The sequence below is a fragment of the Nerophis ophidion genome, unplaced genomic scaffold (assembly GCF_033978795.1).
Source record: "Nerophis ophidion isolate RoL-2023_Sa unplaced genomic scaffold, RoL_Noph_v1.0 HiC_scaffold_135, whole genome shotgun sequence".
NCBI classification, from domain to species: domain Eukaryota; kingdom Metazoa; phylum Chordata; class Actinopteri; order Syngnathiformes; family Syngnathidae; genus Nerophis; species Nerophis ophidion.
Genome location: NW_026907057.1, coordinates 1 through 72,089, shown reverse-complemented (window position 1 = coordinate 72,089; position 72,089 = coordinate 1). Strand labels below are relative to the sequence as shown.

Here is a 72,089-nt window from a genome sequence, read left to right as displayed (position 1 = left end):
TACACTAAACATGTATTTAATATCTATACACTAAACATGTATTTAATATTAATACAAAAACATGTATTTAATTTTAATAAACTAAACATATTTAATATTAATACACTAAACATGTATCTAATATTTATACACGAAACATGTATTTAATATTTATACACTAAACATGTATTTAATATTCATACATTAAACATATATTTTATATTTATACACTAAACATGTATTTAATATTTATACACTAAACATGTATTTAATATTCATACATTAAACATGTATTTAATATTTATACACTAAACATGTATTTAATATTCATACACGAAACATGTATTTAATATTTATACACTAAACATGTATTTAATATTCATACATTAAACATATATTTGATATTTATACACTAAACATGTATTTAATATTTATACACTAAACATTGATTTAATATTAATACACTAAACATGTATTTAATATTCATACACTAAACATGTATTTAATATTTATACACTAAACATGTATTTAATACTTATACACTAAACATGAATTTAATATTCATACACTAAACATGTATTTAATATTAATACACTGAACATGTATTTAATAATCATATACTAAACGTATATGTAATTATATACTAATCATATATTTAATATTCATACAGTAAACATGTATTTATTATCCTCTAAATAAGGCACACTTGGAAATAATGAATTTCTTTATGTGTGCAGTTGCGGCAGAAGTCCACAGGAGGGCGCACGTTCCCTCTTAATAAGTCCGGTCCTCTCCGTCTCTCTCTCTCTCTTTTTCCTTTTTTTTGTTTATTTATTTTTTTTTACATAAGTTTGGTTTCTCATACACTTATATTTATACACTAAACATGTATTTAATATTAATACACTAAACATTTATTTAATATTTATACACTAAACATGTATTTAATATTAATACACTAAACATGTATTTAATATTAATACACTAAACATGTATTTAATATGAATACAAAAACATGTATTTAATTTTAATAAACTAAACATTTATTTAACATTAATACACTAAACATGTATTTAACATTTATACACCAAACATGTATTTAATATTCATACACTTAACATGTATTTAATATTTATACACTAAACATGTATTTAACATTAATACACTGAACATGTATTTAATAATCATATACTAAACATATATGTAATTATATACTAATCATATATTTAATATTCATACAGTAAACATGTATTTATTATCCTCTAAATAAGACACACTTGGAAAAAATGATTTTCTTTATGTGTGCAGTTGCGGCAGAAGTCCACAGGAGGGCGCACGTTCCCTCTTAATAAGTCCGGTCCTCTCCGTCTCTCTCTCTCTCTTTTTCCTTTTTTTTGTTTCTTTTATTTTTTTTTTTACATAAGTTTGGTTTCTCATACACTTATATTTATACACTAAACATGTATTTAATATTAATACACTAAACATGTATTTAATATTTATACACTAAACATGTATTTAATATTAATACACTAAACATGTATTTAATATTTATGCACTAAACATGTATTTAATATTCATACACGAAACATGTATTTAAAATTAATACGCTGAACATGTATTTAATATTCATACACTAAACATGTATTTAATAATCATACATTAAACATGTATTTAATATTTATACACTAAACATGTATTTAATATTAATACACTAAACATGTATTTAATATTAATACACGAAACATGTATTTAATATTTATACACTAAACCTTGATTTAATATTAATACACTAAACATGTATTTAATATTTATACACTAAACATGTATTTAATATTAATACAAAAACATGTATTTAATTTTAATAAACTAAACATATTTAATATTAATACACTAAACATGTATCTAATATTTATACACTAAACATGTATTTAATATTCATAAACTAAACATGTATTTAATATTTATACACGAAACATGTATTTAATATTTATACACTAAACATGTATTTAATATTCATACATTAAACATATATTTGATATTTATACACTAAACATCTATTTAATATTAATACAAAAACATGTATTTAATTTTAATAAACTAAACATATTTAATATTAATACACTAAACATGTATCTAATATTTATACACTAAACATGTATTTAATATTTATACACGAAACATGTATTTAATATTTATACACTAAACATGTATTTAATATTCATACATCAAACATGTATTTAATATTCATACACTAAACATGTATTTAATATTAATACACGAAACATGTATTTAATATTTATACACTAAACATGTATTTAATATTCATACATTAAACATATATTTGATATTTATACACTAAACATGTATTTAATATTAATACACTAAACATGTATTTAATATTAATACACTAAACATGTATTTAATATTCATACACTAAACATGTATTTAATATTCATACACTAAACATGTATTTAATATTAATACACTAAACATGTATTTAAAACTTATACACTAAACATGAATTTAATATTCATACACTAAACATGTATTTAATATTAATACACTGAACATGTATTTAATATTCATACATTAAACATGTATTTAATATTTATACACTAAACATGTATTTAATATTCATACACTAAACATGTATTTAATATTAATACAAAAACATGTATTTAATTTTAATAAACTAAACATATTTAATATTAATACACTAAACATGTATCTAATATTTATACACTAAACATGTATTTAATATTCATACACTAAACATGTATTTAATATTTATACACGAAACATGTATTTAATATTTATACACTAAACATGTATTTAATATTCATACATTAAACATATATTTGATATTTATACACTAAACATCTATTTAATATTAATACAAAAACATGTATTTAATTTTAATAAACTAAACATATTTAATATTAATACACTAAACATGTATCTAATATTTATACACTAAACATGTATTTAATATTTATACACTAAACATGTATTTAATATTCATACATCAAACATGTATTTAATATTCATACACTAAACATGTATTTAATATTCATACACTAAACATGTATTTAATATTTATACACTAAACATGTATTTAAAACTTATACACTAAACATGAATTTAATATTCATACACTAAACATGTATTTAATATTAATACACTGAACATGTATTTAATAATCATATACTAAACGTATATCTAATTATATACTAATCATATATTTAATTTTCATACACTAAACATGTATTTAATATTAATACGCTAAACATGTATTTAATATTTATACACTAAACATGTATTTAATATTAATACACTAAACATGTATTTAATATTTATGCACTAAACATGTATTTAATATTCATACACGAAACATGTATTTAAAATTAATACGCTGAACATGTATTTAATATTCATACACTAAACATGTATTTAATAATCATACACTAAACATGTATTTAATATCAATACACCAAACATGTATTTAATATTCATACACTAAACATGTATTTAATATTTATACACTAAACATGTATTTAATATTAATACACTAATCATGTATTTAATATTCACATACTAAATATGTATTTAATATTCATACACGAAACATGTATTTGTTATTCATACACTAAACATGTATTTAATATTTATACACTAAACATGTATTTAATATTCATACACTAAACATGTATTTGATATTCATACACTAAACATGTATTCAATATTTATACACTAAACATTGATTTAATATTATTACACTAAACATGTAGTTATTATTTATACACTAAACATGTATTTAATATTAATATTCTAAACATGTATTTAATATTTATACACTAAATATGTATTTAATATTTATACACTTAACATGCATTTAATATTTATACACGAAACATGTATTTAATATTTATACACTAAACATGTATTTAATATTCATACACGAAACATGTATTTAATATTTATACACTAAACATGTATTTAATATTAATACACTAAACATGTATTTTATATGAATATACTAAACATGTATTTAATATTCATACACTAAACATGTAGTTATTATTCATACACTAAACATGTATTTAATATTTATACACTAAACATGTATTTAATATTAATACACTAAACATGTATTTAATATTGATACAAAAACATGTATTTAATTTTAATGAACTAAACATGTATTTAATATTAATACACTAAATATGTATTTAATATTCATACACTAAACATATATTTAATATTAATACAAAACCGTGTATTTAATTTTAATAAACTAAACATTTATTTAACATTAATACACTAAACATGTGTTTAATATTAATACACTAAACATGTATTTAATATTAATACACCAAACATGTATTTAATATTCATACACTTAACATGTATTTAATATTTATACACTAAACATGTATTTAATATTAATACACTGAACATGTATTTAATAATCATATACTAAACATATATGTAATTATATACTAAACATGTATTTAATATTCATACAGTAAACATGTATTTATTATCCTCTAAATAAGGCACACTTGGAAATAATGAATTTCTTTATGTGTGCAGTTGCGGCAGAAGTCCACAGGAGGGCGCACGTTCCCTCTTAATAAGTCCGGTCCTCTCCGTCTCTCTCTCTCTCTTTTTCCTTTTTTTTTTGTTTCTTTTATTTTTTTTACATAAGTTTGGTTTCTCATACACTTATATTTATACACTAAACATGTATTTAATATTAATACACTAAACATGTATTTAATAATCATACACTAAACATGTATTTAATATGAATACAAAAACATGTATTTAATTTTAATCAACTAAACATTTATTTAACATTAATACACTAAACATGTATTTAACATTTATACACCAAACATGTATTTAATATTCATACACTTAACATGTATTTAATATTAATACAAAAACATGTATTTAATTTTAATAAACCAAACATATATTTAATATTAATACACTAAACATGTATTTAATATTTATACACTAAACATGTATTTAATATTCATACACTAAACATGTAGTTATTATTTATACAATAAACATGTATTTAATATTCATAAACTAAACATGTATTTAATATTAATACACTAAACATGTATTTAATATTAATACACTAAACCTGTATTTAATATTTATACACTAAACATTTAATATTAATACACTAAACATGTATTTAATATTAATACACTAAATATGTATTTATTATTTATCCACTAAACATGTATTTAATATTCATAAAAGAAACATGTATTTAATATTCATACACTAAACATGTATTTAATATTAATACAAAACATGTATTTAATTTTAATAAACTAAACATATATTTATTATTAATACACTAAACATGTATTTAATATTAATACACTAAACATGTATTTAATATTCATACACTAAACATGTAGTTATTATTTATACACTAAACATGTATTTAATATTAATACACTAAACATGTATTTAATATTTATACACTAAACATGTATTTCATATTTATACACTAAACATGTATTTAATATTTATACACTAAACATGTATTTAATATTAATACACTAATCATGTATTTAATATTCACATACTAAATATGTATTTAATATTCATACACTAAACATGTATTTAATATTCATGCACGAAACATGTATTTGTTATTCATACACTAAACATGTATTTAATATTCATACACTAAACATGTATTTAATATTCATACATTAAACATGTATTTAATATTCATACACTAAACATGTATTTAATATTCATACACTAAACATGTATTCAATATTCATACACTAAACATTCATTTAATATTATTACACTAAACATGTATTTAATATTTATACACTAAACATGTAGTTATTATTTATACACTAAACATGTATTTAATATTAATATTCTAAACATGTATTTAATATTAATACACCAAAAATGCATTTAATGTTAATACACTAAACATGTATTTAATATTTATACACTAGTCATGTTTTTAATATTAATACACTAATCATATATTTAATATTTATACACTAAATATGTATTTAATATTTATACACGAAACATGTATTTAATATTCATACACTAAACATGTATTTAATATTCATACATTAAACATGTATTTAATATTCATACACTAAACATGTATTTAATATTCATACATTAAACATATATTTAATATTTTTACACTAAACATATATTTAATATTCATACACGAAACATGTATTTAATATTTATGCACTAAACATGTATTTAATATTCATACATTAAACATATATTTAATATTCATACACTAAACATGTATTTAATATTTATACACTAAACAGGTATTTGATATTTATACACTAAACATGTATTTAATATTTATACACTAAATATGTGTTTAATATTCATACACTGAACATGTATTTAATACTCATATACTAAACGTATATGTAATAATACACTAATCATATATTTAATTTTCATACAGTAAACATGTATTTAATATTTATACACTAAACATGTATTTAATATTCATACATCAAACATGTATTTAATATTCACACACTAAATACGTATTAAATATTCATACACTTAACATGTATTTAATATTCATACACTAAACATGTTTTTAATATTCATACATTAAACATGTATTTAATATTTATACACTAAACATTGATTTAATATTAATACACTAAACATGTATTTAATATTCATACACTAAACATGTATTTAATATTTATACACTAAACATGTATTTAATATTCATACACTAAACATGTATTTAATATTAATACACTGAACATATATTTAATAATCTTATATTAAACGTATATGTAATTATACACTAATCATATATTTAATATTCATACAGTAAACATGTATTTATTATCCTCTAAATAAGGCACACTTGGAAATAATGAATTTCTTTATGTGTGCAGTTGCGGCAGAAGTCCACAGGAGGGCGCACGTTCCCTCTTAATAAGTCCGGTCCTCTCCGTCTCTCTATCTCTCTTTTTCCTTTTTTTTTTGTTTCTTTTATTTTTTTTACATAAGTTTGGTTTCTTATTCACTTATATTTATACACTAAACATGTATTTATACACTAAACATGTATTTAATATTTATACACTAAACATGTATGTAATATTAATACAAAAACATGTATTTAATTTTAATAAACTAAACATATATTTAATATTTATACACTGAACATGTATTTAACATTTATACACTAAACATGTATTTAATATTAATACACTAAACATGTATTTAATATTTATACACTAAACATGTATTTAATATTAATAAAAAAACATGTATTTAATTTTAATAAACTAAACATGTATTTAATATTAATACACTAAACATGTATTTAATATGAATACAAAAACATGTATTTAATTTTGATTAACTAAACATATATTTAACATTAATACACTAAACATGTATTTAACATTTATACACCAAACATGTATTTAATATTCATACACTAAACATGTATTTAATATTAATACACTGAACATGTATTTAATAATCATATACTAAACGTATATGTAATCATATACTAATCATATATTTAATATTCATACAGTAAACATGTATTTATTATCCTCTAAATAAGGCACACTTGGAAATAATGAATTTGTGTGCAGTTGCGGCAGAAGTCCACAGGAGGGCGCAGGTTCCCTCTTAATAAGTCCGGTCCTCTCCGTCTCTCTATCTCTCTTTTTCCTTTTTTTTTTGTTTCTTTTATTTTTTTTACATAAGTTTGGTTTCTCATTCACTTATATTTATACACTAAACATGTATTTATACACTTAACATGTATTTAACATTTATACACTAAACATGTATTTAATATTCATACACTAAACATGTATTTAATATTAATACAAAAACATGTATTTAATTTTAATAAACTAAACATATATTTAATATTAATACACTAAACATGTATTTAATATTTATACACTAAACATGTATTTAATATTAATACAAAAACATGTATTTAATTTTAATAAACTAAACATATATTTAATATTAATACACTAAACATGTATTTAATATTTATACACTAAACATGTATTTAACATTTATACACTAAACATGTATTTAATATTCACACACTAAATATGTATTTAATATTCATACACTTAGCATGTATTTAATATTCATACATTAAACATGTATTTAATATTTATACACTAAACATGTATTTAATCAAAGGCCTCCGTCAGTCGTAACGACTATGGATACTGCGCCAGTCCAGAGGTGAAGTTTAAACTCAGCGACAACGCCTGCTGTGGCTGATGAGTCGGATGTGGGAGAGGCAAACACGGCCGCATTTACTGCAGATGTAGCTGGAAGGCACAACTGCAGGAGTGCTTGTCTTCCGCTTGGTTCTTTTTTCATTGGCTGTGGCATGGATCTTTTCCTCGCCAGTCTTCAGCTGTTTGTGAAGGACACTGCGCCATTTGCTGCGGTCAGCCGCTACATCTTCCCAATGTTCAGTGTTTATGTCCAGGGCTTTCATGTCCCGCTTGCAGATATCTTTGAAGCGCAGTTTCGGCCGGCCAACAGCTCTCTTGCCAGAGGCAAGTTCGCCATACAGGATCTCCTTTGGGGTACGTCCATCCTCCATACCGCACACGTGGCCGAGCCAACGCAGCCTGCGTTATGTGAGCAGCGTGAACATGGTAGGAAGACCAGCGCGTTGGAGGACTTGGGCATTCGTCACCTTGTCACTCCAATGGATGCCGAGGATGCGGCGAAGGCAGCGCATGTGGAAGGTGTTCAGTTTGCGCTCCTGTTTGGAGTATGTTGTCCATGTTTCGCTGCCATAGAGAAGAGTGCTGACAATGCAGGCGTTGTACATTACCATCTTGGTAGGAGTTGTCAGCTTCCGGTTCTCCCAGACGCGGGTTGTGAGGCGCCCTAGGGTTGTGGCAGCTTTGCCGATACGTTTGTTGATCTCACCATCAAGGGACAGATTGTTACTGATGGTGGATCCCAGGTAAGTAAATTGGTGTACTATTTTGAGTTGGTGCTTATCAATTGTGATGGCTGGTGGAGTGTCCACTTCCTGACTGAGCACATTGGTCTTGTTTAGGCTGATGGAAAGCCCAAAGTCTTTGCAGGCCTGGGAGAATCTGTCCATAAGGCACTGGAGTTCTGGTTCAGTGTGCGAAATGACGGCGGCATCATCAGCAAAGAGCATGTCCCGGATGGTTGTCTCACGGACTTTGGTCCTTGCTTTAAGACGGGCTAGGTTGAAAAGTCGGCCGTCAGATCTTGTACGTAGATATACCCCTTCTGTTGCAGTCCCAAAAGCATGTTTGATGAGCAGGGCAAAGAAGATACCGAAAAGGGTAGGAGCAAGGACGCAACCTTGCTTGACTCCGCTCTTAATGTGAAATGGGTTGGATATGCTACCCTCATACTGGATGGTTGCCTTCATGTCGTCATGGAAAGATCTAATGAGACTATGGAGCTTTGGAGGGCATCCAATCTTGGGTAGGATGCTGAAGAGCCCTTCTCTGCTAACCAGGTCGAAAGCCTTGGTCAGGTCAATGAAGGATATGTACAGGGGCTTCTGTTGTTCCCTGCATTTCTCCTGAAGTTGGCGTAGGGAGAATATCATGTCCACTGTAGAGCGCTTGGCGCGAAAGCCGCATTGAGATTCCGGGTAAACGCGCTCAGCAAGAGTCTGAAGGCGCACAAGCACGACACGGGCATAGAGTTTTCCTACTATATTCAAGAGGGAGATGCCCCTGTAATTGTTACAGTCGCTCCTGTCGCCCTTATTTTTGTAAAGGGTGACAATCTTGGCATCTCTCATGTCCTGCGGCACGGCTCCCTCTTTTCAGCACTGGCAGAGGACATCATGCAAAGGCTGCAAGAGGGTGTCTTTACAGCGCTTGATGAGATCTGGGGGGATGCCATCAGTACCAGGTGCTTTGCCAATCGCTAAGCTGTCGATCGCTTTGTGAAGTTCAGCAAGTGTTGGTTCAGCATCTAATTCCTCAATGATGGGCAGCTGTTCAATGGCATCAAGGGCTGAGGCGACTACAGTGTTCTCTCTGGAGTAGAGTTCTGAATAGTGTTCTACCCATCTGTCCAACTGCTTGCCCTTGTCAGTGATAACTTCCCCGTTGGTGGTCTTTAGGGGGGCTGTTTTGCTCTGTGTTGGGCCCAGAGCAGCCTTTATGCCCTCGTACATCCCTCTGATGTTACCTGAGGTAGCTGCAGACTGGATGGAGTCACTGAGTTGTTGCCAGTATTCATTGGCACAATGTCTTGCAGTCTGTTGCACTTTGCTTCTTGTAATTCTCAGTGCTTGCAGGGACTTCTCATTCGGGGAGCGTTTGTATTCAGTGAGGGCAGCACGCTTTGCTTCAATGACAGGGGTCATCTCGCTGGACTTGGCAACAAACCAGTCGTTGTTTATGAAGATCTTCCTCCCAAATGTTGCAAGGGCTGTTTTCTGAATAGCCTCCCTGAGGTGGCTACATTTCTCGGAGGCGGAGTAGTGCTGGTGTTCTTCAGACAGGATGTTGTTGAGGGACTTGGCAAACTCTTCTACTTTCTCTGGAAGATGCATGCTGGTGGAATCAATGCGGGGTTTGCCTTTCTGTTTGGAGTTTTGAAACATTTTTGGTTGTAGCTTGATCTTGCAACAGACAAGTGAATGGTCGGTGTCGCAGTCTGCGCTGTGGTAACTACGAGTAACGAGCACAAACTTGAGGTTCGCTTGTTGGATCAGGATCATGTTTGGCTGATGCCAATGCTTTGAGCGGGGATGGCGCCATGTCACCTTGTGCTGTGGTTTCATCTGAAAGTAGGAGTTGGTCACGCAAAGGTTATGGTAGGAACACAACTCCAGTAGCCGTTGCCCGTTCTCATTGACTTTGCCAACTCCGAAGTGTCCAAGACAGGAAGGCCATGAGTCATGGTCAGCTCCCACTCTCGCATTGAAATCACCGAGGATGAGGAGATGTTCCTTCGGGGGGATGTTCTTGATGACGTCATTCAAGTTGGCATAAAATGTGTCCTTAACTTCTGCTGTAGACGTTAGAGTGGGGGCATAGGCACAGACTAGGGTCACTGGGACATCAGAGGTGTGGAGATGGAGTGTCATCAGGCGTTCCGATCCTTTGTCTCCTGGTTCAACCATCTTTAACAAGGTGTTCCTGACTGCGAATCCAACTCCATGCTCTCTGCGGTCTCCGGCACTCTTTCCTTGCCAGAAGAAGGTAAAGTCTTTCTCCTTGAGTGTTCCCGAGTCGGCTAGGCGGGTCTCTTGCAATGCAGCTATGTCTACCTGGAGTCTCAGTAGCTCATTGTTAATGACAGCTGTTTTTCTTGCATCACTGATGTCTTGGAGATCATTTGAGTGTCCGGGTGTCATAGTCCGGACATTCCAGCTTCCCAGTTTTAGGACTGGGCACCTGTTTTTCATACTTTGTTTCTTGCTTGGTGCAGGTCTTACAGTCTGCTTGTCGGTTTTACCTAATCCCCATGCATCCAATGAGGAAGGCAGACTGTGGCGGGACAGCACCTAATTGGCTGGGGGCTGCCCAGCTTAAGGCGGGCAGTAGCTGTCCAATGAAATTCAAGGATCTCTCCCACCGTCGGAAGCAACCCCTGGCGCTATGCTCTACGCCAATCGAGCATTGTAGCTTATAACCAGTAGACTGTTGCTTCCCGTTTGTTGTTTCCACGCTATGACACGAGGCTGGAGTGACCTCTCCAGGGCGCAAGCCAGGGCAGAGTAGTATGGAGGTCAAGCTGTTGCCCATGCAGCAGGACCCCCCTCTTCACACTGATGATGGATCCAAAGGAGCAGCAAGAGCTGGTACAATTTGGCACCAACAGTGTCGCAGGAGTTGCCAGTGCACCGCTGTAGCCAGCAGTGTACCACCTTAGGGACTCCGTCTCCTGATTTTTTCCTCAGGGTTTACTCCCGAAGCCTTCCCCAAGAAAGGTATACCACAAGGCAGTGGCGGTTTTGGATTGGAGTTTACCTTCTCCTAGATGGGTCACCTTACTGGGCTAACGGGTCCCATCTACCCATGCGGCAGGTTGTACTGGGTTACATTTTACCAGTAGCAGGGATAAGACCTGACCTGACATTTATTTATTAGTTTAGTATTTATACACTAAACATGTATTTAATATTAATACACTAAACATGTATTTAATATGAATACAAAAAAATGTATTTAATTTTAATAAACTAAACATTTATTTAACATTAATACACTAAACATGTATTTAACATTTATACACCAAACATGTATTTAATATTCATACACTAAACATGTATTTAATATTTATACAAAAACATGTATTTAATTTTAATAAACCAAACATATATTTAATATTAATACAATAAACATGTATTTAATATTTATACACTAAACATGTATTTAATATTCATACACTAAACATGTAGTTATTATTTATACAATAAACATGTATTTAATATTTATACACTAAACATGTATTTAATATTCATTCAATAAACATGTAGTTATTATTCTTACACTTAATATGTATTTAATATTAATACAAAAAAATGTATTTAATTTTAATAAGCTAAACATATATTTAATATTTTTACACTAAACGTGTATTTAATATTTATACACTAAAAGTGTATTTAATATTAATACACTAAACATGTATTTAATATTAATACACTAAACATGTATTTGATATTTATACACTAAACATGTATTCAATATTTATACACTAAACATTGATTTAATATTAATACACTAAACATGTATTTAATATCCATACACTAAACATGTATTAAATATTTATACACTAAACATGTATTTAATATTCATACACTAAACATGTATTTAATATTAATACACTGAACATTTATTTAATAATCATACCCTAAACATATATGTAATTATACACTAATCATATATTTAATTTTCATACAGTAAACATGTATTTATTATCCTCTAAATAAGGCACACTTGGAAATAATGAATTTCTTTATGTGTGCAGTTGCGGCAGAAGTCCACAGGAGGGCGCACGTTCCCTCTTAATAAGTCCGGTCCTCTCCGTCTCTCTCTCTCTCTTTTTCCTTTTTTTTTTTTTCTTTTTTTTTTTTTTACATAAGTTTGGTTTCTCATACATTTATATTTATACACTAAACATGTATTTAATATTAATACACTAAACATGTATTTAATATTTATACACTAAACATGTATTTACTATTAATACAAAAACATGTATTTAATTTTAATAAACTAAACATGTATTTAATATTAATACACCAAAAATGCATTTAATATTAATACACTAAACATGTATTTAATATTTATACACTAAACATGTATTTAATATTTATACACTTAACATGTATTTAATATTTATACACGAAACATGTATTTAATATTCATACACTAAACATGTATTTAATATTCATACATTAAACACGTATTTAATATTAATACACTAAACATGTATTTAATATTTATACACGAAACATGTATTTAATATTCATACATTAAACATATATTTAATATTCATACACTAAACATGGATTTAATATTCATACACTAAACATATATTTAATATTCATACACTAAACATGTATTTAATATTTATACACTAAACATGTATTTAATATTTATACACTAAACATGTATTTAATATTCATACACTAAACATGTATTTAATATTAATACACTGAACATGTATTTAATATTTATACACTAAACATGTATTTAATATTAATACAAAAACATGTATTTAATTTTAATAAACTAAACATATTTAACATTTATACACCAAACATGTATTTAATATTAATACACTAAAAATGTATTTAATATTAATACAAAAACATGTATTTAATTTTAATAAACTAAACATATATTTAATATTAATACACTAAACATGTATTTAACATGTATTCATTAAACATGTTTTTAATATTTATACACTAAACATGTATTTAATATTAATACAAAAACATGTATTTAATTTTAATGAACTAAACATATATTTAATATTAATACACTAAACATGTATTTTATATGAATACACTAAACATGTATTTAATATTCATACACTAAACATGTAGTTATTAATTATACACTAAACATGTATTTAATATGTATACACTAAATATGTATTTAATATTAATACAGTAAACATGTATTTAATATTAATACAAAAACATGTATTTAATTTTAATAAACTAAACATATATTTAATATTAATACACTAAACATGTATTTATATTCATACACTAAACATATATTTAATATTAATACAAAAACGTGTATTTAAGTTTAATAAACTAAACATATATTTTATATTAATACACTAAACATGTATTTAATATTTATACACTAAACATGTATTTATTATTTATACACTAAACATGTATTTAATATTCATTCAATAAACATGTAGTTATTATTCTTACACTTAATATGTATTTAATATTAATACAAAAACATGTATTTAATTTTAATAAACTAAACATTTATTTAATATTAATACACTAAACATGTATTTAATATTGTTACACTAAACGTGTATTTACTATTTATACACTAAAAGTGTATTTAATATTAATACACTAAACATGTATTTAATATTAATACACTAAACATGTATTTAATATTTATACACTAAACATGTATTTAATATTAATACACTAAACATATATTTAATATTAATACACTAAACATGTATTTAATATTAATACAAAACATGTATTTAATTTTAACAAACTAAATATATATTTAATATTGATGCACTAAATATGTATTTAATATTCATAAACTAAACATGTATTTAACATTCATACACAAAACATGTATTTAATATTAATACACTAAACATGTATTTAATGTTTATACACTAAACATGTATTTAATATTAATACAAACACATTTATTTAATTTTAATAAAGTAAACATATATTTAATATTAATACACTAAACATGTATTTAATATTTATACACGAACATGTATTTAATATTCATACACTAAACATGTATTTATTATTAATACACTGAACATGTATTTAATAATCATATACCAAACATATATGTAATTATATACTAATCATATATTTAATATTCATACAGTAAACATGTATTTATTATTTATACACTAAACATGTATTTAATATTAATACAAAAACATGTATTTAATTTTAATAAACTAAATATATATTTAGTATATTTAGTATGTATAATTTAATATTTATACACTAAACATGTATTTAATATTAATACAAAAACATGTATTTAATTTTAATAAACTAAATATATATTTAATATTAATACACTAAACATGTATTTAATATTCATAAACTAAACATGTATTTAACATTTATACACTAAACATGTATTTAATATTCATACATTAAACATGTATTTAATATTTATACACCAAACATTGATTTAATATTATTTCACTAAACATGTATTTAATATTTATACACTAAACATGTATTTAATATTTATACACTAAAATGTATTTAATATTAATACAGTAAACATGAATTAAATATTTATACACTAAACATGTATTTAATATTCATACACTAACTATGTATTTAATATTAAAACAAAAAAATGTATTTAATTTTATTAAACTAAACATATATTTAATATTAATACACTAAACATGTTTTTAATATTAATACACTAAACATGTATTTAATATTAATACAAAAACATGTATTTAATTTTAATAAACTAAACATATATTTAATAGTTATACACTAAACATGTATTTAATATTCATACACGAAACATGTATTTAATATTTATACACTAAACATGTATTTAATATTCATACACCAAACATTGATTTAATATTATTTCACTAAACATGTATTTAATATTTATACACTAAACATGTATTTAATATTTATACACTAAAATGTATTTAATATTAATACAGTAAACATGAATTAAATATTTATACACTAAACATGTATTTAATATTCATACACTAACTATGTATTTAATATTAAAACAAAAAAATGTATTTAATTTTAATAAACTAAACATATATTTAATATTAATACACTAAACATGTTTTTAATATTAATACACTAAACATGTATTTAATATTAATACAAAAACATGTATTTAATTTTAATAAACTAAACATATATTTAATAGTTATACACTAAACATGTATTTAATATTTATACACGAAACATGTATTTAATATTTATACACTAAACATGTATTTCATATTCATACGTTAAACATGTATTTAATATTAATACACTAAACATGTATTTAATATTCATACACGAAACATGTATTTAATATTTATACACTAAACATGTATTTAATATTAATACACTAAACATGTATTTAATATTCATACACTAAACATGTATTTAATATTCATACACGAAACATGTATTTAATATTTATACGCTAAACATGTATTTAATATTCATACACGAAACATGTATTTAATATTTATACACTAAACATTTATTTAATATTCATACATTAAACATGTATTTAATATTCATACACTAAACATGTATTTAATATTTATACACTAAACATTGATTTAATATGAATACACTAAACATGTATTTAATATTTATACACTAAACATGTATTTAATATTTATACACTAAACATGTATTTAATATTCATACACTAAACATGTATTTAATATTCATACACTAAACATGTATTTAATATTTATACACTAAACATGTATTTAATATTAATACACTAAACATGTATTTAATATTAATACAAAACATGTATTTAATTTTAACAAACTAAATATATATTTAATATTGATGCACTAAATATGTATTTAATATTCATAAACTAAACATGTATTTAACATTCATACACAAAACATGTATTTAATATTAATACACTAAACATGTATTTAATGTTTATACACTAAACATGTATTTAATATTAATACAAACACATTTATTTAATTTTAATAAAGTAAACATATATTTAATATTAATACACTAAACATGTATTTAATATTTATACACGAACATGTATTTAATATTCATACACTAAACATGTATTTATTATTAATACACTGAACATGTATTTAATAATCATATACCAAACATATATGTAATTATATACTAATCATATATTTAATATTCATACAGTAAACATGTATTTATTATTTATACACTAAACATGTATTTAATATTAATACAAAAACATGTATTTAATTTTAATAAACTAAATATATATTTAGTATATTTAGTATGTATAATTTAATATTTATACACTAAACATGTATTTAATATTAATACAAAAACATGTATTTAAGTTTAATAAACTAAACATATATTTAATATTAATACACTAACCATGTATTTAATATTTATGCACTAAACATGTATTTGATATTAATACACTAAACATGTATTTAATATTTATACACTAAACATGTATTTAATATTCATACACTAAACATGTATTTAATATTAATGCACTGAACATGTATTTAATAATCATATACTAAACGTATATGTAATTATATACTAATCCTATATTTAATATTCATACAGTAAACATCTATTTATTATCCTCTAAATAAGGCACACTTGGAAATAATGAATTTCTTTATGTGTGCAGTTGCGGCAGAAGTCCACAGGAGGGCGCACGTTCCCTCTTAATAAGTCCGGTCCTCTCCGTCTCTCTATCTCTCTTTTTCCTTTTTTTTTGTTTCTTTTATTTTTTTTTACATAAGTTTGGTTTCTCATACACTTATATTTATACACTAAACATGTATTTAATATTCATACACTAAACATGTATTTAATATTAATACAAAAACATGTATTTAATCTTAATAAACTAAACATATATTTAATATTTATACACTAAACATGTATTTAATATTCATACACTAAACATGTATTTAATATTAATACAGTAAACATGCATTAAATATTTATACACTAAACATGTATTTAATATTAATACACTAAACATGTATTTAATATTAATACAAAAACATGTATTTAATTTTAATAAACTAAACATATATTTAATATTAATACACTAAACATGTATTTAACATTTATACACTAAACATGTTTTTAATATTAATACACTAAACATGTATTTAATATTAATACAAAAACATGTATTTAATTTTAATAAACTAAACATATATTTAATATTTATACACTAGACATGTATTTAACATTTATACACTAAAAATGTATTTAATATTAATACACTAAACATGTATTTAATATTAATACAGTAAACATGTATTAAATATTTATACACTAAACATGTATTTAATATTCATTCAATAAACATGTAGTTATTATTCTTACACTTAATATGTATTTAATATTAATACAAAAACATGTATTTAATTTTAATAAACTAAATATATATTTAATATTTATACACTAAACATATATTTAACATTCATACACTAAACATGAATTTAATATTAATACACTAAACATGTATTTTAGATTTATACACTTAACGTGTATTTAATATTAATACAAACACATGTATTTAATTTTAATAAAATAAACATATATTTAATATTAATACACTAAACATGTATTTAATATTCATACATTAAACATGTATTTAATATTCATTCACTAAACATGTATTTAATATTCATACATTAAACATGTATTTAATATTTATACACTAAACATGTATTTAATATTCATACACGAAACATGTATTTAATATTCATACACTAAACATGTATTTAATATTCATACACTAAACATGTATTTAATATTCATACATTAAACATGTATTTAATATTCATTCACTAAACATGTATTTAATATTCATACATTAAACATGTATTTAATATTTATACACTAAACATGTATTTAATATTCATACACGAAACATGTATTTAATATTTATACACTAAACATGTATTTAATATTCATACACTAAACATTTAGTTATTATTTATACACTAAACATGTATTTAATATTAATACACTAAACATGTATTTAATATTAATACACTAATCATGTATTCAATATTAATACACTAATCATGTATTTAATATTCATACACTAAATATATATTTAATATTTATACACTTAACATGTATTTTATATTATACACGAAACATGTATTTAATATTCATTCACTAAACATGTATTTAATATTCATACATTAAACATGTATTTAATATTTATACACTAAACATGTATTTAATATTCATACACGAAACATGTATTTAATATTTATACACTAAACATGTATTTAATATTCATACACGAAACATGTATTTAATATTCATACACTAAACATGTATTTAATATTCATACACTAAACATGTATTTAATATTCATACACTAAACATGTATTTGATATTTATACACTAAACATGTATTTAATATTTATACACTAAACATTGATTTAATATTAATACACTAAACATGTATTTAATATTTATACACTAAACATGTATTTAATATTTATGCACTAAACATGTATTTAATATTCATACACTAAACATGTATTTAATATTAATACACTGATTATGTATTTAATAATCATTAACTAAACGTATATGTAATTATATACTAATCACATATTTAATATTCATACAGTAAACATGTATTTATTATCCTCTAAATAAGGCACACTTGGAAATAATGAATTTCTTTATGTGTGCAGTTGCGGCAGAAGTCCACAGGAGGGCGCACGTTCCCTCTTAATAAGTCCGGTCCTCTCCGTCTCTCTCTCTCTTTTTCCTTTTTTTTGTTTATTTTTTTTTTTTTTACATAAGTTTGGTTTCTCATACACTTATATTTATACACTAAACATGTATTTAATATTAATACACTAAACATGTATTTAATATTTATACACTAAACATGTATTTAATATTAATACAAAAACATGTATTTAATTTTAATACACTAAACATATATTTAATATTAATACACTAAACATGTATTTAACATTTATACACTAAACATGTATTTAACATTTATACACTAAACATGTTTTTAATATTAATACACTAAACATGTATTTAATATTAATACAAAAACATGTATTTAATTTTAATAAACTAAACATTTAATATTAATACACTAAACATGTATTTAATATGAATACACTAAACATGTATTTAATATTCATACACTAAACATGTAGTTATTATTTATACACTAAACATGTATTTAATATTTATACACCAAACATCAATCAATCAATGTTTACTTATATAGCCCTAAATCACTAGTGTCTCAAAGGGCTGCACAAACCACCACGACATCCTCGGTAGGCCCACATAAGGGCAAGGAAAACTCACACCCAGTGGGACATCGGTGACAATAATGACTATGAGAACCTTAGAGAGGAGGAAAGCAATGGATGTCGAGCGGGTCTAACATGATACTGTGAAAGTGCAGTCCACAATGGATCCAACACAGTCGCGAGAGTCCAGTCCAAAGCGGATCCAACACAGCAGCGAGAGTCCCGTTCACAGCGGAGCCAGCAGGAAACCATCCCAAGCGGAGGCGGCTCAGCAGCGCAGAGATGTCCCCAGCCGATACACAGGCGAGCAGTACATGGCCACCGGATCGGACCGGACCCCCTCCACAAGGGAGAGTGGGACATAGAAGAAAAACAAAAGAAACGGCAGATCAACTGGTCTAAAAAGGGAGTCTATTTAAAGGCTAGAGTACACAAATGAGTTTTAAGGTGAGACTTAAATGCTTCTACTGAGGTGGCATCTCGAACTGTTACCGGGAGGGCATTCCAGAGTACTGGAGCCCGAACGGAAAAAGCTCTACAGCCCGCAGACTTTTTTTGGGCTTTGGGAATCAATAATAAGCCGGAGTCCTTTGAACGCAGATTTCTTGCCGGGACATATGGTACAATACAATCGGCAAGATAGGATGGAGCTAGACCGTGTAGTATTTTATACGTAAGTAGTAAAACCTTAAAGTCACATCTTAAGTGCACAGGAAGCCAGTGCAGGTGAGCCAGTATAGGTATATATGTATGTATATATGTATATAAAGGTATATACAGTATAGGTATATATGTATGTATATATGTATATAAAGGTATATACAGTATAGGCGTAATGTGATCAAACTTTCTTGTTCTTGTCAAAAGTCTAGCAGCCGCATTTTGTACCAACTGTAATCTTTTAATGCTAGACATGGGGAGACCCGAAAATAATACGTTACAGTAGTCGAGGCGAGACGTAACAAACGCATGGATAATGATCTCAGCATCTTTAGTGGACAGAATGGAGCGAATTTTAGCGATATTACGGAGATGAAAGAAGGCCGTTTTAGTAACGCTTTTAATGTGTGCCTCAAAGGAGAGAGTTGGGTCGAAGATAATACCCAGATTCTTTACCGTGTCGCCTTGTTTAATTGTTTGGTTGTCAAATGTTAGAGTTGTATTATTAAATAGAGTTCGGTGTCTAGCAGGACCGATAATCAGCATTTCCGTTTTTTTGGCGTTGAGTTGCAAAAAGTTAGCGGACATCCATTGTTTATTTTCATTAAGACACGCCTCCAGCTGACTACAATCCGGCGTGTTGGTCAGCTTTAGGGGCATGTAGAGTTGGGTGTCATCAGCATAACAGTGAAAGCTAACACCGTATTTGCGTATGATGTCACCTAGCGGCAGCATGTAGATGCTGAAGAGTGCAGGGCCAAGGACCGAACCCTGGGGAACTCCACACGTTACCTTAACGAAGTCCGAGGTCACATTGTTATGGGAGACACACTGCATCCTATCAGTAAGATAAGAGTTAAACCATGACAGGGCTGAGTCTGACATACCAATTCGTGTTTTGATACGTTCTAATAAAATATTGTGATCGACGGTATCGAAAGCAGCGCTAAGATCGAGGAGCAGCAACATAGATGACGCATCAGAATCCATCGTTAGCAATAGATCATTAGTCATTTTTGCGAGGGCTGTCTCCGTGGAGTGATTTGCCCTGAAACCGGATTGAAAGGTTTCACATAGATTGTTAGACGCTAAGTGTTCATTTAACTGCTCCGCAACAATGTTTTCGAGGATTTTTGAAATAAAGGGAAGGTGAGACACCGGTCGGTAGTTTACCATGAGGTCAGGATCGAGGTTAGGTCTTTTAAGAAGAGGATGAATAACCGCTTTTTTGAATGCTAGGGGAACAGTGCCCGAGGAAAGTGATAAGTTTATAATATTTAGCACTGATGGACCTAATAATACAAAGAGCTCCTTGATCAGTTTCCCAGGAAGAGGGTCAAGTAAACATGTTGTTTGTTTTATTCCATTTACACGTTGTAACAATTCCTCTAATGTTATTTCCTCAAAACGAGAGAAACTATTTTGGAGGGCAGTATCCGCCGTATATACAATCGTGTCAGTGTTAATAGAACCCCGTTGTAGCTGGGACGCATTGTCTTTAATCTCCTTTCTAATGACTTAAAGTTTCTTACTAAAGAATTGCATAAAGTCATCAGCTGAGTGGGTGGAGCTACTGGAAGGAGTCCTTTGTTGGGTTAGCGATGCTACCGTGCTAAACAAAAATTTAGGATCGTTTTTATTACGGTGGATGAGATTTGAGTAATATTTAGCTTTAGCTAAGGTGAGCATGCGTTTATAAGTTATTAAACTATCACTCCATGCTTGATGGTGCACCTCAAGTTTAGTCGTGCGCCATTTGCGTTCCAGCTTTCTACATAATAATTTCTGAGCTCTAGTTTCTTCTGTAAACCAAGGGGTGCGCTTTTTTGGAGCCTTTTTTCACTTTAGCGGTGCTATGTTATCAATGGTTTCGCGCAGGGCGTCGTTAAAGTTGTTAGTGAGGTTATCAATAGAGCCCACATACTTTGGGAATGGTGCCATTACCGAGGGCAGTAGGTCAGCAAGAGTTGTCGTTGTGGCCGTATTAATGTTGCGGCTGCTATAGCAGTTATTATTATTATTAGTTTGACGAACATGCGTCTGAACCTCGAATTTTATAAGGTAATGATCGGACAATACTTTAGTATACGGGAGTATCGTAACGTTGGAAGCGGTGATACCCCTGACAAGCACTAGGTCTATCGTATTACCGTTGCGATGCGTGGGTTCATTTATTATTTGTGTGAGACCACAGCTATCAATCATAGTCTGGAACGCTACGCACGGTGGGTCCGATGGGGTATTCATATGGATGTTAAAGTCCCCCATTATGATTATATTATCGGCGTGTGTCACTAGATCAGCAACGAACTCTGAGAATTCATTGATAAAGTCCGAATAGGGCCCTGGGGGGCGGTAGATAACAGCCAGGTGTAGAGGCAGCGGTGTGACAGACCTCATAGTAAGCACCTCAAATGATTTATATTTATTATTTATGTTAGGACTAAGGTTAAAGTTTTCGTTGTATATTAGTGCGACCCCCCCACCCCTTTTAAGCGGACGGGCAATATGCGCATGTGTAAACATGTATTTAACATTTATACACTGAACAGGTATTTAATATTAATACACTAAACATGTATTTAATATTTATACACTAAACATGTATTTAATATTAATACACTAAACATGTATTTAATATTAATACAAAGACATGTATTTAATTTTAATAAACTAAACATTTAATATTAATACACTAAACATGTATTTAATATGAATACACTAAACATGTATTTAATATTCATACACTAAACATGTAGTTATTATTTATACACTAAACATGTATTTAATCTTAATAAACTAAACATATATTTAATATTTATACACTAAACATGTATTTAACATTTATACACTAAACATGTATTTAATATTAATACACTAAACATGTATTTAATATTAATACACTAAACATGTATTTATTATTAATACAAAAACATGTATTTAATTGTAATAAACTAAACATATATTTAATATTAATACATTAAACATGTATTTAATGTTTATACACTAAACATGTATTTAATATTTATACACTAAAAGTGTATTTAATATTTATACACTAAACATGTATTTAATATTAACACACTAAACATGTAGTTATTATTCATACACTAAACATGTATTTAATATTAATACACTAAATATGTATTTAATATTTATACACTAAACATGCATTTAATATTCATACACTAAACAAGTATTTACTATTAATACAAAAACATGTATTTAATTTTAATAAACTAAATACATATTTAATATTAATACACTAAACATGTATTTGATATTAATACACTAAAAATGTATTTAATATTTTCACACTAAACTTGTATTTAATATTCATACACTAAACATGTATTTAATATTCATACACTAAACATGTAGTTATTATTTATACAATAAACATGTATTTAATATTAATACAGTAAACATGTATTTAATATTCATACACTAAACATGTATTTAATATTAATACACCAAACATGTATTTAATATTGATACACTAAACATGTATTTAATATTAATACAAAAACATGTATTTAATTTTAATAAACTAAATATATATTTAATATTCATACACTAAACATGTATTTAATATTCATAAACTAAACATGTATTTAACATTTATACACTAAACATGTATTTAATATTCATACACTAAACATGTATTTAATATTCATAAACTAAACATTTATTTAATATTTCTACACTAAACCTGTATTTAATATTCATACACTAAACATGTTGTTATTATTCATACACTAAACATGTATTTAATATTAATACACTAAACATGTATTTAATATTTATACACTAAACATGTATTTAATATTAATACAAAAACATTTATTTAATATTTATACACTAAACATGTATTTAATATTCATACACTAAACATGTATTTAATGTTTGTACACTAAACATGTATTTAATATTGATACAAAAACATGTATTTAATTTTAATAAACTAAACATATATTTAATATTTATACACTAAACATGTATTTAATATTCATACACTAAACATGTATTTAATATTTATACACTAAACATGTATTTAATATTAATACAAAAACATTTATTTAATTTGAATAAACTAAACACATATTTAATATTAATACACTAAACATGTATTTAATATTTATACACTAAACATGTATTTAATATTTATACAATAAACATGTATTTAATATTAATACACTAAATATGTATTTATTATTCATCCACTAAACATGTATTTAATATTCATACACTAAACATGTATTTAATATTCATACACTAAACATGTATTTAATATTCATACACTAAACATGTATTTAATATTAATACAAAAACATGTATTTAATTTTAATAAACTAAACATATATTTAATATTAATACACTAAACATGTTTTTAATATTAATACACTAAACATATATTTAATATTAATACACTAAACATGTACTTAATATTAATACACTGAACATGTATTTAATATTCATACACTAAACATGTAGTTATTATTTACACACTAAACATGTATTTAATATTAATACACTAAACATGTATTTAATATTCATTCAATAAACATGTAGTTATTATTCTTACACTTAATATGTATTTAATATTAATACAAAACATGTATTTAATTTTAATAAACTAAACATATATTTAATATTAATACACTAAACATGTATTTAATATTTTTACACTAAACGTGTATTTAATATTTATACACTAAAAGTGTATTTAATATTTATACACTAAACATGTATTTAATATTAATACACTAAACATGTAGTTATTATTCATACACTAAACATGTATTTATTATTAATACACTAAACATGTATTTAATAATCATACACTAAACATGTATTTAATATTAATACAAAAACATGTATTTAATTTTAATAAACTAAATATATATTTAATATTAATACACTAAACATGTATTTAATATTAATACTTTAAAAATGTATTTAATTAGAATAAACTAAACACATATTTAATATTAATACACTAAACATGTATTTAATATTTTTTCACTAAACGTGTATTTAATATTTATCACTAAACATGTATTTAATATTTATACACTAAACATGTATTTAATATTCATACACTAAAAGTGTATTTAATATTCATACACTAAACATGTATTTAATATTCATACACTAAACATGTATTTAATATTCATACACTAAACATGTATTTAATATTAATACACTGAACATGTATTTAATAATCATATACTAAACGTATATGTAATTATATACTAATCATATATTTAATATTCATACAGTAAACATGTATTTATTATCCTCTAAATAAGGCACACTCGGAAATAATTAATTTATTTGTGTGCAGTTGCGGCAGAAGTCCACTGGAGGGCGCACGTTCCCGCTTCATAAGTCTGGTCATTCATACACTAAACATAGTTTTTAATATTAATACACTAAACATATTTTTACTATTTGTACACTAAACATATATTTAATATTTATACACTAAACGGCTCCCTGTGGAACCCCACAAGCAATGTCCAAATGCCCAGATGTAAATATGTCATTAATATATAAGTTAAATAACTTGGGACCAAGAACGGCTCCCTGTGGAACCCCACAAGCAATGTCCAAATGCCCAGATGTAAATATGTCATTAATATATAAGTTAAATAACTTGGGACCAAGAACGGCTCCCTGTGGAACCCCACAAGCAATGTCCAAATGCCCAGATGTAAATATGTCATTAATATATAAGTTAAATAACTTGGGACCAAGAACGGCTCCCTGTGGAACCCCACAAGCAATGTCCAAATGCCCAGATGTAAATATGTCATTAATATATAAGTTAAATAACTTGGGACCAAGAACGGCTCCCTGTGGAACCCCACAAGCAATGTCCAAATGCCCAGATGTAAATATGTCATTAATATATAAGTTAAATAACTTGGGACCAAGAACGGCTCCCTGTGGAACCCCACAAGCAATGTCCAAATGCCCAGATGTAAATATGTCATTAATATATAAGTTAAATAACAAGAACGGCTCCCTGTGGAACCCCACAAGCAATGTCCAAATGCCCAGATGTAAATATTGTGAAGACTCTTCTTCGGCATTGTAATGCCGGTGTGGTTTTCCCGTGGATGCGTCGAAGCAGAACACAGCAAAGGTAAGATAAAGGGTATTTAATAACAAAAGTCTATGAACAAAAATACTGGTGTAAAGAGAAAAAGTAAACAAAAGACGCTAGCGTGAAAGCTAGGCTAAAACAAGGAAAACTAGAACTTGGTACGAGGACACAAAAGAGTAAACAAAACATTTAGCATGAAAGCTAGACAATAAAGTGGCTTGGCGTGAGAGCTAGCGAGAAAATACATACGAATGATGAGAGTCGTCACTGATGCGCGTGGGCAAATTAGGATCCGAGAATGAGTGAACAGAAAAGGTGAGCTTAAATAGGAGGGTGATAATTATTAGCAGGTGTGCGGGGCGAGACTAGCAGGTGGACTGATGTGTAACCATAGTGATGGATAAAAACAGGAAATAAACGGGTCAGACAGAGAATGAAAAAACAAACACGTGAAGATCTGAGCAGCAGATCGCAACAGTATTCCCCCCCCAACAAAAGACAGATACCAGATGTCTTAAAAAAACAAACAAAACTTGAACCCCCTCCCCAAAACCAGAAAGTTCACAAACGAAGGGAGGGCGGAGGGAGGCCACGGTGGAGGGTCGCCAGATCGCATGTCCCCGAATCCACCGAGGACACATCATGTGGCGGCGGCGGGTGGAACGCTGCTGCCGAAAAAGTTTTGGCGGGCGACCTCGAAAAGGCCACATTAGTGGCCGCCTCGCAGGATGAGGTGCCCGGCGAGGCGGACGACCCGGGCACGGCCACATCCGTGGCCGACATGGAGGAGGGAGTATCTGGCGAGGAGGGTGACCTCGCAGAGGCCACGCCCGTGGTCGACGTGGTGGACGACGCCTCAGCACCGAAATCCCAGCAGGCTTGGAAGCAGCAGACGAGGGTGCGGGGACTGCAGCCAAAGCAGGCCCGAGTGCAGCTGGCGAGGATGATGCGGGTGCTGCAGCCGAAGAAGGCGTCGGAGGCGGCCTGGGAGCCGCAGGAGTCGTCGGAGGCGGCCTGGGAGCCGCAGGAGTCGTCGGAGGCGGCCTGGGAGCCGCAGGAGTCGTCGGAGGCGGCCTGGGAGCCGCAGGAGTCGTCGGAGGCGGCCTGGGAGCCGCAGGAGCCGTCGGAGGCGGCCTGGGAGCCGCAGGAGCCGTCGGAGGCGGCCTGGGAGCCGCAGGAGCCGTCGGAGGCGGCCTGGGAGCCGCAGGAGCCGTCGGAGGCGCTGGTGTGGGCTCCAGCCCCGTCGTCGACGCTGGTGTGGGCTCCAGCCCCGTCGTCGACGCTGGTGTGGGCTCCAGCCCCGTCGTCGACGCTGGTGTGGGCTCCAGCTCTGGAGCTGTTGCTGGAGTCGGCTCCAGCTTTGGAGCTGTTGCTGGAGTCGGCTCCAGCTTTGGAGCTGTTGCTGGAGTCGGCTCCAGCTTTGGAGCTGTTGCTGGAGTGAGATTCAGGTTAAAGTCTGTAATTGGTATGAGAACCAGTTCTGGGTCGGAGGCTGGTGTGAGAACCAGGCTAACATCAGTTTCTGGTGCGAGAACCAGACTAGAGTTCAAAACTGGTGTGAGAACCAGGCCCGAAAAAGCTGCTGGTGTGTGAACCAGGCGAGAGTCGAATTCTGGCGTGAAAACCAGGTTAGTGTCATGTGCTGGTGTGAGAACCAGACTGGGAGCAGGTGTCGGCTTCAGCCGAGGAGCAGGTGTCGGCTTCAGCCGAGGAGCAGGTGTCGGCTTCAGCCGAGGAGCAGGTGTCGGCTTCAGCCGAGGAGCAGGTGTCGGCTTCAGCCGAGGAGCAGGTGTCGGCTTCAGCCGAGGAGCAGGTGTCGGCTTCAGCCGAGGAGCAGGTGTCGGCTTCAGCCGAGGAGCAGGTGTCGGCTTCAGCCGAGGAGCAGGTGTCGGCTTCAGCCGAGGAGCAGGAGTCGGCTTCAGCCGAGGAGCAGGAGTCGGCTTCAGCCGAGGAGCAGGCACAGGGGTCTGCCGAGGAGAACTAGGGGACTGGCTGTGAGCAGGACTAGGACTATGATGAGTGATAAGACAAACACTAGGACTCGGGCAAGGACTTGAGAGAGGACCAGGACTTACAATCACACTAGTGCTTTGAGAAGGGCTTGGGCAACGACCAGGACTTACAGTCATACCAGGGCTTGGGCAAGAACTAGGACAAACGGTCAAACTAGGGCTTGGGCAAGGACTGGGACTAACAATCAAACTGGTGCTCGGGCAAGGACTAGGACAAAGACTAGGACTTACAGTAACACTGGGGCTCGGACAAGAACTTGGGTAAGGACTAGGGTTCGGACTAAGACCACGAGGGGAATCAGTACTAATATTACAAAGGCAAGAAACAAGACTCGGGACCGGACTCGAAACAGGACTCGGACTACGGATCAGTCTACGAGTGGAACTAGGACGACTACGAGAAAGACTAGGACTACAACTAGAATCAGAACGGAAACTCGGACCAGGACTTGGACTACGACTCAGTCTACAAGTCGGTCTACGAGTAGGACTAGAGCATGGGCTACGAAGAAGGCTGGGACTCGAACTCTGAGAGAGACTGTGACTAAAACTAGAACTAGGGCACAGACGGAACACAGGTGGAGGAGGTCTAAGAGGGCGTGACTTGACCGGGGAGAACACCGGTGGAGGAGGTCTAGGAGGCCGTAGTGGTATAACAGGGGTAAACACCGGTGGTGGAGGTCTAGGAGGCTTAGTAGTTTTAAGAAGAGGTAGCGTCTGCCCTACCTCCGCAACACAGCTATAGGCCGTAGCCCCCCCCTCCAGACGGGAATCCCAGACCCGTTCCCTGTGGTCAGGGACTGACCATAAGGGAGGGTGGTGGGAGGTTTGGAGGCAGGCAGACCCCTCCCCTCTATATTGTCCAGAGTGTCCCTTTGAAAAGGGAGAAAAAACCTTGGACTTGGGCAGAGAATGAGGTTTAAACGGTGGGTTAGAAGAAAAACTAGGTGACTGAGGTTGACTAGAATAATAAGAAAAAATATCCTGATACTTTTGTATCTTATTATTAATGTTATTGTCATTTGAAAATGGCTGAGAAAACGAATCTTCCCCAAAAAATTCCTTGTTGATGACGTCATCATCGGAAGACGGGTTTGCGTTACCGGGGGGCGTCGACGAAATGACGTCATCTGCGCGGGACACAAGTTGGGAATTTGCCCAGTCGGTAAAACTGTTAGCAAAGTGTGTTATTGGGTCCCCAAACAATGGTGTAGGGGTCTTGTGTGCTGACTGTAGGTTGCTGTGTTCGTGAGGAGGGAGACATGGAGTGGGCAAGTCACTGTCGCCCGACGAAGCCATACTTCGCGGCTTCCGCCTACGCGGACGAGCGCGAGCGCTGCGGGAGGGAAACTCACCGCTCCCGGAAGCATCGATCGGAACCAGTTTTCCCTCCAGGTCCCACATCATGCTTTCGTCTGGATTGCATCGGAGAGTTTCAGCCTCCATCGCTCGGAATACCCTCCATGTGCCTTCGTCGAAGGTCTCCTCGTGGTTGCCAGACGCGGAAAAACTTTTTAATGCTCGGATCCTACTGTGAAGACTCTTCTTCGGCATTGTAATGCCGGTGTAGTTTTCCCGTGGATGCGTCGAAGCAGAACACAGCAAAGGTAAGATAAAGGGTATTTAATAACAAAAGTCTATGAACAAAAATACTGGTGTAAAGAGAAAAAGTAAACAAAAGACGCTAGCGTGAAAGCTAGGCTAAAACAAGGAAAACTAGAACTTGGTACGAGGACACAAAAGAGTAAACAAAACATTTAGCATGAAAGCTAGACAATAAAGTGGCTTGGCGTGAGAGCTAGCGAGAAAATACATACGAATGATGAGAGTCGTCACTGATGCGCGTGGGCAAATTAGGATCCGAGAATGAGTGAACAGAAAAGGTGAGCTTAAATAGGAGGGTGATAATTATTACCAGGTGTGCGGGGCGAGACTAGCAGGTGGACTGATGTGTAACCATAGTGATGGATAAAAACAGGAAATAAACGGGTCAGACAGAGAATGAAAAAACAAACACGTGAAGATCTGAGCAGCAGATCGCAACAAATATGTCATTAATATATAAGTTAAATAACTTGGGACCAAGAACGGCTCCCTGTGGAACCCCACAAGCAATGTCCAAATGCCCAGATGTAAATATGTCATTAATATATAAGTTAAATAACTTGGGACCAAGAACGGCTCCCTGTGGAACCCCACAAGCAATGTCCAAATGCCTAGATGTAAATATGTCATTGATATTTAAGTTAAATAACTTGGGACGAAGAACGGCTCCCTGTGGAACCCCACAAGCAATGTCCAAATGCCCAGATGTAAATATGTCATTAATATATAAGTTAAATAACTTGGGACCAAGAACGGCTCCCTGTGGAACCCCACAAGCAATGTCCAAATGCCTAGATGTAAATATGTCATTGATATTTAAGTTAAATAACTTGGGACCAAGAACGGCTCCCTGTGGAACCCCACAAGCAATGTCCAAATGCCCAGATGTAAATATGTCATTAATATATAAGTTAAATAACTTGGGACCAAGAACGGCTCCCTGTGGAACCCCACAAGCAATGTCCAAATGCCTAGATGTAAATATGTCATTGATATTTAAGTTAAATAACTTGGGACCAAGAACGGCTCCCTGTGGAACCCCACAAGCAATGTCCAAATGCCCAGATGTAAATATGTCATTAATATATAAGTTAAATAACAAGAACGGCTCCCTGTGGAACCCCACAAGCAATGTCCAAATGCCCAGATGTAAATATGTCATTAATATATAAGTTAAATAACAAGAACGGCTCCCTGTGGAACCCCACAAGCAATGTCCAAATGCCCAGATGTAAATATGTCATTAATATATAAGTTAAATAACAAGAACGGCTCCCTGTGGAACCCCACAAGCAATGTCCAAATGCCCAGATGTAAATATGTCATTAATATATAAGTTAAATAACAAGAACGGCTCCCTGTGGAACCCCACAAGCAATGTCCAAATGCCCAGATGTAAACTCGCCCATCTTCACAAACTGCTGTCTTTGTGTTAAATAGTTCCTTATCCAAGTCAAAGTTACTCCCCTTATTCCATATCTGTATCATTGTTTCAGTAATATTTGATGATTAATGGTGTCAAATGCTTTCCTCAGATCCATGTCCATTCCAGCTGCATATTTCTTACTATCTAAGCTCTTGGTTATCTCTTCTACTGCATCAATTATTACCAGAGATGTTGACCTTGCTGTCCTAAAACCGTATTGACTTTCATTAATTATCTTATGTTTATCTATAAATTTCTCTAATCTAGTGTTATATCATTTCTCTAAGATTTTGGAAAACTGCGGGAGCAAAGAGACAGGTCGGTAGTTTGTGAAGATGCGTTAGTTCCCATTTTTATATATTGGTATTACCTTTGCCATTTTCATTTTATTAGGAAATTGTCCTGTTTGGAAGGACAGGTTAAATATGTCAGTTAGTGGTTTGGTGATGGAATGTATGTTTTTTTCCACAAGTGTCATATCTATGTCGAAACAATCAGTAGATGTTTTATTTTTGCAATTATGAACAACATCTATTATTTCCTCTTCAGTTACTCCCAACAGAAACATACTCATTGGATTCATTTCAATCAGTGACTCCATTTCATTGCTGCTATAATCAGGGATTTTGGCTGCCAATTCTGATCCGACATTTACTAAGAAACTGTTAAAACTCTCCACAACATTATTCATATTATAATTATCTTGGTTGTTAGCAGTGAAATAGCTAGGACACAAGTTATTTTTTGATTTGCCTTTAATTATAGTGTTAAGTATTCCCCACACCTCCTTAGTGTTGTTCTTATTCCTATGTAATAGATTGCTATAATATCATTTCTTACTAGTCCTTATTATATCAGTCAATTTATTTTTATATGTTTTATATCTATGTTCAGAGTCTTCAATCAGTTTCTTTGTACATTCATTTTTGGAGCCAGGTTTTAAATTACTTGATTTGATGAATTGTCTATATAAAGTGTTTTTCTTTTTACAAGCGTTTTGTAAACCCTTGGTTAACCATGGGCACTTTAAAGTTTTGTTGTTGTTTCTCTTTTTTTTTATTGGACATTTTTGGTTATACATTGAATGAAATATATCTATAAATGATTCAAAGGCACTATCCACCTCCTTTTTGTTGTACACGCAATCCCAGTTTTGCATTGTTAGGTCCTGATTTAATAGATTGAAAGAGTCTTCTCTTCTAACTGGTTAGTAAGTATATTTTTGCTGTGAATTCAGGTGTGTACTGGTCTCATCATTATAGACTGTGAATACAGGCAGATGATGGGTTATGTAAGTATATTTTTGCTGTGAATTCAGGTGTGTACTGGTCTCATCATTATAGACTGTGAATACAGGCAGATGATGGGTTATGTAAGTATATTTTTGCTGTGAATTCAGGTGTGTACTGGTCTCATCATTATAGACTGTGAATACAGGCAGATGATGGGTTATGTAAGTATATTTTTGCTGTGGATTCAGGTGTGTACTGGTCTCATCATTATAGACTGTGAATACAGGCAGATGATGGGTTATGTAAGTATATTTTTGCTGTGAATTCAGGTGTGTACTGGTCTCATCATTATAGACTGTGAATACAGGCAGATGATGGGTTATGTAAGTATATTTTTGCTGTGGATTCAGGTGTGTACTGGTCTCATCATTATAGACTGTGAATACAGGCAGATGATGGGTTATGTAAGTATATTTTTGCTGTGGATTCAGGTGTGTACTGGTCTCATCATTATAGACTGTGAATACAGGCAGATGATGGGTTATGTAAGTATATTTTTGCTGTGGATTCAGGTGTGTACTGGTCTCATCATTATAGACTGTGAATACAGGCAGGTGATGGGTTATGTAAGTATATTTTTGCTGTGGATTCAGGTGTGTACTGGTCTCATCATTATAGACTGTGAATACAGGCAGATGATGGGTTATGTAAGTATATTTTTGCTGTGGATTCAGGTGTGTACTGGTCTCATCATTATAGACTGTGAATACAGGCAGATGATGGGTTATGTAAGTATATTTTTGCTGTGGATTCAGGTGTGTACTGGTCTCATCATTATAGACTGTGAATACAGGCAGATGATGGGTTATGTAAGTATATTTTTGCTGTGGATTCAGGTGTGTACTGGTCTCATCATTATAGACTGTGAATACAGGCAGATGATGGGTTATGTCACAGATCATTACTCCACTGATGTTTGAAGACTGCATATTATTAGTGAAGATGTTATCGATGAATACTGTGCGATGTTATTCTAGTCGGTCTTGTAATGGTTGGGTATAAACTCATACTGTGCATCCTGTTAATATAGTTTTATGTTGCTATGTGGTTATTTGGATTCATGAGATTAATATTATAATCCCCACAAATAAATATTGTTTTATTAACTATTTCTGAGAAAGTTTTTTCAGCCCACTCAGTAAATAGTTCCACATTTGAACCTGCTGACCTGCATATACAGCTAATTATGATGTTTTTCTTCCTTTCATTAATGATTTCTATTGATAAGCATTCAACTATATCATTTACTGATACAGTCATGTCTTTTAATATTTTGTATTTATATTTCTTATGAACGTACATAGCGACTCCTCCACCCATTTTATTTGTTCTGTTAATATAGTTTAAATTATAATCCTTTATCTCAAAATCAATGCCTTTTGCTTCATTAAACCATGTTTCGGATATAGCAATTATGCTAAATGGATTCACAAAATGTTGTAAGTAGTCTTGAATTGCACTGGAATTTGCATACTGTTAAAATGGATGACTGAAAATGTGCCTTTTGATTTTATTGAGTTATTATATTCCCTTTCTGAATAGTATTTGCAGTTAATGGAGTCAGATGATGGAAACATATTATCTGGATCGAGATGATATTCCAAGTCTAATGAATTGTGATCAGTATACTCAGATGATTTTAGTTCAAAAAGCTCGGAATCTAGAATCCTTTGTTGTATTGTTAAATTGTTGTCTGTAATATCAGAGGACTGATTGTATGCCATTGAATGAACTTGTAAATGTACTTTTTAACTCTCCTTGTCCCACTAATTCACATATTTATTCATATCTCTTCAGTTCCTGTATGTCTCTAACAACCAGCACTTTTGCTTGTTCAGGTGATCCGTTCAGTTTTATGACTATTTTACAGTTTGTGACCCAAGTATTCTGTATTTTGTTTTGCTTCCTTAAGTGCCAGGCTTTTTTTGCAATATCTGCATTCCTTTTGATCAGGTGATCATTCAAATATACGTTGGTGCCTTTTAGCTTTCTCCCTTGTTTCATGAGTTCAGTCTTTCTTTTCCTGTTGACGAACCTCAGGATGACAGCAGGGATGACGTCCCTCTTCGCAGGCAGAGGATGACACGCTTCCATTGAGTTCTTGTCCAGATGAATGTCTCTGGAAGCCAGAAAGGCCACAACCTGCTCCTCCACCGAGCCAGCCTCCGGGTCCCTAGATGCACTCTCGCTCCCCACAGCTTGTGCATATGAGCGGGGTTTCACTTTTAGCCCCGTCACGATCACATCATTCAGTCTAGAATACTGCTCCAGATCTTCCACTTTCCTCTCCAACTTGCCAATCTTCTTACCCCTCTCCTGGATGCACATACGGAGCTCCATGACTTCGTTTAAGAATTATATCCTGTTTAATCCGTATGTCATTTACGTCTTGTGAAAGACATTGAAGTGACTTTTTAATGTCCTCGTTTTCCTCCGCCGCTGGGGTTCTCTTCGGTCCCGTGACGACGAGCCCTTAAGACCCCACAGTCTGGTCAGAGATGATATTTAGCTGCTCAGCGATGTGTTGACAACTTCTGCGTCTTTGTTAGCAGCTAACAAGCTAAGCTAACTAGCGAGCTAAGCTAAGTCAGCACGAAACGCGGCGAAATGCTTCTCGCGCACCAAGACAATCTTATCCCTAAATAAAGACTCAAAGATGTATTTTATACGACGTGAATATTTAAAAACTGGAGAAAAAGTAATGAGACTGACTTATTAGCGTTCGGCTCCCTTCTCTGTCGACGTGCGAATGATGCCAAAAAACATGAAACAAGATGGGAAATCCTTAAAGGCTTATTGTGAAAATGTAATAATGTTTATAGACATGCAACAACAGCAACATAAATGCTATCTGTTGTTATGTCCCCGATTTTTGAGTGTACAAAATGAAAGTGTGTGTTGAGTCTGACTTGGACATAATATAGACTATACACAAATGCTTTTTTATGAAAATGTCATTTTGTTTATAAATTATACGCAATCTGTTGTTTCCCTAATTGTTGTTGTTGTTGTACATAGATGAGGGTGTGTGTTGCTGAGCCCCACTTGGACATTACCATGAATTGATGAAGGTGGACCCCGACTTAAACAAGTTGAAAAACTTATTGGGGTGTTACCATTTAGTGGTCAATTGTACGGAATATGTACTGTACTGTGCAATCTACTAATAAAAGTATCAATCAATCTGGACTGGACCTGGTTTTAAAAACCTTTAGAAAAGTCTAATTTCAATAATAACCTGGTCTTGTGAAGATAAGGTCCTTTTTTTATTTTATAACTAAAATCAAATAAGATAAATAAAAAATAGAAATATAAAACATTTTCTTGGATAAAAAAAGAAAGTAAAATAATATAAAACAATTACATACAAAATAGTAATTAATGATAATGTTCGGCACACACAATCATGTGTGTTTCAGGGACTGTGTCCCTTGCCGCCTGTGCTAGATATGTTGTGGGAACCACAATTTTGGTAGCAGAAAGAAACAACCCTTTTTTGTGTGAGTGGGTGTGGATGAGTGTGAATGGGGGAGGGGGGGTGGGGGGTTGATGCACTAATTGAAAGTGTATCCTGTATATTTTTATGTTGATTTAATAAAAAAAACAATGTATTGAAACGACAGTAGCATAAGGAAAGAAAAACAATAAATACATATTACACTCATGATATTATTATTGTCTTTGATGCTAATCATTTTTATAATGTATTTTAGAATGTGGGAGGTTTTCATGTTCTTTTTAAATTTATTCTGGCATTATATAAATTATATCTATATATGCGAATATATATACATATATTTATTTATTTATTGTTTTTCTTTGATTAGCTATCCATCCATCCATTTTCTACTGCCTGTCTTTTTTGAGGTCTCGTAGGAAAAGAGGCCCCAATTGGGACTTCGAGATGCAAAACAATTGACAACCATATCCTTGAAAGGAGACTACCTGTCTAGCTCAAACGCCAACCTTTAAGTTCTGACTTAAAGCAGTTGTTTTCCAGATATTTACACACCAACATCTCCTTCTGTGGTCAGGTGGTGTTGTTTAGCTTTAGCGCACACCCAGACAGTGAAAGAAGGAACATAGAAAACGATGCTTTGGCTTCTCCAGGAGAGGAGTCCTCCATATTTGACCTGACCTCCTCCCAGGAACTGCAGTCCTGTGTAAATGACGCTCTCTGGTAATTAAGCGACTTTTGCTTCAGTAAAGCGTCTCCGACGTCTGTTTGGATCCAGTCGCTCTGCCGTGTCGCCCTTCTGTCCGGACGAGGATGACAAGACCAGAAATACACTTCAAAAGCTCCAGTTTTACCTCAAAAATAGAGAGATAAGACAAAGTCAGAGTCAGTTGCACAAAACACCGAAAGGGATTGGCGCGGTTGGGAGAGCGGCCGTGCCAGCAACCTGAGGGTTCCTGGTTCGATCCCCACCTTCTACCAACCTCGTCACGTCCGTTGTGTCCTTGGGCAAGACACTTCACCCTTGCTCCTGATGAGTCGTGGTTATTGCCTTGCATGGCAGCTCCCGCCATCAGTGTGTGAATGTGTGTGTGAATGGGTGAATGTGGAAATAGTGTCAAAGCCCTTTGAGTACCTTGAAGGTATAGCAGTATAAACCTTTCAAGTCATGGCTGCAAACTGCCAGTAAGAAGAAGAAGTAATAGAGCTGGTTGCTTGTTTCTCTCGTGAGATCTGACAACATGTTTAAATAGAACAATTGACAGGTTGACAACATCCAAACAAACCAAGTCATCTCCAATACATCTCAACATTACACACATCCTCCAGGCTGAGTTAGTCTACATGATGAAGTAAGCTGGAAACTACATGTAAGTCATATAAAGAAAACATTTAAAAATTGACTGCGATAACAAATAGAATAAAAAACATCCCCACAAATATTAACTACATTTATTGTACCCAATTGTATTTGAATCATACATTGTTTATTGCATAAAGGTCCAGGGACATACAAACCCTGTTTCCATATGAGTTGGGAAATTGTGTTAGAGGTAAATAAAAACAGAATACAATGATTTGCAAATCCTTTTCAACCCATATTCAATTGAATGCACTACAAAGACAAGATATTTGATGTTCAAACTCATAATTTTTATTATTTTTTTGAAGATAATTAACTTAAAATTTCATGGCTGCAACACGTGCCAAAGTAGTTGGGAAAGGGCATGTTCACCACTGTGTTACATCACCTTTTCTTTTAACAACACTCAATAAACGTTTAGGAACTGAGGAAAATTGTTGAAGCTTTGAAAGTGGAATTCTTTCCCATTCTTGTTTTATGTAGAGTTTGAGTCGTTCAACAGTCCAGGGTCTCCGCTGTTGTATTTTACGCTTCATAATGCGCCACACATTTTCCATGGGACAGGTCTGGACTGCAGGCAGGCCAGGAAAGTACCCGCACTCTTTGTTTTACCAAGCCACGCTGTTGTAACATATGTTGAATGTGGCTTGGCATTGTCTTGCTGAAATAAACAGGGGTGTCCATGAAAAAGATGGCGCTTAAATGGCAGCATATGTTGTTCCAAATTATTATGTCACACATGTTACTTGTGCTGATGTTACTTAAACTTAAAGTTTTTACAGTTTATTTCAAATCCTGCAGTTTCATTTGCTGCTGCTGTTCTCACCAGCACACTTGTGTTTCTTACACTGGTACTTAGAAGACAATCTTTCACCACACACACTGCAACTCAACACTTTCTCACCTGTGTGTGTTCTCATGTGTACTTTTAAACTTCGATTTATGACATAACTTTTACCACATTCTGAGCAGGAAAAAGGTTTCTCTCCCGTGTGTATTCTCATGTGTGCTTTGAATTGGTACCTTTGAGTAAAATCTTTACCGCAGATTGAACATGTAAAAGGTTTTTCTCCAGTGTGTGTTCTCATGTGTGCTTTAAAATTGTGCTTTTGAGTAAAATCTTTACCGCAAATTGAACATGAAAAAGGTTTTTCTCCAGTGTGTGTTGTCATGTGTAGTTTTAAACTTTGATTTAATACAAATCTTTTACCACATACTGAGCAGGAAAAAGGTTGTTCTCCAGTATGTATTCTCATGTGTACTTTGAAATTGTGCTTTAAAGTAAAACATTTACGACAGATTGAACATGAAAAAGGTTTTTCTCCAGTGTGTGTTCTCATGTGTCTTACCAGACGACAATGGTACTTAAAAGTTTTGTGACAGTGAGAACATGCGAAGTGAGTGTTGTCAGTGTGACATGTCTTATCATCTTTAGAGTCTTCATCATCAGTGTCAGGAGAGTGTGACGTTGTGTCCTCACTATCTGATAGTGGAGCTAAGAGCTTGTCTGCTTGTGATCCTCCACAGTGGTCTCCATCAGCTTCTGTTGTCATGTGTTGTGTTGAGCTGCTGCTTGGAGGCTCCCCCCCTCCCCTCTCCTCACTTTCACCTTTCACCTCATCATCTTCACTCTTCACAATCAAATGGAACTTCTCCAACCATTCTTGACTGATGCTGTGTTCCTCCTCTTCCTCTTTAAAATGCGAGGTCAGTGGGTTATTTTCTTCCCTTTGCATTTGCAATGTATGTGGCGCCTTCTCTTCCTCCTTAATGTGGAAGGGCTGTGGCTCCTCCTTGCCCATCCTGAAGCTCCACTTCTGTTGCTCAGAGAGAAGATGTTCTTCACAGACGTCTGCAGGACACAGGAAGACAAACATGGTCGAGAGGAGTCCATCTTTTTTTCAGTCACATGTCAGGAGCGATATTGATAAGATTTGACCAATTCAGATTTAATTTTCAATTCTGCTTTACGATTCGGTTATTTGTGGACTCTTTTGCTTTCAAATTCGGTAAAAAGGTGAAGAAACAGGTCGATTAGCACCTACAGTGAGGTCTTAAGAGGCCCAGACCTTACGGGTCCCCTATGGGGTGCCAGAGGACCTTAAGGAAATGTTTCTGCTTTGAAAATATCTATAAAATAAAAACATTTTTGGCTATAAATTAACAAGACACTACAAGTTATTTTGGGGTATTTCACAGAACTTTCCTCCAGAAGATCTTAGCTCCGTCCATGTCAGATGAATATCAAATTGAGCTGTTTGGCCACAATACCCAGGAATATGTTTGGAGGAGAAAAGGTGAGGCCTTTAATCCCAGGAACACCATTCCCACCATCAAGCATGGTGGTGGTAGTAATATGCCCCGGGGCCGTTTTGCTGCCAATGGAACTGCTGCTTTAAATGGGACAATGTAAAAGGAGGATTATCTCCAAATTCTTCAGGACAAGCTAAAATCATCAGCCTGGAGGTTGGGTCTTGGATGCTGTTGGGCGTTCCAACAGGGCAATGACCCCAAACACGTCAAAAGTGGTCAAGGAATGTCTAAATCAGGCTAGAATGAAGGTTTTAGAATGGCCTTCCCAAAGTCCTGACTTAAACGTGTGGACAATGCTGAAGAAACAAGTCTATGTCAGAAAACCAACACATTTAGCTGAACTGCACCAATTTTGTCAAGAGGGGTGGTCAAAAACCAAAAGCGCCTTATTGCAGTGAAACTTGCCAAAGGACATGCAACCAAATATTAACATTGCTGTATGTACACTTTTGACCCAGCACATTTGCTCACATGTACAGTAGACCCATAATCAATTCATAAAAAAAAAAAAACTTTATGAATGTTTTTAGTGAGCAACAAGTGTGTGCTCCAATCACTACATCACAAAAAAATAAGAATTGTAGAAATGATTGGAAACTCAAGACAGCCATGACATTATGTTCTTTACAGGTGTATGTTAACTTTTGATCGCGACTCTATATATGCATGTGTATATATATATATATATATGTATATATATATATATATATATATGTATATATATATATATATATATATATACACACACACACACACACATAAAACCGATTTAAGTGTACCACTAATGGTACGACAAATGTTCTTTAATTGTTTAAGTACAGTGTTTTAGTTTCCTATATTGAATGAACCTGAAAGTTCATTGAGGTGATACTTGGACAGCCAAGTATTTTTGGTGAAAAAAGTTTGACAACTACTGACGTAGTAAACTACATTGGCAGACACCATTTTGTTTTACCTAAAACGACGTCTGCGCATAACTATCGCTTCCAATGAGATCCCGTTTTTATCTTGAGTTAACAGTAAAAGGAGAAAGCAATATCTGCGTTGTTTCATTTTTCTCCAACTACTTTCCACTGTGTTTGTTAGAAAGTTCCACAACTGTTGACGTTATCCCACGCTTGTGCTACAGCACTCATCTCATTGTGCAACATGTCAATGTTTCAAGTGGAACTAAACCTGATCTCTGAAAGAGACACACATTATTTCCAAAGCAGGGCCCCCATCCACATATACAATACTAGAACATATCTGATGAAAGCAAACATTATTTTGTTATTTTAATTATAAGTGGGCAATACCAGCTATTAGGGTTGTACAGTATAGTGGTATTGGTATAGTACCGCTAATGAATCATTCGCTGTACCGTACCCTCGCATCGAAGTCACGTCGTGACATTGCGGGTTTACGAGCAGACGAGCATGTTCGGCGGCACACAATCACTGAGTACTTACAAGCAGACACAGCGTGGAGACAGAAAAGGAACAACGGATTCATTTTGGCTTAAAAACTAACAATAAAGGTGAAGTTATAACACTGAAACACCCTCAGGAAGAGGGGCTTTAAGACATAGCAAGCTAGCTAGCGGCTAATATCCATCCGCCGTCGGCAGTGTTTAGCTACTTCTAAATCACTAATCCTCGCCTCCATGGCGACAAATAAAGTACGTTTCTCACAGGTAACATTATCACTGGAGGACGAGGAACAGCTAAACATGCTTCACTACACACCGTAGCTCACCGGCATCAAAATGTAAACAAACGCCACATATCTAGCCGATACTACTATGATTACGTCAATATTTTTTGGTATCACAACATTTTATTTCACTTTTTTTAAAATGTATACAGTATTATGTTTATAAACACAGGAAATATGTCCCTGGACACATGAAGACTTTAAAGATGACCAATGTATGATCCTGTAACTACTTGGTATCGGATTGATACCCAAACTTGTGGTATCATCCAAAAACTAATGTAAAGTATCAAAGAAGAGAAGAATACGTGATTATTACATTTTAACAGAAGTGTAGATAGAACATGTTAAAAGAGAAAATAAGCAGATACTAACAGTAAATGAACAAGTAGATTAACTATCCATTTTTACAGTTTGTCCTTAATAATGTTGACAAAATAATAGGTGTATAAATGAGACAACATGTTAGTGCATATGTCAGCAGACTAATTAGGAGTCTTTGTTTGTTTACTTACTAGTAAAAGACAAGTTGTCTAGCATGTTCACTATTTTATTTAAGGACTTAACTGCAATAAGAAACATATGTTTAATATACCCTAAGTTTTTTTTGTTAAAATAAAGCCAATAATGCAATTTTTGTGGTCCCCTTTATTGAGAAAAGTACCAAAATAAATTTGGTACCGGTAGCAAAATATTGGTATGGTTCCAACACTCCCAGCTATATTTGAATATTGTCTAATGGAAATGACTGCTGTCTGATAATCACATTAATAACCAGTGTTGGCGTTAACACACTTTTTATGTCTTTTTACGCATTGAAATCAAAAAGGACGTGCATTTCCTTAAGTCCGGGCGTCCCTGGATTGCAGAGTGTTTTTTTTTTTTAACCGAACTGCCTTCTGTGGGTCAAAACTCCAGTTTGCTTGTTTTTTTTTTTAAACGAATATCACTTTCCGCCAGTGTTTTGTTTTGTTTATTGTGACGGTGCGTTCTTATCACGCCGTCACTTGAAGACCGGCATGTCAGCGGGAGCGAGCGCCCTGTCGGTTGGAAGTGTGGCCGTGCCAGCAACTTGAGGGTTCCAGGTTCGATCCCCGCTTCTGCCATGCTAGTCACTGCCATTGTGTCCTTGGGCAAGACTCTTTACCCACCTGCTCCTAGTGCCACCCACACTGGTTGAAAAGTAACTGTCCGGCTTGCCCCTGACAGTTTGGTTGTGTTTTAGTTTTTCCTCTGTGTGTAGTATTTCCTGTCAGCGCCATTATTTATCTGTTTCCTGGTTGTTTCCCTGAGTGCTTTGTCTCCCCAGCTGTGGCTGATTGGCACCTGGCCACACCTGGTGTCAATCAGCCAGATACTATTTAAAGCTGCCTTCCCCACCAGTCAGTGCTGGATTATTGTCGTGTCGTGTGGATGTCACCACTACCTGTCAATGTCATTTATACTAATCGTTGTAGTGTTGTGTCTACTTCTGTTCACTCTGCTCATGTCATAGTTCCTTCGTGTCACAGTAAGTGTTTTTGCTTTTAGTCCCCAGTTAGCCTTTGTGCTAGTTTTGTTCATAGCCAAGTTTGTTCTCCGCCTTGTGCGCGCCTTTTGTTTGTACCCTTTTGTTTGTTCTTGTTTTAGTGTTAAATTAAATCATGTTTTCCTGCACAATGCCTGCCGCCATCTCTGCATCTTGGGGTTCAGCAACAACACCCCCTGACAGTAATTCAGATATTAGGTTTCACTATGTAAAAACGCTTTGAGTCACTAGAGAAAAGCGCTATATAAACATAATTCACATGATTGATAAGCATTCGTTTTTAAATGGTGGTGTTAAAGGCCTACTGAAAGCCACTACTAGCGACCACGCAGTCTGATAGTTTATATATCAATGATGAAATATTAACATTGCAACACATGCCAATACGGCCGCTTTAGTTTACTAAATTGCAATTTTAAATTTACCGGGAGTTTCGTCTTAAAAACGTCGTGTAATGATGACGTGTACGCAAGACGTCACGGGTTTTTAGGAAGTATGAGCGCTGCACACACACACAGCTAAAAGTCCTCTGCTTTAACGGCATAATTACACAGTATTTTGGACATCTGTGTTGCTGAATCTTTTGCAATTTGTTCACTTAATATTGGAGAAGTCACAGTAGAAAGATGGAATTGGGAAGCTCTAGCCTTTAGCCACACAAACACACGATGAGTCCTTGTTTAGAATTCCCAGAAGTGAAACTTTCCTATGGATCACAGCGAACATGGATCCCAACCGAATGTCAACCAGCAGGTTTCTCTGAGAAAATTGTGGTAAAAAGTTGCTTCTTACCTGGAGAAAAGCTGAGCTTGTGCCATCCATAAAGCTGCCGTCGACTCCTCTTAGACACAGCGCGTCAAGACACCCGTGGACGTACACCTCCGACTATCAGGTACTATTTAACTCACTAAAACACTAGCAACACAATAGAAAGATAAGGGATTTCCCGGAATTATCCTAATAAATGTCTCTAAAAACATAAATTTTTTTTTTAATTATTATTATTTTTCTAGTCCGTCGCTATTAATATCCTCAAACACAAATCTTTCATCCTCGCTCAAATTAATGGGGAAATTGTCGTTTTCTCGGTCCAAATAGCTGTTTTTGTTGGAGGCTCCCATTAAAATCAATGTGAATATGTGAGGAGCCCCCACACTTGTGATGTCATCGTCTGCACCAAAAGTTGCGAACTTTATCGTGGATGTTCTCTACTAAATCCTTTCAGCAAAAATATGGCAATATCATGAAATGATCAAGTATGACTTAAAACCAATGGAAAACAAACAGAAGTGCAGTGAAGCACGTGTAACAATTGCCAGCAAGTATATATATATATATATATATATATATACAAATTTATAAATATAAACATATTTTTAGAATATTTGGGTACCTCATGATTCGACTACAAACAAAGTATTGATGCAAATTCATTTTGTGTGCAGTATATTAAAGCTATTTTTAATATTTAACATTTATTTAATTAAATATTTATTTTAGTCTGACTGAATAAGCATTAATCACTTACAATTGTGCCAATAGTGTATTCGTAATAACAAACATCAGTTGATTTAATTTCCATGATATGTCCACCCAATGCAGCTGAGATAGGCTCCAACACCCCCTGCCCTCCCCGCAACACCAAATAGGGACAAGCGGTAGAAAAATGGATGGATGTTATCAAGGTAATAGAAGTGCGTGCAAACATCATTTGTATTTATTGCTAATAAAGTTGACACCAACATAAAGCAGACCACTGCAATAATACATTATATTACACTGTCATCACAATAACAATAATTTTTTTTCATCCTGTAAAGCATCTTTGAGTACACTGAAAAGCGCTATATCAAATAAAATGTATTATTATTATTATTATTATTATTATCATTATACCATGTGACTTATTCCAGACTTAAATTTCGAGACGTTCGTTTCTTTCTAGTAACAAATATTCAATGATGTTAAGCGTGACTGTAATATACAACAAAAAACAGTTACAGTATTAAATAAGTCAATATAATTCTCATAGAGAACATATAAAATACACACCTCAAAAAAAAAAAACGCTCGCATTTGCTACAAAGGCCTGCTAGCGGGCTAAAGCTAGCACGTTAGCTTCGAACAACATATGAGGTAAATAAGATAAATAATATGAAAATATATCATGTATATTACCTCATAAGCCGCGTGTACAAGAGAGGAGTGGAATATATTCTTCCTATTGTTACACCAGCAACTCTTTTTTGTCTTCTGTGGCCGGGCGAAGGAAGTGTGCACCACCTACTATTGTCCCAGTGAAACACGTGTTTGAAGGAAGTGTGCACCACTCACTATTGTCCCAGTGAAACACGTGTTTGAAGGAAGTGTGCACCACTCACTATTGTCCCAGTGAAACACGTGTTTGAAGGAAGTGTGCACCACTCACTATTGTCCCAGTGAAACACGTGTTTGAAGGAAGTGTGCACCACCTACTATTGTCCCAGTGAAACACGTGTTTGAAGGAAGTGTGCACCACTCACTATTGTCCCAGTGAAACACGTGTTTGAAGGAAGTGTGCACCACTCACTATTGTCCCAGTGAAACACGTGTTTGAAGGAAGTGTGCACCACTCACTATTGTCCCAGTGAAACACGTGTTTGAAGGAAGTGTGCACCACTCACTATTGTCCCAGTGAAACACGTGTTTGAAGGAAGTGTGCACCACTCACTATTGTCCCAGTGAAACACGTGTTTGAAGGAAGTGTGCACCACTCAATATTGTCCCGGTGAAACACGTGTTTGGCCAACATTTGTTCCGCGGTTGACAACACCTCGATGACGTCGACAGGAGGAAGACCAGAACAAGATGGCGTCTGGCGGAGAATACGTTGTTTTGGTTATTATGGTTTCTAGGTCTTAATTACAACGTACATGTGCACATGTGTGTCGTTTAACGCAGTAAACGTCCTTATTAATTGTTTGTATGCGGATACATTAGTCTGAGTGCACTTTGACGTGCTAGCCTAGCCTGCTGGTTAGCTTAGCTTGTTAGCTGCTAACAAAGAGAGGCGGAAGTGATCGACACATCAAAGCAGAGATCCAATGTAAGTGTAAAGTGTTTTTATTGTGTGAACATGTCTACATTACAAATGATGTGAGTGTTGGTGACTCAGCGACTAACTGCTGCCGTTGAAGAAATATTTGTGATGTAAAAAAAAAAAAAAAAACGACAACAGAATAAGAGGAGGAACTTTGTTCAACAAAAGAGGAGAAGGAGCGACAACATCAACTACTGGACACAGTTTTCTAGAAACATCAAATTGTGTTACACATCCATCCATCTATCTTCTTCTGCTTATCTGAGGTCGGGTCGCGGGGCCAGCAGCCTAAGTAGGGAAGCCCAGCCTTTCCTTTCCCCAGCCACTTCATACAGCTCTTTCTAGGGGATCCCGAGGCGTTCCAAGGCCAGCCAGTTTCTAACATAATAGTGAGAGTCCAGTCCATAGTGGGGCCAGCCAGAGACCATCCCGAGCGCAGACAGGTCAGCAACGCAGAGATGTCCCCAACCGTTGCACAGTTGAGCGGTCCACCCCAGGTTCTGACTCCGGACAGATATACATAGATATATATATATATATATATATATATATATATATATATATATATATATATATATATATATATATATATATATATATATATATATATATGTATATATATATATATATATATATATATATGTATATATATATATATATATATATATATATATATATATGTATATATGTATATATATATATATATATATATATATATATACAAAACCTTTCTACATATAAAGTGCAACATTTTCACGTATAAAGTGCAACATTAAACTGCTTCAAGTTGTTGCTCAGATTAAATACAATGACAAAACTTTACTTCTACATACAAAAAGTGCAACATTAAACAGTTTAAAGTCAACTCAGCCTCAGATTAACTTTTCTTCAGCCATCCCCACCATTTTACCCTGGTGACTTTCACTCAATTTTCATGTTTTCTGCCAGAAAAATCAGTTTATCCACATTGTCTGCAGAAAGAGCAGACCTGCTTGCAGTTACAATGTCCCCAACTGTGAAAAATACCCTTTCGCTGGACACGGAGGTAGCAGGTAGGGCAAGGTAGTGCCTGGCTAACTTGGCAGTAAAAGGATAAATGGGCTCATTGTTTCTCCACCATAGAAGTGTGTCAAAATCTAGTTTTTAATGCAATATGGTCTTAAATCTGCTGCTGTAAAAACACCGACAGCATTTGTTATTGCTTTAGCCCTGCCTGAGTTGCCGAGTAGAAGCTTCTTGAATGCAGTGGGAGCTGCGTTTGTTCGTCTTTCTCTTCGTTGAAGCCATGTCATCCATTGTTGTATCGCACTGCGTAGCCGAAGTGTTCCCAAACGGGAGATCTTAACGAGGCAGGAGTGTCTTTCAGCTCTGGATTTTACACTTTGTAGTAGCCCGGTCATTGCTAGCATGCCGTGTGTTGTGCCTCAGTGTACATTGTTGACACAACGTGTGGTGCGCTACTTAATATGTCCGTGTGGAAACTTGTTCGATACACCACCGGACCGAACCCAAACCCCCGTACCGAAACGGTTCAATACAAATACACGTACCGTTACACCCTTAATACACACACATCTGAAGATTATAAAAAAATAAATATATTTGGTGGGCTAAACAAAATGACTCGGCAAACCAATGTTTGGTATGAGTGATATGACCTCAAATCTATATCCTAATAACAATATATGTCACGATATATCATTTGGTATATGATTGATGATAGAAGAATTTCAAAACTGTTTACAAAGGCTCTTAATTTGGCAGCTGACATATGCAGTAACATATTGTGTCTTTTCTAATTGTATTATTTTGTCAAAACAATTATTATTAATGTACTTGTTTATTTACTGTTAATATCTGGTTACTTTATTTGAGAAAATAATCCTGGGAATGATGTAATAATAGGGACGGCGTGGCACAGTGGGAGAGTGGCTGTGCGCAACTCGAGGGTCCCTGGTTCAATCCCCACCTAGTACTAACCTCGTCACGTCCATTGTGTCCTGAGCAAGACACTTCACCCTTGCTCCTGATGGGTGCTGGTTAGCACCTTGCATGGCAGCTCCTTCCATCAGTGTGTGAATGTGTGTGTGAATGGGTAAATGTGGAAGTAGTGTCAAAGCGCTTTGAGTACCTTGAAGGTAGAAAAGCGCTATACAAGTACAACCCATTTATAGAGGTGTAACAGTACACAAAAATTTCGGTTCGGTACATACCTCGGTTCAGAGGTCACGGTTCGGTTCATTTTCGGTACAGTAAGAAAAAAACAAAATATACATTTTTTAATTATTTATTTAACACATTTGCTAAATCTTCCACCAAAAATATTTTTCTTAGTGGAATATTTGATGTGAAGTATTGGGAAACTTGGATATAATTCATAATAAAATAGATTTTGATTCAATATTATGTTTTAAGCAATGACAGTTTGAAAGAAAAAAAAAACAGCTTAGTTTTATTAGTCAACGTTGCAACTTTTTCTAAATTACATTTAGCCTTTAAGCTCTTTTATTTCACTTTTGTTTATGTTTTTGTTTATTTTAATAGTATGTTTAGAATGTGCTGTGGGCCTTTTAAAACATTAGCTGTGTACCGCATATGGCCTCCAGGGCACACTTTTGACACCCCTGCTATAGATAATAAAAAATTAAATCTGATTAATGAAAGGATAAAAATCAGAGCCTGGCGACGAATGCGCGTTTATCATAACTCTCTCGCTCTCTCTGGCCTTCCCTCACGAATGCTGCTGCGTGCACCACTTTTTGTTTTGTTTTTAACCCCTTCTTAACCCTGAACGTACATTGAAAATACACGCAACCATAACTTAAAATGCCGGACATTCGAGGCATTTAAGAAACTCCACCTGGACAGCTCCATAAAGAGGACATATCTCGTGAAAAGAGGAGGTGTGGTCAGTCTATCATATCCCAGTCGTTGCTAGCATGCCGTGTGTTGTTGTTTTTTTGATTGATTGAAACTTTTATTAGTAGATTGCACAGTACAGTACATATTCTGTACAACACCCGAATAAGTTTTTCAACTTGTTTAAGTCGGGGTCCACGTAAATCAATTCATGGTGCCTCGGTGTGCATTATTTACACAACGTGCGGCGCTACTTATATGTCCGTGTCGGATCGGTTCACCTCCGAACCGAAACCTCCGTACCAAAACGGTTCAATACAAATACACGTACCGTTGCACCTCTACCCATTTATCATTATTTATCATTTAATATTTTACTGCATATTTCAGCAACTAAATTAGGAGCCTGTGTAGTCTGTTTTAAAATTGTTCTGTTAATATTTATATGTGAAATAATATATTACAAAATCCCTTTAAACTATGTTGTCTATCCATATGAAAAAGTTCTGTCCATGAATTGATTAACGTGGACCCCGACTTAAACAAGTTGAAAAACTTATTCGGGTGTTACCATTTAGTGGTCAATTGTACGGAATATGTACTGTACTGTGCAATCTACTAATAAAAGTATCAATTAATCAATCAATCAATCAACCTGGTTTGTTTTTCTTTTCCTGTGAATAATGTTGTAAGAGCAGCGTTTTTCTGCTTCACTGAGATTTCAAGACAGTTCATACGATGACTTGTTTTTCCTAAGTGGATGTAAAAGTACTGAACGCATTGTGTGACTGAGCAGAGATGCTGTGTTTGTCTTGCAGACGTCTGTGAAGAACATCTTCACCCTCAGCAACAGAAGTGGAGCTTCAGGATGCAGACGGAGGAGCCACAGCCCTCCCACATTGAGAAGGAAGAGGAATACCTTCAGATCTCCCATTTTAAAAAGGAAGAGGAAAACCCACTAATCCCCCAGTTTAAAGAGGAAGCGGTGGATCCACAGAGTCCACACATTAAGGAGGAAGAGGAGGACCCACTGACCCCTCACAATAAAGAGGAAGAGGAAGAACACAGCATCAATCAGCAGGGAGAGCATCTTGAAGGACTGGAGGAGGTTGATGTCACCAAGATGCCAGTGACTGGTGTCCCTGTGAAGAGTGAAGATGATGAGGTGAAAGGTGAAAGTGAGGAGAGGGGAGGGGGGGAGCCTCCAAGCAGCAGCTCAACACAACACATGACAACAGAAGCTGATGGAGACCACTGTGGAGGATCACAAGCAGACAAGCTCTTAGCTCCACTATCAGATAGTGAGGACACAACGTCACACTCTCCTGACACTGATGATGAAGACTCTAAAGATGATAAGACATGTCACACTGACAACACTCACTTCACATCTTCTCACTGTCACAAAACTTTTAAATATCCTAGTAAATTGAAAAGACACATGAGAACACACACTGGAGAAAAACCTTTTTCATGTTCAATCTGCGGTAAAGATTTTACTCAGAGGCCAGATTTGAAAGTACACATGAGAACACACACTGGTGAAAAACCTTTTTCCTGTTCAACCTGTGGTAAAGGTTTTGCACACAGTAACAAATTGAAAAGACACATGAAAATACACACTGGTGAAAAACCTTTTTCCTGTTCAACCTGTGGTAAAGGTTTTACAGTAGGTCATAGTTTGAAAGAACACATGAGAACACACACTGGTGAAAAACCTTTTTCTTGCTCAGAATGTGGTAAAGGTTTTGTACAAAGTCCCCTTTTAAAAGTACACATGAGAACACACACTGGTGAAAAACCTTTTGTCTGTTCAATCTGTGGTAAAGGTTTTACAGAAAGTCGATGGTTGAAAGTGCACATGAGAACACACACTGGTGAAAAACCGTTTTCCTGTTCAATCTGTGGTAAAGGTTTTACAGAAAACTGGTGTTTGAATGTACACACTAGAACACACACTGGAGAGAAATCCCATTCCTGTTCAATCTGTAACAGAAGCTTTTGTGAAGGATCAAACCTTTTAGTACACATGAGAAGACACCCAGGAGAGAAAGTGTTGAGTTGCAGTGTGTGTGGTGAAAGATTGTCTTCTAAGTACCAGTGTAAGAAACACAAGTGTGCTGGTGAGAACAGCAGCAGCAAATGAAACTGCAGGATTTGAAATAAACTGTCCAGACTTTCATTTTGACTTTCTAACAACATCAGCACATATAACATGTATGACATTGTTGTTTGTGTAACAATCTTTTTAATATGCTTCCACATTTATAGATTAGATATTTTATATTAATGATTTTATCAGTCAAGCACATTCATTAATATGCAACATTGTGTACTTTTATTAAAAAATGGACAGAACAATTTGAGTAGATTAGATAGTAAACAGTACAATACATATTTTACATGCAATAAACATTTTGTGTGTATGTATACACACACACACACACACACACACACACACACACACATATATATATATATATATATATATATATATATATATTTATATATATATCATTATATATATCCTGTATATTCATCATACAATTTTATATGAAATATTGTATTTGTAATTGTTAATAATCCCATAGATTATCACCTTTATATGATATACATATGTACTGGTTCACATCTGAAACATCTTCTGGACCACTTCAGGAAGAGTATTATTATTTACTTTATACATCATTTGAACAGTTGTCTTTTATACAATTTTAAAATGTGTCTTTTTAAACCATTTGTTGGGTCTCTATAATCATTTTTATTCATTATCGCCATTACTCTGTAATATGATGATTGTGTTGTGATTGTTTTATATGTATGTCCCCAGACCTTTATGCAGTATAAAAGTGAGAGAAAATGGCAGATTTTTTTTTTTTTGTGAAATGATGGTTTTGTTTTTACAAACTTACATTTGTGGATGTATTATATATATTGTGTTTTAAACATTTGTTTTACTGTTTTTTATGTTCTTTTTTAACATCCCCAAAACAACATCAATATCAGTCAAAGTTTGGAGTCTCAGGCAAAAGCCAATATTGTACATCATCCCACAGAGATTTACTTTGCATACATTCATAAAATAAACTGTTTATTGTGTTTCCCAATCACAGATCGAACAAGTGTTGTCTTCAATTGCAAAACAACATCCAAAATATTACTTTAAGTGGTCAATTCCGTCTTTTTTTTTCTTAAATTAACTCTTTTGCCTTAGAAAGAATGGAACATTTTAAGTTATGAGTTGTTTTCTTGTTCCAGGTTGTACTTCAAATAATAAACTATTTTTATCAGTCAATAAGTGCATCAGTGACCAAATGCCTTTTTCAAACCATTGCTGTTCAGAGATGGATTTGTTTCTCATTTTAATATAAACAACAATTCCATAGTGGAGTATTGTGTGTGATGAAGTTGTGTTTGTAAATTAGTTTCCAGTACAACAACACTTGCTGGTAGGGATGGATACTGTTCACATTTCAACTGATTCGGAACAAATTCCACTACCTCCAAATCAATACCAAGCCTCAACAGTACGACTTTTTGGTACTTTTGTGTGTGTTAATCATTTTTATTGTGATAAATTTATATTGCAATGTTTAAAAATAAGATTATTATTGATAATTGCGGTCCTTTCGTTACCCTTTGTTTTTTTGTTTTTTTTGTTTTCATATCATCATTTACATGTAGCTTTATTTACATTTGCAAGTCCAGTACGCTAGATGGCTGTAGTGTAAATTCATAATGTTTTTTGTTGCGCCCAAAAAAGTGTTAATACTGTATATATTGGATTTATTATGCACCAGCTGTCTGATACTAACATTCATCTTAGTTATAGTTTTACTTAACTCATTTGGTGGGTGTTAACGTCATGAGAAATTGCTAATGCTAATCAGTAGCATGTCAATAGCAAAGCCAATGTATATTAGCATCAAGCTAACATAACTTTTATAGCGTTTTTTGAGTCCATTTCTTTGTTGGCATTGACAATTGCAACATTTATCTCAAGGTAGTTTGACTCAGACTGCTCTCAGTGCTGCTGGAGTGACCTCCAAATGCCAAACAGAGGTCAAATGAGTTTCCAAGTTGGATATTCAACAGACATTCAACATCCAGCCAGGCTGACTGTTTGTCCCCGGCACTGAAAACTCATGCCACGTCTGTCAGTCCCTGCTGACAAGTGCTTTAGTTTAAGGGACCGTCAATAAAGTACTTGTCATTGGCTCACTAAGAACATTTCAATTGTCAGTAGCTTCAGTCATGTGACCGAGAACCTCAAACCTACTTTCATATTGTTTGTTCATCACTGCTGTAGTCGGCTCATGCCTTGAATTGTCCGGTTTTAAGGGATAAACAGTAGAAAATGGATGGATGGATGTTTAGTGACAGAGTGGAAACTGTCAAACCTCAAGCCCGCCAAGTGCTTGAACCCAAAGCAGTTTTGGGAGAAAAGTTTACTGGTCAGATGAGACTTTGCCTCACCTCCAATTAAGAGTGAAAAGGCTGATCTTTGTACACAAGCAGCTTTTCCAACAAGACAACAATATCAAACACACATAAAAACTGTTTTCAAAGGGTTTCAGGCAGGTTTCTGGAATGTCCGTTCCAGAGACTGGACCTTAACCCTGCTAAACATTTGAGAACATTGCTTTGAACCGGCTCTGTGTCAAGAAAGCAACACATTTCAATCAAATCTACCAGTATTTACAAGAACGGGGTCAAATATGCGAGTAAAATGTTGCCAGAAGCATCTTGCTTCATTTTTATTTATTTTTACGTGTTGTGAAGAAACCCTTAATTGTTCCGTCGTAAGAACATCAGACTTTCATTCTGACTTCCAGGATTCAAGTCCATAATTTTTATGGACAGAATTTCGAGGCACAGTCAAGGCGTTGAGGGGATCGGGTTTGGTGACTGCAGGATTATGTTTCTGTTTTTTGCAGATGATGTGGTCCTGATGGCTTCATCTGGCCAGGATCTTCAGTTCTCACTGGATCGGTTCGCAGCCGAATGTGAAGCGACTGGGATGAGAATCAGCACCTCCAAGTCTGAGTCCATGGTTGTCGCCCGGAAAAGGGTGGAGTGCCATCTCCGGGTTGGGGAGGAGACCCTGCCCCAAGTGGAGGAGTTCAAGTACCTCGGAGTCTTGTTCACGGACATGATGTTTAATGTGAAATGGTATGAAATTGTCTGATGTATTATGTTGTAAGTATGTTCAATGAAATAAACACAAGAAAGAAATAAAAGAAAGAAAGTATAGATCGACTGACTGAGTTTATAATGCAATTTTACCAAGTGATAAAGTAACAGCACAAAGCACACATCAGTCATATTAAATGATGCATCAAGGACAATACTGTAATGACATCAAATAGATATTTTTAATTTCACCAGAGTACCTGGTTGGTTTCACATCTTGTTCAACCACTTACCAGAGGGAACAAGATACCTCTTTTTTCAAAAATCATCATCAAAAAAGTATAGCTTGAAGAAAGGCTAAAGTGCCATGACACGGAGTCGAACTGGGATTGCAGCGGCCACAACACAGAGTACTAACCACTATACCATCACAGATATAACTGAGAATGTGTTTGCTTCCCTGTTCATGTTCATAGACGGAATAGTCACATCTAGTTTGAATGCTAGTGACCAAGCCCCAACAATTTTTACTCTAACAAGAGGAAGGCGTGCTCAGGTAAGATTTGTTTTGTTTCACCTTTTTCCTCACCCACTTTGTTCTGATTGAATGTCCCGAGTATACCAACAGATACAACGTCCAGTTATCTATTCACAATTATAACAAGACAAAAAATGCATGTTCCAGTTAGTAGGTATTTATTTTAAATGGAGAAAAACACTCTCAAAGAAACAGCACTGAATTTTGTTTCAGTTCAATTAACGAAAACCAATGAGCTACCCAGGAGTTGAACCATGAATATTCTGCTTCGTAGTCAGACACGTTATCCATTGCACCACTAGCCCTATGTGAAGAAATGTTTTACTGTAGTACAAGTTGTATATCGTAAACATCTTAGGCCAAAGGAACACACAGTTTACATGAGGCTTACTACCAAAACAGGGCTTTACTGACTGCTTATGTTGGACTTTAAAATCTAGTGACCTTCTATTTGTTGCAGCCTGGGCCTTCAGCAGCTCTGCCTGTTGCAGCTAACCTCCACTAAAAATTAAAGCAAAATGCTTCTGGCAATATTTTGGGGAGCATCCAAGTTAAATGCAGCTCAGAGTTGGCAACTTTGGGAGAGGAGCTTCTTTTTTGGTCAAAACCTTCTTTGTTGATGACGATGTGAAACTGGCCTATCTGTCAAAAATGAGCTTTGGGTTCAAGCACTTGGGGAGCTTGAGCTTTGACAGTTCCCAGCTTGTCACTGAACATGCTGACTAATTCACTGTCACCTGAGATTGCCAATATGGATGTTATCTCAGATGTTGGACATATCAGCACATCAAAGGTCCTGGATAGCTCAGTCGGCAGAGCATCAGACTTTTAATCTGAGGGTCCAGGGTTCAAGTCCCTGTTCAAGTGGCTGATGCTGACCTCCATACATTTCTCAAAAAATGTCCCTTTGCCCCACTGCAGCAGTCCTTCGAATTTATATTTAATTTTAATAGTTTTCAACAATGATTGTATTTCCTCTATTTCATTTGAAAAACTGATATTCAAAAACATCCCTCACATCCACTTTAGTTCAGGTGGGAGAGCGTTAGTGTGATCATCTGTAGGTTTAACCACAATACCTTAAACACAAATTGTTAGACAGTGTATCTGTATGAAAAAGTTGTGGTTAATATTTTGCTGTAGGTGTGTTAGATGCACCTTCACCTCACACTGAGCTCAGCTTTATTACTCTCAGTTTCAAGTTATACAGTCCAAGACAAACCCCTAAGGAAAGAAATTTGTGTTTGAAACAGCCCGATGTAAGACTCAGTTAAAGACCAAACTTTGGCTTGAGGAACGATACACCGATAAACCACGTAACGGTTGTCCAAATTACAAATGGAGGAAAGGTGTGTGACTACTGATACTAGGATTCCACCAGCAAGGCTGGCAGGTCAGGGAGACCATTTCAGTATTGTAAGAGCCACAGAAGGCTTATTAGTAAGAAGACTTGATTCAGAAACTCAGCGAGTTGTGCTGAAACCCGGGATCGAACCAGGGACCTTCAGATCTTCAGTCTGACGCTCTCCCATATGAGCTATTTCAGCTATACAACATCTTCATGGGTTTATACATTCAAATGTAACCAAGGTCTGCCCTATTGGTGACTTTTGAGGGGTGGAAGGAGGTCTTTCCAAGGGGTCTCAAAGTCTAGTATTGGTCAGCAGAACAGGTAATTGAATCCCGGAAGCTCAAAAAGAATGTCTTACGCTCCATGACTGAGCATATCAGGGTCTCTAAAAAATGTACCAAAATGCTTCTGGAGAATGTTTTACTACGGAGAATGTTATGATTACTGCAAACATTTGGCAGATTTTTCAGAAATGTTCAAAAGTTCTTAGCAGGCTAATAATTACGTCTTCAAGTGTAGATGAACCATGCTTAGAAGAAAGGTAGTTTAAATTGTATAAGAACAGATACAACTACCAGTTATACATTCGCAATAATAAAGAGAAAAAAAACACGTTTCAGTTAGTAGATTTAAAAAAAAAACAACAAAAAAAAGCAAAATAAACTCCCCCAAAAATTGTACAGAATACTGTTTCAGTTCAGTTAACAAACAACAGCACGCTGGCCAGGAGTTGAACATAGAATTTTTTTAATTTATAGTGAGACACATAATCCATTGCATCACTATCCCTATGGAAAGAAACATCTTACTGTAGGACAGGTTGTGTTTCGTAAATATCTTACGCCAAAACAACACACAGTTTACATCCTCAGGATGTAAGACATTATTTGGATTCTTATTTGAACGACGTCACACAGAAATGTAATGTATGAATGAGTGAGAATGAGGGAGGGACGTTTTGGGGTTGGTGCACTAATTGTAAGTGTATCTTGTGTTGTTTATCTTGATTTAATAATAATAAATAAATAAATGATAAATGGGTTGTACTTGTATAGCGCTTTTCTACCTTCAAGGTACTCAAAGCGCTTTAACACTACTTCCACATTTACCCATTCACACACACATTCACACACTGATGGAGGGAGCTGCCATACAAGGCGCCAACCAGCACCCATCAGGAGCAAGGGTGAAGTGTCTTGCTCAGGACACAACGGACGTGACGAGGTTGGTACTAGGTGTGATTTGAACCAGGGCCCCTCAGGTTGCGCATGGCCACTCTACCACTGCGCCACGCCGTCCCAACATCTTTAAGGAAAATGTTATTCTAGGGAATATTAGTTCATGTGCATCTCATAGTTACAAACCCCAAAACCAGTAACGTGTAAATAAAGACAGAATACAATGATCTGCAAATCCTCCTCAACCCACACTCAACCGAATAGACTGCAAAGACAAGATACGAACTGGAAAACTTTGTTGTTTTTTACTAATATTAGCTCATTTGGAATTTGATCCCTGCAAAATGTTTCAAAAAATCTGGCAGAAGAGGTAAAAAAATAAGTTGAGGTATGCTAATCAAACACTTATTTGGAACATCCCACAGGTGAACAGGCTAATTGGGAACAGGTGGGTGCCATGATTGGGTATAAAACCAGCTTCCATGAAATGCTCAATCATTCACAAACAGGGATGGGGTGAGGGTCACCACTTTGTCAACAAATGCGTGAGCAAATTGTCTAACAGTTTAAGAACATTTCTCAACAAACTATTGCAAGGAATTTAGGGATTTCACCATCTACAGTCTGTAACATCATCAAAAGGTTTTGAGTGTCTGGAGAAATCAATGCACGTAACATTGAATGACCGTGATCTTTGATCCCTCAGGTAGTACTGCATCAAAAACCGACATCAGTGTGTAAAGGATATCGCTACATGGGCTCAGCAACATTTCAGAAAACCACTGTCAGTAACTAAAGTTCGTCTCTACATCTGTAAGTGTAAGTTAAAACTCTACTGTGCAAATCGAAACCTATTTATCAACAACACCCAGGAACGCCGCTGGCTTCGCTGGGCCCAAGTTCATCTAAGATGGACTGATGCAAAGTGGAAAAGTGTTCTGTGGTCTGACGAGTCCACATTTCAAATTGTTTTTGGAAACTGTGGACGTCATGTGTCCTCCGGAACAAAGAGGAAAAGAACCATCCGGATTAATCCACGTGCAAAGTTCAAAAGCCAGCATCTGTGATGGAATGAGGGTGTATCAGTGCCCAAGGCATGGGTAACTTAAACTTCTGTGAAAGCACCATTCATGCTGAAAGGTACATACAGGTTTTGGAGGAACATATGTTGCCATCCAACCAACATTATCATGGATGCTCCTGCTTATTTCAGCAAGACAATGCCAAACCATGTGTTACAATAGCGTGGCTTCACAGTAAAAGAGTGCCTGCTACTAGACTGGCCTGCCTGTAGTCCAGACCTGTCTCTCATTGAAAATGTGTGGTGCATTATGAAGCCTAAATTATGACAACGGAGGCCCCGTTGAACAACTTAAGCTGTACATCAAGCAAAAATGGGAAATAATTCTACCTGAAAAGCTTTAAAAATTGGTTTCCTCAATTCCCAAACGTTTACTGAGTGTTGTTAAAAGGAAAGGCCATGTAACATAGTCGTAAAAATGCCTCTCTGCCAACTTTTTTGCAATGTGTTGCTGCCATTAAATTTTAAATTAATGAATATTTGCACAAAAAAAAAAGTTTCTCAGTTCGAACATTAAATATATGGTCTTTGCAGTCTATTCAATTGAACATAAGTTGAAAAGTCTCTGCAAATCATTGTATTCTGTTCTTATTTACAAATTACACAACGATTGTAGCTGAGATAGACACCAGCGCCCCCCGTGACCCCAAAGGGAATAAGCGGTAGGAAATGGATGGATGGATGGACAACGCGCCAACTTCGTTGGTTTTGGGTTTTGTACTTTAAGAGTGCTGGTACTGTCGTACGGTACCCTTTCGAATAGTTCTTTCTAATAATAAGGGCCGCTCCTCCCTACACAGATATCAGGCACTGTGCATGTGTGAAGAAGTGCATGCAAAAATCAATCATATCCCCAGTTGCATGTCTTTGGAAGTGTGAGGAAGTAACTAGAGGGAACCCACGCATTCACGGGGAGGACATGCAAACTCCACACAGAAAGATCCCGAGCCCGGGATTGAACCCTGACAACTCAGGATCTTCGTATCGTGAGGCAGACGCACTAAACCTTCTGTCACAGTGAAGCCCCGTGTCATACCAAAGACTATAAAACTGGGACCCATTAGGAGCGGCATAGCTGGGTTGGTAGATGGGCCGTGCCAGCAACCCCAGGACTCCAGGCTCGATTCCCGCCTCCGCCATCCTAGTCACCGCCGCCGTGCCCGTGGGCAAGACACCCCACCCACCCGCCCCCAGTGCCACCCACACCGGTCCAAATGCAACCCAGACACCGGGGCCTCACGATGTAAAGAGCTCTGAGTCACCAGAGAAAAGCGCCATATCAATACAATTCACCTCACTACGTCCCTGCTTGGCACTCAGCATCAAGGATTGATTGATTGACTGAAACTTCCACTAGTAGACTGCACGGCACAGCACACACTCCGCACAACCGACAACCAAATGGCAACACCAAAATAAGCTCCCCAACTTGTTTAAGTCGGGGTCCACGTTAATCAACTCATGGCAAAAAAAAAAGACATGCCGTGACCCGGTGTTGGAAGGGTTGGAATTGGGGGTCAAATCACCAAAAATGATTCCCAGGCGCGGCCACCGCTGCTGCTCACTATTCTCCTCACCTCCCAAGGGGTGATCAAAGGATGATGGGTCAAATGCAGAGAATCATTTCACCACACGTAGTCTGTGCGTCACAATCATGGGTGCTTTAACTTTAAATCCTGCACATTTTATTTACATGTGACCATCACTTCATAATTCATAACGCCGGATTGTAGTCAGCTGGAGGCGTGTCTTAATGAAATTAAACAATGGATGTCCGCTAACTTTTTGCAACTCAACGCCAAAAAAACGGAAATGCTGATTATCGGTCCTGCTAGACACCGACCTCTATTTAATAATTCAACTTTAACATTTGACAACCAAACAATTAAACAAGGCGACACGGTAAAGAATCTGGTTATTATCTTCGACCCAACTCTCTCCTTTGAGGCACACATAAAAAGCTTTACTAAAACGGCCTTCTTTCATCTCCGTAATATCGCTAAAATTCGCTCCATTCTGTCCACTAAAGACGCTGGGATCATTATCCATGCGTTTGTTACGTCTCGCCTCGATTACTGTAACGTATTATTTTCGGGTCTCCCCATGTCTAGCATTAAAAGATTACAGTTGGTACAAAATGCGACTGCTAGAATTTTGACAAGAACAACAAAGTTTGATCACATTATGCCTGTACTGTATATACCTTTATATACATATATACATACATATATACCTATACTGTATATACCTTTATATACATATATACATACATATATACCTGTACTGGCTCACCTGCACTGGCTTCCTGTGCACTTAAGATGTGACTTTAAGGTTTTACTACTTACGTATAAAATACTACACGGTCTAGCTCCATCCTATCTTGCCGATTGTATTGTACCATATGTCCCGGCAAGAAATCTGCGTTCAAAAGACTCCAGATTATTAGTGATTCCCAAAGCCCAAAAAAAGTCTGTGGGCTATAGAGCGTTTTCCGTTTGGGCTCCAGTACTCTGGAATGCCCTCCCGGTAACAGTTCGAGATGCCACCTCAGTAGAAGCATTTAAGTCTCACCTTAAAACTCATTTGTATACTCTAGCCTTTAAATAGAGTCCCTTTTTGGACCAGTTGATCTGCCGTTTCTTTTCTTTTTCTCCTATGTCCCACTCTCCCTTGTGGAGGGGATCCGGTACGGTCCATGTACTGCTTGCCTGTGTATCGGCTGGGGACATCTCTGCGCTGCTGATCCGCCTCCGCTTGGGATGGTTTCCTGCTGGCTCCGCTGTGAACGGGACTCTCGCTGCTGTGTTGGATCCGCTTTGGACTGGACTCTCGCGACTGTGTTGGATCCATTATGGATTGAACTTTCACAGTATCATGTTAGACCCGCTCGACATCCTTGCTTTTGTCCTCTCCAAGGTTCTCATAGTCATCATTGTCACCGACGTCCCACTGGGTGTGAGTTTTCCTTGCCCTTATGTGGGCCTACCGAGGATGTCGTAGTGGTTTGTGTTGTGGTTTGTGCGGCCCTTTGAGACACTAGTGATTCAGGGCTATATGAGTAAACTTTGATTGATTGATTGAATTCCAACGCTGTGGTAATGCATGCATGTGTGTGCACGCTGGGACCGGGGAAGCGTACCGCGTTTGAGTACGAGTCGAAGTCACCACAGTAGTGAGAGTGTGCAGGCTAGGGGCGTGTCTACAACGTCAAACCAGGTTGAAGAGTTGTTTGACACTTACTCATCAAGCCATTCATTTCAGTTGCTGTCAGCACGAAATCAGGAAACAGTTATGCTGTTCATATTTTTACAAGCTGTGCTCTCTGTGCAGCTAAAGTGAATCATAGCTGGCTAATCACTGCCAGCTGCCCTTCCCCTTCCCCCTCCGCTCCTTGCCCTGCTAGAGTCTGCGGCTGGCAGGCAAACTCAGGCCTCAGGCTGCAGGAATGAGGGAAATCTTTCATGTGCCACATCAGCATTTATCTTCACTGACCATCGTGCACTTTGCCAGCCAGCTAAAGCCCACCCACTCGTGTCCCGCTGCAATGACAGGACCACTCTGACACACTGGAGGTGGTTCTGGAGTAGAGCTGCAGCTATCCGTTATTTTAGTAATCTATCGATTTGGTCGATTAATTGAGTAATCGGATAAAAAACACTTTATAGCTTCAATTTAATTGAAATGAACATGAACATTTCTGCCTGCCATAACCGTCCCACACCCATGTTTGAAGTTCAAGGTACTCCATGCGGTTTGCACTGTTTTTAATTCTTTTCCAGGGCGACTCTGGGCATAAACAGTGGTAGTCATATTCTTTCAAACAGAAATGCAGTAAAAAACAATACAGTATCAAAAAGAGGTGGTCTACTATTTGCAACGTTTCGTGGCTAAGAAATACTCTCATTAATTGTCAACAACCTACAGTCCGATCAGAAGTTTACATACACTTCTCAAGAACATAATGTCATGGCTGTCTTGTGTTTCCAATACTTTCTACAACTTTCTTTTTTTCTTTGTGATAGAGGGATTGGAGCACATACTTGTTGGCAGAGGTGGGTAGTAACGCGCTACATTTACTCCGTTACATCTACTTGAGTAACTTTTGGGATAAATTGTACTTCTAAGAGTAGTTTTTATGCAACATACTTTTACTTTTACTTGAGTATATTTATAGAGAAGAAAGGCTACTTTTACTCCGCTCCATTTATCTGCAATCAGGTCGCTACTCGCTACTTTTTTTTTTATCTATCTGTTAATGCACGCTTTGTTTGTTTTGATTTTGTCAGACACGCATTCAAAGTAGGAACTATGCATGCTTGCGTTTCACCAATCACATGCAGTCACTGGTGACGTTGGACCAATCAAACAGAGCCAGGTGGTCACGTGACCGTCATACGTAGAACCCGACTTGTTGAAAAACCTATTGGGGTGTTACCATTTAGTGGTCAACTGTACGGAATATGTACTGTACTGTGCAATCTACTAATAAAAGTTTCAATCAATCAACCAATCAATCAAAAGTGTAAAGGAAAAAAGACACTTTTTATTTCAACCGTACTTCCCGTCAAAAGCCTAAAGACTGATCGCACAGTTCCTGTCTTCACAATAAAAGCGCCGCCCTATCGCGCCTTCGCTAACAAAATAAGAGTCTTCGAAAGCCAGCGCAAACAAGCTAGCAAGCTACGGAGTTTGCCGCCAATGTATTTCTTGTAAAGTGTATAAAAACTAATATGGAAGCTGGACAAATAAGATGCCAAAAACCAACGACTTTCATGTGGTATTAGACAGGAAGGAGCAACTTTTTTTCTCCTCCATTTGAAAACCGGGACGTTATCAGCACTATACTGTCTGATTCCAATCAATGCAAGTCATCAGAATCAGGTAATACACCAACTTATATTCTTGTCTTCATTAAAGATAGGAATCTATATGTTAAACATGCATGTATATTCATTAAAACACCTTTAACATGTCAACAAAAACGGCAAAATAAATAAGTATAAATTATATACTGTATATATAAAGGTATGTATGTATGTATATATATATATATATATGATATGTGTGTATGTATATGTATATACATCTATATATATATATATATATATATATATATATATATATATATATATATATATATATATATATATATATATATATATATATGATGTGTGTGTATGTGTATGTATATATGAGGTAGATCACCTCAACATGGTCATTTATTAAGTAATTGACTAACGTTGAAAAACTTATTGGGGTGTTACCATTTAGTGGTCAATTGTACAGAATATGTACTGTACTGCAATCTACTAATACAAGTTTCAATCAATCAATTAATCAATCAATCAATCAATAAATGCCTACTGAGCCTACGGTGCTGTTAAGTTATTGTGGCTCAATTTGCCTTAATTTTTTTTTATTTTAATGTGTTATTATTTAATATATAATATTGTTTTACTTATTTTTTATTTATTTTAATGTGTTATTATTTAATATATAATATTGTTTTAGTTGCTTAAGAGATATTCCTGGCTCTGAATTTGCTCATTGCTATTTTTATGTTTTTGTGCATTATTTGTTGCCGTCATAATTAAACTAACAGGTTACTCATCAGTTACTCAGTACTTGAGTAGTTTTTTCACAACATACTTTTTACCTTTACTCAAGTAAATATTTGGGTGACTACTCCTTACTTTTACTTGAGTAATAAACCTCTAAAGTAACAGTACTCTTACTTGAGTACAATTTCTGGCTACTCTACCCACCTCTGCTTGTTTGTCACAAAAAAACATTCATGAAGTTTGTTCTTTTAAGAATTTATTATAAATCTACTGAAAATATGACCAAATCTGCTGGGTCAAAATTATACATACAGCAATTACCTTGAATTGATTAACGTGGACCCCGACTTGAGTTGAATAACTTATTCGGGTGTCCCCATCCAGTGGTCAACTGCACGGAACATGCACTGCACCGCGCAATCCACCAACAAAAGCCTCAATCAATCAATCCATCCATCAATCAATTTTGATATTTGGTTACATGTCCCTTGGCAAGTTTCACTGCAATAAGGCGCTTTTGGTAGCCATCCACAGGCTTTTGACCACTTCTCTTCACAAAATTGGTGCAGTTCAGCTAAATTTTTTGGTTTTCTGACATGGACTTGTTTCTTCAACATTGTCCACACAAATTGACTTTGGGAAGGCCATTCTAAAACCTTAATTCTAGCCTGATTTAGCCATTCCTTTGCCTTTTTTGATGTGTGATTGGGGTCATTGTCCTGTTGGAACACCCAAATGCGCCAAAAAACGCATCCTCCGGGCTAATGATTTTAGGTTGCCCTGAAGAACTTGGAGGTTTATATGAATAGATTGAAAATTTACACCAATGAGTTGACTGATGAACATTATCACATCATTTATTCAGAAAATATAAATAACAACAAATAAATTATTAACCGCAACATGTAAGTGTAAAAAATGTGTACATTTTCAGAATGTGCTTGTTGTATTTTCAAACAAAGAAAACAATCTGAAGTTGTCTTTATTTTTAAGTTATCAGGCCGTGATTTCACCACTTGTGAGTAGATTTTTCTCCATGTGGCCCCCGATCTAAAATGAGTTTGACACCACTCTCATAAACATAACACCAGAAGTAAACCAGAAGAAAATCCTCATCTAACATGTACAAGCTTTCCGGCAGAGGCCAGATAATGTGGAATGAGATTGATAGCCCTAAAATGCATTTTAAGCTAAATTTATTGCTAAGTTAAGCTTAATATATTTAGTACACTCCTCATGGCTGAGGACTTCACATTAGTCGCATGGTTTTGGTCTTGACCTCTGATAAGATTATGGCCAATCTTCAAAATGCAACCTTTTAATCAAATTTGAATAATAGGATATCGAGACTGATTTGGTGGATTTAAAGATTCGTTATGTATAAATGTCAACCTATTGGTATGTCGGTATTAAATTGTAAATGGGTATTGGGTGGGTAGATTAAATTAATTGTATTGTACTGTATTTTGTATATAATATGACAATGTATATTTTAACTATGGGTCCGTATCCATAAACTGTATGCTTCTAGGAATACCTGAATAAAAAATATTGAAATTCTACGATTTAGTGCATTTGCAAACAGCTAAAATTATGTACAAAGCAAACTATAACCTGCTACCCAAGAATGTACAACAATTCTTCTCAACAAAAGAGGAGAAATATAACCTTAGAGGAAAATCTAATATTAAAAAAAAGTATGCTCATACACCACTTAAAACCTTTAGCACAGCCGTATGTTGAATTAAATTATAGAATGGATTAACCAAATAAATCAAACAAAGCACCAATATGACAGAACAAGAATTATGATGAATATCTTGAACGCCTTTTTTTTTTTAGATAAAGATTATTTATGTGTGTAATATTTGTTTGCTTACTATGGTATATTATTTATTTATGTTCAAAATAAACGAAAACTGAACTGAAACTTTTTGCAGAACGGACTCTGATATTAACATAAGAAAAAATAATGTAATATAAAAGTATGTCTTCAAAGATATAAATAAACACGTAAAGGGAAGAATATCTAGAGTCGCGTGTCACAACACAGAGGAAGGAAAATGTCACCTTCGTTTTTATAAGTTAACTCAGGGGTGGGCATTACGTCGATCGCGATCGACTGGCCGATCCCGGAGGATGCGCCAGTCGATCCCAAGCCAGGCACCAAAAAACAGACACAAAAATGAGCAATCATCAATCACACCAAGACCCCACCCCCGTCAGCCGTCCGACACTCTCGGCACCCGAGGATCCCGTGAGATGACGCTGGCCGCCGCGAGCCCACACCCAAGAAAAAAATCACCAACAGGGCGGACGCAGAGAAACACATCCCACCTCCAGAGACCCCGCACCCACTGTCAAAACTCCAAAGACCGACCGCACAGCTCCCGTCCCCACCACAAAAGACCTGCCCCATCCCGCCCGCGCCAACAAAACAAGAGTCCCAGAAAGCCAGCGCGCACAAGCCAGCAAGCCACGGAGCTCGACGCCAATGCACCTCCCCCTCGCCCCCAGCGACCGCCCCCCCACCCGCCTGCCCACCCGCACAGCCACCGACGCCACTCACCCGCCGCCAGACACCAAAGGGCCACACACACATGCCACTCCCACAACAAAGTGCCCAAAAACGAGCATGCAAGCCGGACAAATGAGATGCCAAATCCAACCACCCCCATGTGGCACTGGACAGAAAGGAGGACCCTATCTTCCTCCCTTTGAAAATGCGGACGCCATCAGCACCACTGTCCAACTCCAACCAACGCAAGTCACCAGAACCAAACACACCAACCTACACTCCTGTCCTCATGAAACAAAGGAATCCATGTGTGCCAAACACGCCTGCACCATCATCAAACACCACCAACCCGTCAACAAAAATGTCCCCCCCACAAACAAACAAACACAAATTATAAATAGGAACGAGCCAGATCTCCACAACCCCGTCAACTGAAAAGTAGCTCACCCGCAGAAAAAGTGCGAGCGCCCCTGAGTTAACCCTTTGTTCATCTATGTTGTCTCCCAAGCATAAGGCAGACTAAAAAACAAAAATTATTAAAAAATAAATTAAAAAAAAGTAAATAAATGCAGACCAAAATTAGCCACATGCTTGGTGTAAGACTCCTGCAATCATCAAGGATTAAGATTAAACATGTAAAAGGATCTGCTACTGTGCAACAGTTATAACTAAGCAGTGTTGTGGTTAATGGGTTATACTTGCATAACCCTTCTCTACATTCAAGGTACTCAAAGCGCTTTGACACAATTTCCACATTCACCCATTCACACACACATTCACACACTGATGGCGAGAGCCCTAACCACGACCCATCAGGAGCAAGGGTGAAGTGTCTTGCTCAAAGACACAACCGATATGACTAGGATGGCGGAAGCCGGGATCGAACCCGGAACCCCCAAGCCGCTGGCACCACGCCGTAATTACTGAGAGTTGAGGACCATCTCTAATTGGAGGACGTCAATGCCAGCGTTTGGTGTGAAGTTTAAAAAGATACTTTTCTGAGCGCGACCATTGCTTCCAGCACAACAGTAAAGCAAGTATCAGGAGTTGAACTGGAAACAAGAAGTCTCCTGCCTGGGTTACGGCTCAGAGACTTCAGCTGAAAGGGGAGAATTGCTGAGTCAATATTATCCATCATCCATCCATTTCTACCACTTGTCTCTTTCGGAGTCATGGGGGGTGCTGGAGCCTATCTCAGCTGCATTCGGGAAGAAGGCGGAGTACCCCCTGGACAAGTCGCCTCCTCATCGGAGGGCCAACAAAGATAGACAGACAACTTTCAATATCAGTGTTTGGCAAATTGCTTTTGAAAAGTAATTAATTATAAGCTCTTGTTACTTTGTCAAAAAAGTAATTAATCAAAACCCAAACAAAAGTCTGCTTAAAATGGAGCCAATGAATGCCGTGACAAAAGCGCTAACAATACTCCATTTGCATGTTTTGATCTGAATATTAACTAAGTATTAGCAATAATGTTATTATGAGCGCTAACGTTAAGGACCTACATTTAGCGGCGCATTGTTTTCCCGGGATGCAATCGGACTAGACCAGTCATGCCTTGAAGGTAGGAACATTTTTAATTTCTACTCAAAAAAGGGTACAAACAAAAGGCACTTGTAGCGGAGGCCAAAAACTTAACGCAGGGAAGAAAAAAGCACTTTGACGTAAACTAAGGACATAAAACAGAAGACACTAACTTTGGCATAAATAAACAAGAAAATTACTTGCGGTGACGTGAGCAGGGCAGCATGGACTATGAAATTGCAAGAAAGAGTAAACATGGCATGAGGCAGAGTGTGAAAAGATCATGAAACAATGACGCGGCGTAGCTCGGTTGGTAGAGTGGCCGTGTCAGCAACTTGAGGGGTTGCAGGTTCGATTCCTGCTTGTGCCATCCCAGTTACTGCCGTTGTGTCCTTGGGCAAGACACTTCACCCACCTGCTCCCAGTGCCACCCACACTGGTTTAAACATGTAACTTAGATATTGGGTGTCACTATGTAAAGCGCTTTGAGTCACTTGAGAAAAGCGCTATATAAATATAATTCACTTCACTTCACGCCAGAACGACCAACTTAAAAACCAAGTATAAATAATAAGGACATGATTGAAACGGGTGCGTGAATCCCATACGTGAGACAGGTGAATCTAATGAGTCGCCATGGTGACAAAACAAGGGAGTGAAAAAAACAGGAAGCAATGGAGTCTTGAACAAAACAGAACATAACTAAACAAAATATGATCACAAGACATGACACGCATTGTCACAGAGTGGTGACTAGCTTATGCTGCACTGACGTTGTGAGCTGTTGAGTTACTTTCTCTCCTTGGAACTTGTGAAAGTTTATTCTGAATTATGAATCTTGCCTTTTACCTGGAAAATAAAATTATGTGATCATAAACTGAGAAGTTGGTCCATTTTGACAGCCAATTTAGACACAGTGATGGCAAGACGGACTCGAAAAGACGCTTCGTTACGCTTTTTTTATTTGCGATAATTACGAGTCATCCTTCATCTAAAACATTGACAACCAAACAGTCGGCATTGCAGTGAGAGCGAACATTGTGCAGTAAGTGATGTTTTATTATGTTTGCTGGCTCACATGAGGTCTGCTGTGAGTAGTTATCAGTGATGTTGAAGAGAAAAAGTGTTTGTGAAACCAATGTGCCGCCATATTAGCAAAATACGAAAATATTATATTTTATGAAGAATGTGCCCGTTACTACAATACATATATACTTACAGCATGGAAAGGTGTTTGGAATAGAGCGACTCCCATGGGCTCCATTGTAAGCGGGCTTTTGCTCGCATGGATTTACGAGTTTGAATGCATAAAAAGAAAAAACATGTTGGCTTGTTTTACATAAGGATTGTAAATGATAGGCACAATTCCCCCAAAAAGTGCAGTTTTCCTTCAAACAAAGTAATACAGACTGTTTTAAATTGCAGCATTAATACTAATAACAATAATTATTTGAATATTATGATGGTGGGGCGGGAGGGCGGGGTGAGCGAAACCTATTCCAGCTGCACTCGGACATCCTAAACCATGGGCGCTCACACTTTCTCTGCAGGCGAGCCACCCCCCAACCGACCAAGTCGAGGAGATCCACCTCACTCCCACCTACAATCTACATCCATTTATTTATGAAAGAGACATCCCCGCCAACAAGTCAATGGCGTTCAATGACAACACAAGCATGTTCAACACACATAGACTCCTTCCTTCCATGAAGACAAGAACACAAGCTGGCGCACTTGATTCCGACGACCCGCACCGACTGGAACCAGACAGCGGCGCCGACAACGTCCGCACCCCCAAACGGAGCAGAAAAAAAAAAAAAAAAAGTCCTCCTTTCTGTCCAACACCACATGAAAGTGGTTGGACCCGGCATCCCACCCGTCCCCAAACACCCCGTCATGAGAGCAGCACACGTGCGCGGCCCCCCAATGCCCGGCAGCAAGCGAGCGACGCCAGCGAGTGCGCGGGCGGGCAGGCAAGCGAGAAAGCGGTCGCTGAGGGCGGGGGAGAAACACATCGGCACCAAACTCCGCAGCCCGCCAGCCCGCGCGCGCCAGCCCCCCGAGACTCCCACCCCGCCAGCACAGGCAGGACGAAACAGGTCCCCCACGGCGAAGACAGGAACTGCGCAGTCGGTCCCCAGAGCCCCGACAGCAGGCACGGAGTCCCCAGAAACAAAATGTGCCTCTCCGCGTCCGCCCCGCCAGCGATCCCCCTCCTAAATATGAGCTCGCAGCAGCCAGCGCCACCCCACAAGACCCTCGGGTGCCGAGAATGCCAAACAACTAACGAAAGTGAAGTCCCGGCACGACCGGTGACCGCCCATCCCCATGTCCACTCTTCAATGCCTGGCCTGAGATCGACCGACACACCCCCCGAGATCGACCAGTCGACCGCGACCGACGCAATGGGCACCCCTGCCCTAAACAAATCGCCACCTCATCACAGGGCCAACACAGATCGGTGGAGTCTAGCCCAGTCTTGGAATTGTAAATGCATGCAAAGTCTACTACTTGTTAAATAGACTCAGAAGTGTAATACATTAATATAAACCAAATGTTATATGTAAAAAGAAACAATAATAACAAAAAGAGTAATCCTTCAAGCCGGATTTGAACCAGCGACCTAAGGATTTCAGCATGAGCAACTACAGTCCTCCGCTCTACCAACTGAGCTATCGAAGGTTAGTATCACCTCATACTAACTCTGATTTTTGAGTCACTTTATTATCAAACAATCAAAATTTACTTATATAGCCCTAAATCACAAGTGTCTCAAAGGGCTGCACAAGCCACAACGGCATCCTGGGCTCAGATCCCACATCAGGGCAAGAAAAAACTCAATGGGATGACAATGAGAAACCTTGGAGGGGACTGCAGATGTAATTAGAAATATACCTAAATGATACCACGTCATTGAAGAATGTTTTACTACCATAAATGTTAGGAATATTGCATACAATTAAACTTCATTTAACCTGCCTGAAACCCTTTGAAACCATCTTGTTTGAATACTCTGTTGTGTACCTTGTTCAGCCATTTTGCTGTTGGTTGGTCGCTGACTATTTGTCTCAACTGACTATTAAACTTGTGTCCCCAAGGCATTTGGCTCCAACATGTGGGGAACATCCAAGATAAATCCAGCTCAGAGTTGGCAACTTTGGGAGAGTAGCTTCTTTTTTGGTCAAAACCTTCTTACTTGATGAGGATGTAAAAGTGTCTTAATTGTCAATAATGAGGTTTGTGTTCAAGCAATTGGTGAGTTGAGCTTTGACAGTTCCCAGCTTGTCACTGAAAATCCTAACTAATTCACATCTATCTGAGGTTGCCAATATGGCTATTTTCTTAGATGTTGGGCAAATCAGGTTTGAAGAGGGACTGGGTAGCTCAGACAGCAAAGCATCACACTTTTAATCTGAGGGTCCAGGGTTCAAGTCCTTATTCAGGCAACTGATGCTAGCCTCTTTACATTTCTGCAAAGACTTCACTTAGCAGTCCTGTAACCTGTATTTAGTTTGAGTAGTTTTCAAAAG

At 35.4% G+C, this 72,089-nt stretch overlaps 2 protein-coding genes and 3 non-coding genes across 6 annotated transcripts; 2 read left to right on the top strand and 3 right to left on the bottom strand.

The window, feature by feature from the left end:
- Positions 1 to 38,274: 38,274 nt before the first annotated feature.
- LOC133547604 (oocyte zinc finger protein XlCOF19-like) lies at positions 38,275 to 46,046 on the bottom strand. The gene is made up of 2 exons (XM_061893221.1): positions 45,916 to 46,046; positions 38,275 to 40,053 (listed from the first exon to the last, which is right to left on the bottom strand). Exon 2 carries the CDS (start codon positions 40,001 to 40,003, stop codon positions 39,005 to 39,007), a length of 999 nt encoding a protein of 332 aa, XP_061749205.1. The 5' UTR covers positions 40,004 to 40,053; positions 45,916 to 46,046; the 3' UTR covers positions 38,275 to 39,004.
- Positions 46,047 to 46,563: 517 nt separating this feature from the next.
- On the top strand, positions 46,564 to 52,664 carry LOC133547603 (oocyte zinc finger protein XlCOF6.1-like). Of its 2 annotated transcripts, none has more exons than XM_061893219.1 (2): positions 46,564 to 46,822; positions 50,494 to 52,664. In XM_061893219.1, the coding sequence occupies exon 2, from the start codon at positions 50,544 to 50,546 to the stop codon at positions 51,819 to 51,821; it is 1,278 nt and encodes a 425-aa protein (XP_061749203.1). In that variant the 5' UTR covers positions 46,564 to 46,822; positions 50,494 to 50,543; the 3' UTR covers positions 51,822 to 52,664. The 2 variants fall into 2 exon arrangements, with proteins under 2 accessions (XP_061749203.1, XP_061749202.1); XM_061893218.1 differs by having other exon boundaries at positions 46,564 to 47,259.
- A 3,476-nt stretch (positions 52,665 to 56,140) lies between these two features.
- Positions 56,141 to 56,213, top strand: trnak-uuu (transfer RNA lysine (anticodon UUU)). Its single transcript has one exon. It is a non-coding gene; the product is annotated as a tRNA-Lys (tRNA).
- A 607-nt stretch (positions 56,214 to 56,820) lies between these two features.
- Positions 56,821 to 56,893, bottom strand: trnaf-gaa (transfer RNA phenylalanine (anticodon GAA)). Its single transcript has one exon. It is a non-coding gene; the product is annotated as a tRNA-Phe (tRNA).
- Positions 56,894 to 71,154: 14,261 nt separating this feature from the next.
- Positions 71,155 to 71,241, bottom strand: trnay-gua (transfer RNA tyrosine (anticodon GUA)). The gene is given in 2 exon segments: positions 71,155 to 71,190; positions 71,205 to 71,241. It is a non-coding gene; the product is annotated as a tRNA-Tyr (tRNA).
- Between the last annotated feature and the right edge of the window lie 848 nt (positions 71,242 to 72,089).

Excerpts from the sequence above, each read along its gene's own strand:
- LOC133547604 (XM_061893221.1), bottom strand. The coding sequence starts at position 40,003 with ATGGGCAAGGAGGAGCCACAGCCCTTCCACATTAAGGAGGAAGAGAAG.
- LOC133547603 (XM_061893219.1), top strand. The coding sequence starts at position 50,544 with ATGCAGACGGAGGAGCCACAGCCCTCCCACATTGAGAAGGAAGAGGAA.